Source organism: Aulonocara sp. 'chitande type north' Nkhata Bay, linkage group LG17 (assembly GCF_057382095.1).
Source record: "Aulonocara sp. 'chitande type north' Nkhata Bay isolate Kocher_YH1m ecotype deep benthic linkage group LG17, A_spYH_male_GT1.1, whole genome shotgun sequence".
In the NCBI taxonomy this organism is placed as follows: domain Eukaryota; kingdom Metazoa; phylum Chordata; class Actinopteri; order Cichliformes; family Cichlidae; genus Aulonocara; species Aulonocara sp. 'chitande type north' Nkhata Bay.
The window spans coordinates 15074574-15146662 of record NC_141360.1 but is presented as its reverse complement, the minus strand read 5'-3'; positions in this window follow the sequence as shown (position 1 = coordinate 15146662).

Below are 72089 nucleotides of genomic sequence, written 5' to 3'. Positions count from 1 at the left end.
CCTTTCTAGCCTGGAGGAATGATTACCAACCACTGGTCAGGTAATCAGCTGCAGGTGGGCCGGCAACAGCGAAGAGGGACTCCCAATGACGACAGTCGCCAGGACACGCCTCTCCCACGGCGCGCACTTCCGTAAACAACCCCGAGGGCCAGGGAGGGAGAAGCAAACACATATACAGAAAACATAAACACAAGCAGGGTCGTCCGGAAAGGGCCGTCCGACCGTGACACTTATTCTCATTTAAAATGTCTCACTTTTAAAAAAATAATTATCTGAGTCTTACAACAAACGATTGATAGATTGATACATATATACCATCAGAACAGTGTACATCACTGTCACAACAGCGTTTATTTTCATTCAAAGGCTTTATGATTTTTCCTATAATGGTGGGCCGGTCTCTAGTCAAAATGCCCGGGACTATTTTTTTGTCCCAGTCCAGCTCTGTATGCAGCTCATCTGCAGTCTGGTGTTACCTACATCTTCCTATTCAGAAGGCAGAATTTCCGAGTTCTGAGTACAATCGAAAGCACCACGACTGCAGTTTTTGTGTTGGATGTAAAAAGCAGGCTAGGATAGAATCAGGCGTGGGATTTCTCTCGTGGAAATGTGCACATTATTTTTTCCTTTCTATTGGTAGGTGGCACAGTGCACTTGTGGCAAGTAAGCAAGTTAGAAGACTGGCAATCTTGCTGGGTATCCAGTTACGGAAGCAACACATTAACAAGATAATTCTGATCTTATAAATTTGTGACATGCCCTCCAGCTTATGAGTTATCTGCTTTAAACTACGTGTTTGAGAATTATACCAGGGAGTCAAGCAGCGGGGTGGACATGTGAAGAGGCCGTGCTTCTAGCGACTCGGCTCCGAGCTAAGCTAAGCTAATGAAACATTAAAGACACAGTGAATGAATACTTTGGCTATAAATTGGCAAGTGAGTACACAGAGTGTGCTTCAGATAAAGCATATGAAGATTACACTATGAAAAAAAGAAGTTAACTAAAAGTTTTTAATGAAATTGTTACACAGATAAGCTACACAAAAACACCACTGCGTGTTGGAACAGGAAGTGATACTCTACCACAGAGAGAGTGCAGTATAACCAAGTGTATATGCATATGTCTTTATAAAACACATAATACTCCAGATTGGGATTCAGGTAATTCTGTGAGATTTAAGTCATAACCAGTGATGGTTCCTTTTCCTCTTTTTTTAAAACTGTGATGGACCTGAAGGAGAATGCCTAACAGTTTTGATGCATTCAAACTGCAAACTTTATATGCTAGAAGTACGCCCTGTGATTGACTGGCAACCTGTCCACGGTGTACCCCACAACTCACCTTGCTTTGAGATAGGCTGGCTGTGACTTGGCTAAGTGTTAAGAAAACGAGTAGGTGGATAAATATGTTGGTATGCTTTTGTTAGAGTCCTGACTGTACCAATGGATTTGAGTGAGGAAGGAAAGAAAAAGTGAAGTGAAAGTAAAAGCCATGTGATCCACAATAAGTGATCTGCATTTACTATATTTTTCAGTTTATAGCCCACAGTTTTAGGCTAGAATTATCTGTGAAATGGAGAAAGGCACCCACATATTTCTGGACATACCTGTGTTGTAAAAGAGAGAAATAAATACTTCCCTGATGTGAAATATCACTTTAAGCTGCTTCACTTTGTTTGGGAGCCAGCGAGCCAATGGTGGTGCCAATGTGGAGTAAATCTTCTTGGGTTTGTGTGTTAAAGCTTTAGAGAGGGAAGAAGGAGCTTGGAGGAAGAGTGAGGAAGAGGAGGAGGGCTGTGTGGGGCCAGCAGTAAGATGCCTCTGTCCTGCCCACAGGAGATAAGTCTCCATCCCCCTCAACCTCATACGCCAGACACTGAGAATATGTACAGTATGTATATGATATGGAGAAACACACACACACACGCACGCACACACACACGCACACACACACACTATCCAGGTTATCTGCCGGAAAAGGTTTACACAGACCTCACTTCCTTCACCAAGTCTACATACACACATTTTTACACGCGTGAACGTATCCAAAGATAGAGTTTAATGTGGCGATGACAGCGTGCATGCGGCGGTGGCTGTGTAGAGAATCGGCCTGACTAAGCTCTGAATTTACATGGCTAAGCAAAGTTGTTAACCCTGAGAGGCAGGGCCAGAGAGAGAGCTAATGGGATTTCTCTGTTAATGAAATTTATGAAAGACTTGGAGTGAAAGGGAGAGGGAAGGAGAATGAGGAACATATAGAGAGATAGAAAAAGTAGTAATCAGAGAGGGAGAGGACCATGTGGTTCCTTAAAGATTGTTTTAATTAATATGACATAAGATGGATTTCCTTCCTGTGTTTTATGTACATTTTCATCTGCAAGACACAAGAAACAAAACAGAAAGGTAAAAGAAAAAACAAAACAAAACCAAAAAGCTCGAATCTGACATGACATGTTTTATGTTTTGCTGTGATGTGAAATTCCAGCCCTGTTATATGTGAATTTACATTCACAATTAAACTTCTCAAGAATGCTCTGATGGATTTTCTCCTAGATTCTCCTCTGATTGATTTTCTCCTAGATTGTATCTGCTTGTGATGTTTAAAAAGTAAGTTTGAAATAAGCATATCTTTCATATATTATTTCTCCTTAAAGGCAACAGTCATATAATAGATGGGGCGGTGGTGCCAGCCAACATAACAACTAATATTGTTAACATTGAACTTTCCTATTTGGACCTTAAGTATTACCTTTTTCCTTGTTCTAACCAGGTAACTTGTTGCCTAAACCCAACCAAACAGTAATTGAAAACAAAAAGTCAATTCTTTTTTGGCCCTAAATGACAATCACCTAGTCTCCTGGGTGAAAACTGAGCATATCTCACCACTTCTCAGTCCTTGGAATTGGAGATGCATCAATACAAAAAAGTCATCCCCTAGACAGTACACATTTGGCTCTAGAACTCTAGAACACAGAGGAGCTTATAGTCAATTATAAACATTAACCATCTTCTTTTGTACTGTCAAAAAATATAACATGGGGGCATGGGGGGATCGGTATCAGTTCCAATTCAGCTTTTCATTAAGCCAAAAAGTGCTGCTGTTTCAGAGTGAACAGTAAAGTTCAAAAGAAAAGAAAAACAAACCATATTCATTGTGAAATTAAATTTACAGATATAGGATATATTTATTTCTATAGGCTTCTTTTCAATTAAGTATGTTAATAGCCCTAATCCTCAGATGAATGTTCACCTTTAATGTTAAAATTAAACTCAAAATTATCTAGATGTGTATAAAAGTTTTTACTCAATGAGATACTGCTGCTATATGTTACTCTAGAAAATAGGTTTTCTGATAATTGAAGCTGTATTTCAGTTGTAAGGGGAAATATTTAAGAGACAGGGTTAAACATTTGGCCAACTGAAAAGGACAAATGTCATGAACTGAAGTTCCGCGCACAAGCTGGACCCAGAAGCAGAGCACACACACACCGGGGTATGAGAAAAAAATAAACTTTATTATAACTGAAGGTGTCCCGGGAGGGTAGAAGGGAAAAAGCGCGTGGAACCAGAGAAACCGAAGGACCGGGAGGTGAGTCGCGCAGGAACGCCGAGAGCGGGACTGTGGGAGGCTGCAACAGAAAAAGGAAAAGGATTATTGGGGTGCGGAGAAATGGCAGCATACGAGGGGAGGTAGAGTATGCGTCTTACGATGATAGCGGGGCCGAGGGAGCCGGAGGGAGGGGTGAGGGTCCGCGGGGGAGGTCCAGAAAAGTTGAGGCGGCGAGTGCTGATCGTGATCCAAATTCCAGACGGGCAGGTGGACAGGCAGGTGGCTCAAAACACGCCGAGTTGAGATCGCTGAGAGACGACTACGGACTGGCGTGGAGCGGCAGGATTAAATAGTCCACCTGGCGATCGCCTGGGATGGGATGCAGGTGTGGAGTTAGCAGCCACACCCGTGGGCGTGGGCATCCCATCAGCACCTCGGACGCCGGACCGCGGACCATGACAACAAAGATTTGTTTGAATACACAATGACTGTACAACTTCAGCTCTTTGTACTGCAGACAAAGCATTCATGTGTCCCTGCAAGTCAGACTTCTACCTCCAACCAAATCAAAAAGAGAGAAAGAAAATTAGAGCATAGAACAGCAGTCCTTTGAATGTTACCCCTCCCTCTTGTACATAAATGGTTGAAAAACCCACCAGTAGATACATTTTAATTTTAAAAAGTTATCTGATAATAAAAACTGACAGTGGTGCGAGGACGGCAACTTCAGGGACTTTTCAGTTAAATAATCTGAAGTGAAATCTCATAGCCATTGTCAGAGGGAGTAAAAGAGTATGGGGGAAAAAGCTTTTTTAGACCATATTCTGAGGGAAAGTCAGCAAACATGAAATTAAACAATGCTTCAAAATACCTGCCAAATTAAGCTCCCAAAGGCATTTCAACATGGTTGCTGACTGGTAAGACTTGCCTCCAGAAGGACTTTGTTTATAGCAATTATCTCACCCTAAGACTTTTTTCTTCAAAGAGAACAAAGGTTAGAGTTTCATATCTTTCTTCAGCATGAAAAAAGAAGAAAAAACTGTCAAGTCAGTATTTTTTTCTTTTTACCTTTTACCTTTAATCTTTATACATTATGTATAATGTATGTGTTTTTTGGTACTTGTGGTTTCATTGTTGTCAAGTATGATACAATATGATACTAAAACAGTTTCTATAATGAAATGAGGCAGCTGGTGGCATTTATAAAGCTCTGCCTTCAGGCTCCTTCAGTTAAATAACATAAACTCTATCCAAAGCTACTAAGTGATAAAGCTGACATGTTGGTTAATCAGTTTGTGTTTTCTGCCCAGGGTTCAGTGTTTGAGCAGAGCCCTGCGGCTGTGTGAGCTGGATCTCGGCCTCCCTACACAAACCCTACGGGAGGCAACAGAAAGATCTTGTTCCCCCGTTTTGCCCCAGAGTGAGTGGGCAGAAGATTGTGATGAGCGGGGAAGAAGAAGTGGAAGGGGGCAAGTGTTGAAGCGAGCGAGGGTGTGCTGATTGGGGAGGAAATTACCCCCGAGTCTGCACATTCTCCTGCACAAACACCCACACAAACACACACTTACGTTTTCCTGGGTTTTGGTTTTTGCTGTTGTAGTTTGATGCTGAGGCAGATTTCTTCGTGCCCCCCCCCCCCCCCCCCCCCACCACCACCACCACCACTACACTAACACACATACACAGCCACCCCTCCCTTCCAACACCTCACCTTTTCGCCCCTCTCGCCCTCCGAACCCGGCACAGTCAGCATCGTCATGGCGACGCCAATCGATGCTCCGCACCCCGCTGAGCGTGTCCGCTCAAGGCCGAGGAAAGGGCCCCTCCGCAGGGGATTGTGGGAAATCTGATTTATGATGCCCGCGGTGTTGCTGACCACTAACGTTTTTTACTCCCTCTCTCTTCATCTTTCCCTTTGTCTCTCCATCTCTCTGGCTCGCTTGCTTTCTTCTCTCCGTGACTTACCTATTTAACTCTCTTCTCCCTGTGAATGTTGTAGCTTTATGAAAATGAGACCACTGGAGAAGCATCTGGAGAGGAACCAGAGACAAAAAGGTACTCCACAGTGGCACAATAAGATGGTAGTTTGGGTAGAAGGGACTGACCAGAGGATGAGAATGGGGGCTCTAAAGGAGGATGGGATGAGATAAAGAGGTGGAGAAAGAAAAGATGATTTGATTTCATAGGGATCTGCCTGCATGAGGAGGAAGATGTAGAGAGGATTTTCACGGCTGCTTGGCTGCTCATGAGCCTGCTGCTCATGATGTTTTAACCACCAAACAGAGCAAACATACGCTATGCATATGTGTTGACAAAGATTATGAAAGTTCATCCATGGGACAAAGGACTGAACTGATGACAGGTGTCAATATCACAGTAAAAGATTGGAAACATATACAGACATGTTTTGTTTCACAGTTTCAAGTTTTAACAATTCGCACCACACTGTGAGCGACACATTTCTAAGCCTACAGAAAAATTACAAAATCAGGTTTTTGTGATTTTAGTGGTTTTAGTACAGATTGCATGGCACCATATGTCACAAAATTATTTGTCTGAAGACACACACTATATGTACCAAAGTACTGGGTCATCTACACTTTACACCCACAAGAGGTGCTTGCACATGGAAACGAATTCCATAAGCTTTCAGCACACCAACGTTAATGCCAGAGGAAGTTTGGAAGTCTGCAGCTGTTGAGTCAGCGTGTCAGTGACTTTTACACACTATGCACCTCAGCCCTCTGCATCCCTGCTCTGTAACTTTACATTGTCTTTGTGGCTGAGTTACTGTTTTTTTCTAAATGCTTCCACTTTGCAATAACTCCAGTTATGGCTATAGTTAACTATGAAATATCTAAGAGGGAAGAAATTTAATGAACTGACTTGTTACCATAGTGGCATCCTATTACAATACCACACTTGAATCCAACAGCCTCTTTCACACACCCATTCTTTCACAAACATTTGTGAAGGCAGACTGCAGCTATGTTAAGATGGAGAACATTAAATAACAGGTGGGCATCTTGGGTTAGACAAAAATCAGATCTTAGAGCAGCTGAATAGTAACTTAGTCAATTTAAATGTAATGGGAAAAAAAGGTTTCTAATAATTTTAAAAGGAACTTAAAGTCTAGAGAGTCTTTTTCATAAATACCACACACAGAATCCTGCCACCACTCTGACATCACCACTGTTTTGACAGTGTGTATCACAGTAACAACACAGTCTAAATGTTTGTTGAGGCTGCAGGGGGTCTCCCAGCCCCTGCTGTGTGGGGGACTGACTCCTCTTTGGGACACTCATTTGCTCCTCCACTTCAAGAACACAGTAAATTAGAAAGTTAACGCACTGATGGGGCGGAAGATTGCCCCGATGGGCTGTTATTTGTGTGCGAGTGTGTGTCAGCATTAAAAACAGTTCCCAGAACACCAGGAGATATGCATTAGACTAATGTGTGATTAAACACATCCAAGCATGTGATTGGATGATTTATCAGCTTTGACAGTGGTAACTGGTGGGTTTCTTATACCAGGCATGAGGCAGAGAGCAGGGCAGGTTTATACATCTTTGTTAGCTTAGTAAAATCTCATTGATGTCATTTTTTGACATGCAGTTGGCTTGACTTTTAATTATAAATGGACAGTGACACTAATGCTAATGGTTTTAGACTTATACAAAGATAAGCCTTTTTTCCCGTGTTTCTAGCCCTTTAAACACAAATGATGTAATAGAATATAGTAATAATTATCTTGTTTTCTTTTCACATGACTTTCAACGGTATTATGAATATGATGCAAGTATTTCACTCACTGATTTAAACAAGCTTGAACACAGACTTTTGCGTATAGTTGGCTTGTACATCAATCAAAAAAACATTTTATTTTTCAAACGATCCATTAACGGTATTCCAAAATGAACCAACACCACCTTAACAATTTACAGAAGCATGTTCAGGCATTGTGGTTAGCACTGTTGTCCACCGTGTCATGTTACACTCTTTATGACAAAGCGAGAACTATAGATGAATTTATTGCATAGAACAAATTAAATGAATTATTTTTTTTGTTGGTTTTTTTTTTTTTTAAACAATTACAGCTTATATAGTTACTGCTTGGTGGTAAGCAGACATCCTCAGAATGTCTTCACCTGTCAGGTTTTACAAAAGTGGACACCAGGTGGCAGCTCACAGACAACTCCAAACATCACCATGTATACACACTGGCACTGGAATAGCAAAGTCTGTTTTTGGAAGAAATAAGCAATACTTTTAAGCTATTTTTGTATAGCTTAAAAAGTCTCTAGGTGGCCCCTAGAGACCCCTAGAGACAAAGCGTGTACAAACTCCAAAACACGCAAACTCCGAAGCACCTATGTCTGTGAAGGTTCTCAGTCATCCAGGTCATCGTAGTCAAAGGAGCTTGCAAAGAAAAGCGTCTGGACTTCTTTAAGTTGCTTGAAGACGTTTCACCTCTCATCCGAGAAGCTTCTTCAGTTCTAAGGTCAAATGGTGGAGAGTCCCAGATATAAACCAATCAGCCAGAGTTTCGGGTGTGTTCATTGTGAAACCTGGCCCCACCTTATCATGCGAATTCCTGAGGTCAGATGGCCCAGGATGTGAGTCACATGTGAGTCACTCACATCCTGGGCCATCTGACCTCATCATTGGGACCCACGCCCAGTTTCCCACCTTGGCTCAGGCGATTAGAGGATCATCAGGGGGTCCTTTTGTCCCTCTGTGGGGGGTCACTCCCACTAGGTTTATATCTGGGACTCTCCACCATTTGACCTTAGAACTGAAGAAGCTTCTCGGATGAGAGGTGAAACGTCTTCAAGCAACTTAAAGAAGTCCAGATGCTTTTCTTTGCAAGCTCCTTTGACTCCGAAGCACCTACAAACTCCAAAATACGCACAAACACAACGGAAGTTGCTCCAGGACACTAGGGGCAGTGTTGAGCTTCTCTCTGCGTTCATAGTAATTAAAAACAAATCAAACAGACAACAGTTTGCACATTGCCTTTCTTATAAAGCGTGGTTGTTCTATTCTTGCAGGTGTTATCCGCCAGTATCCAACTCCATGTGCTTGCAATAAACTTGCCATTTATTTTGCAAATTGAGCTCAACACTGCCCCTAGCGTGATGTTAAGCTCAGTGAATGCCGACCCCAGCCCAGCAGCCAGACCCTGAACTTCAACGGTAATGGAAACGGTGTTGCTGTGTGGGACTGTGGGCTATTGGTTTGTATTGTTAAATGGTAATTATGAGACGGTACATTTCAGGTCATTTTAAAGAGAAACGGTGAAAGTAATGTAACCAGTAGTATAATGAATTACTTTCTCCTGCACAGCAAATTCCAAAGTGTTAAATTTTTTGGTGTTAATAGTCTCCTTGCAAAAGTAGAGTTAATTTTACTCTAAGCAGAGTCATTCTTTTAATGTAACTCTGAGGTGTAAAATGATAGTAGTTAAAATCGAGTGTTAAAAATGAGTGTTTCTCTGTCAAATCTGGAGGTGTTACAATGGAAACATTAACTCCTGACCTCTTAACTCCTAGAGGGGCTATGACACCAATAGAGTACATTCACAGACTCCGCCCCCAGCACGGCTCCAATCGAAGCTGAAGTGAAGCCGTTTCAGAACATTTTGCTCTACATATTTGAGTTGTTTGCCATGCTTGGTAAGTTATTTTTTCAAAGATTGTTTCAATTATTATTATGAGCTTTTACTTCTGTGGCTCTTTGGAGTTGAGACAAAGCTGTGTGAAAGGCATTAGCCGTGTTGCTCGGTGATAGCATAATAATCTGTTTTAGCTAGCTGAAAGGTATTGTTTGCGGGCAAATACCACAGCCTTGGAAAAAAAGCTTGCATGTGAATTTTCAGTCAAACTTTTGGTCAAATACACCTAAAACAATGTCTAGAATGTGAAATGTTGGTATAATGGTGCTACTTGAAGCCTGAAAACGATCGCCCATAAAAAAAAAACGAGCAAACAGCAATAGCAGACGTCCTGACTGGATTCTACGTTAGCATAGATCCCTCCAGAGTTTTGTGCACACGGTTTAGGTAAAAATGAAAAAGGTTGAGGTTTTACATTTAGTTCAGTATTACCTGTTGCCTGTGTCTTTGTCTTTTGGGAAAATACTTTACACAAGTAATGGCTCAAAAAGGATTCCTTTTTTTTACTGTGCTGCAATTGTTTACTGGATTATTTGTGCCGTTAATTAGTGTCAACTAATTTTTATTCAATCTCTGCACAGGATATGCTTGTGAAGATGGAATATGGGGGAGAGCAGAAGTGCGCTGAAGTTCCACAAAGTGATGAATGAAGGACATGCATATTGTATTGAAGAAATAAGTGTTGAGAATGCTGTTATTTGCATTTACCATGTCAGACCTTTTGATAAACAAAATTCTAATGAAAGTGAGAACATGTATACTGTTACATCTTTCAGAAAATGTTTTGAAATTGTGGTGCACAGTTCAGAATAAAAGTTTTTCAAAAACCATTGCATCTTTTTAGTAAATGTTTATTTCCAAAAGAAATTTCTAGAAGTTCAGAACAGTAAAATTCCTGCTTTTTAGAATGAATTAGAAGATAACTCTTACGTAGTTAAACTAAAATACTCTTTGAGAGTTAATATATAAACTCTTAACACCAAGTGTTAAATTATCAACTCCAGACAGATTTGGTGTTTAACACTAAATCAGAGTTAACGTACCAACTCTCCAAAAAGAGTTAAATTAACACTCTCTGGTGTGGACCCATATAGACACTTTAATAGTGTTGAAATCAAATCCGACAGTGTTAATTTGGACATGCTGGATTTGCTGTGTGGGAGTAATTAAGTAACATACTGTTGTCAGGGTCCTGGGACTGAGCGGCCCAGGGTCCCTGAGCAGTTATGTATTATATTATTATTATTATTATTATTATTATTATTGTTGTGTATTTTGGCGTTGCTCCCCCTTCCCTGTGCTTGTGTATATGTGTGTGTGTGTGGGTGGCTGAGCACTTGTTTATAGGCGGCGTCAGGCCTGGAGGGTGTGGCCCTGCAAGGGGACTGGCCACACCCGAAGCCACACACCTGCTGCTGATCAGGCCTCGTCGGGGGAGCTACTTAAGAGAGTCTTGGAGCTCCCACCGACGCGGGATCATTGCATGAGACTCCACGTTAGTCGTCCTGTTACCGAGTTAGTGTGTGTATGCCCGCAAGTTGTATGTGTCCTGACGGCTGCGTCTTTTGTTTCCCGCAGGAGGAGCGTGGAAGACAGGGGAGCAGCGAGCACCGGGGGGTGCTGACACGGGAGCGGAGAGCACAGAAACACAGACTATTCACGGGGAGACACGACACGGGAGTCTGGGAGAACACGGGGATTTATTGCTACGTTGTTTTTCACTTTGTAAATAAACACTGCCTATACATAGAGCACCGCGCCTGGGTCCTCCTTCCCCACATCCCCACGGTCTGCCAGCCAGACCGTGACAACTGTATTACTTATAAGAAAAGTTTTCTGTGTAATATGTGTAATGCCTTAATTATTTTGAGTAATGACCCCAACAATGATCACAACAAAGAGGGCAAATACCTCCAACATGCACAAACATGTGACCACACAGCATGTAATTAATTTGCTAGAATGTTTCATCTGCTGCTTTGTGGTGGTGACTCTCAAAGTGGAGCGAATGAGAAACCAATAAGAACTGATAAGGAATCAAATCGATAGGTGATATAATGGAATCGGAATGACCAAATTCTTATTAACTTCCATCCCTTTCCCCTCCCTGTCTATGACATCAGCACCATAGAGTTAGGAACACTCCTTGTTTAACATTACGCTATTTATCTCAGTAGGCTAAGTAGGGGGTTGTATGGTGTATGGGGTAGTGTGTTTGAGACTTTGGGTTGAGCTTTTTTTTTTACTCATTCTGTCTAACAATATTTAATGTTGTTTTTTTGATTTTATTCTAATCAATATTGGCACAGTAGAAAATAATTCACGAAAATCTAATGAGGTCTGGACTATGTTGAATATCTAATTTGAACCAATGAAGAAACATTTGTGAAATCAACTGTTATTTCTGAACTATGTTTTAAAACATGACTAGATTTAATGAAAAGACCTGCAGTGGAGAAATGTTTACTAGTATTCTACGATAGGCAGGAATTTGTCTACAGGTGTTACATGCTAACTTCACGGGGTCATGTTTTACTCTTCCAAAATGATCCCAAGGATTGATCTCTGGTAACTTGATGGAATTAAATGTTTACTTTGTTTAGCTGAAATAATCCAAAATCAATGAGACAGAAGTCATAAACAATCCTCAATTAAACAAACGTACCACTTTTTTGTGCATTGAAAACAAACATTACAGTAAAGTTAGACACATGTCAGAATTGGAGTCCACGATATCACAGTGACTATGTCCATTTTTTATTTACAGTCTATAGCCTTTAGCTGATGCTGGTCTGGTAGCACTCTGAAAATCTTGGATTTAATTCTGTTATACAATTGTTTTGATTTTCCCATATATTATGTTAGGCTGCTGCCCCCGCGACCCGGCCTCGGATAAAGCGGATGAAGATGGATGGATGGATGGATTATGTTAGAATTGCATCATCCCACTGCAAATACGATGTAACTTTTACAGTTTGTGTTTGTTTCATCTGTCACATTCAACATACATCGCCTGTATATGACTTAACTGTCACCAAAATTTGTATCTCTATTTGTATAGGCCTGCCAAAATTAGTTGTGGTAACTTCTTTTAAAGTTTTACTTATAAAACCATTAAAGCGAGAGGTCCCGGGTTCAAATCCCGGACGAGCCCCCAAATGTTAAGGTTCAAATATTGGGGAAGGAGAGTACAAACAATCATGGTCCAGAACTTGGTCAAACAATTGATTTTAATGAAATACACGCGTGGGAAGACCAGCTCCGCTCGCAGACAGGGCCGATCTCCGACTTAATCAAAGCATAAACAGATATTTTATACCATCAGGGCTTGCATCTCATGCGTCATCAGATACAATATATGCATACGTCAAATCAAAACCACAATGACTTTTAACACAGTTTAAAAAGAACATTGTCTTCTATCTTCATGGCAGGTACTTCCTGTCACTGCCGAATGTGCTCGCTTATCATCTTGACACATCAGCAGCAGTTCTGCGACAAACTGCTCTTTTGCAACCCCGAGCAAAACATGATTAAACTTCCACCTATAAATGATTCTCTTTAACTAAGTCTGTGTGTGTGTGTGTGTGTGTGTGTGTGTGTGTGTGTGTGTGTGTGTGTGTGTGTGCTAACCACAATTGCACCCTATTTCACCTCGCCGACTAGCTCCTGACCTCTCACCAGACAGAGAGACAGAAGCCACTCTCATATATGTAACAACCTGAACTGAAACTATGTATATGTCATCTACTAAATAAATGTTTTAATCAAGAACCTCTACTAAAAGCTTAATACAATATAAGTGTTTTGTAAGCATGTATTGCAATTCCTTTAATATGATAACAGTATGCATAAACATCTTAAAGCTATCTCTTACATTGTTAAAAGCAATGATCACACCGCAGATTATATTGTGCTGGTAAAATACTTTTGTTCATCCCCACATCGTACAAATGCAACAGCACAATCCTGTTAGGAACAGTCAACTGTGCTACGAGGAAAACATCTTCACTCAATCAGGCTCATTTAATAGTTTCACTTCCATCTCTCTGTAATTCTATAATTACTGTGAAGGGAAGATGTATATTTAATATCTCATCTTCCTTTACTGATGATATGGCATATTTTGTAACATTGGTTTCATAACTATATCAATAGCTCATCTCTTTTTCATGCCATTGATGATTATCTCTCCTCTGAGGCAACATCCGCCTCTGAGGCAAAGACATGCACTTAGCTCTGCTTATTTCAATACCTGATTGAAATCTGCTGCTTTGCTTTATTAAGACAATACCACTCATCATAAAATGATGAGTGGTAACGTAGTGGAAAAAATAAAAAGTTTGCAGTTACCAGAGGAGTTGGATGGATTCTGCAGAGCACTATAGATATCGCAGATAGAAGCTGATGAATTTCAGTATAGTTTACCTGGATTTACCTTTATGGCATCATCTATTTGTGTGGTCAATTATTGAATCTGCAAAGGGCAAAAGTTTGTTTTCACGGGCTCCGTTTTGAGATTAAGTAGATGTGACATCTCTGGTACCCACAATACCCTGTGGGAAAAGCTGGCTGTTAGCAATATTCCCTGGTGACAGTTGAGCTTGGGCTTTACACCGTGTTACAGCAATTAGATCTCAATTAGTTCTGGAGTAAACACACACAAAGGTAGAGAGATGCAGTGTGTTTGAGAGAGAGATGTTAGCAGATGTAAAAGGGCCAGGTTCTCTCTGGGGTCTTGTTTGAACCTCGGTGTCCCACATGTACATGTTGTAGCCCTGTGGGCAGGATTCAATCTACAGCTCCAAGACATCAACACACAAACATCCAAGGGTAGGAACACCGAAAACAAACAAACAAACATATATAGACATATATATACAAATACATATGGGAAACCTTGGTTAAGGTAGTCAGGTAATTTGTCTTTAAAGAAAATGGCTTTCTGATTTCTTCTCATCCACTCTTCTACTATTTTTTTTTCCATTCTTTTTTGTTCCATTCTTCATATAGTGTCAACTTCAGGATCTGAAAATGACCCTAATGTGAAAGATCCAGTATCCGTAGTTCCTCTAGATGTCACTTGAGGCTGGTTCTATAAATGAATAAATGTCAAAGATTCTCATGTTAAAAACTTTTTTAAAAACCCAACCCTTTTAAACTTCATTAAGTCTTAATAGTTTGACTACTTTGACTGACAGGTGGAAGCTGACACAGGTTACTGTAGCTGACAGTTGTCTGCTAGGAATCACTAGATAGTTTGCCATTGAACTAGACCTGGTGCGATAAATAGTCTTGGTCACTATAGCCGATTTAATACTCCATAATGCAATTTAACCCTTCAACCCTTCTGGAACTACTGTCACAAACTATCAGAACTATCAACATGTGAAACAAAACAACCCATATTATAAAAAAATATGATGCTACAAACAGTTAAGTAAAATACTCACATTTCACTAACCAGTACTATTGTTATTTTGCACTTAGCATAAATCTGTGTCACTGAGATACATATGTACAGATTAAGATTGCTAGCATCAGCGACTAACTTAGCACTCAAGTCTCTCATCTAAATATGCTGACCTCCAACATGGAGGTGACTAAAATCCTTATATTGAGGCTTAACAAACCAACATGTGGTGCCGAGGGTGACAGTGTCAGTGTGGGGCAATGAGGGGACGTACAGTGTATGGACAAAAGCATAGAGCCACACCTCTTAATGTTTGAAGTGCGGTTTACAGTCCTATTGTGTCCTGAGAAGCCAAATGCACTGCAACACACCCGCAAACAGAAAAATGCATCAAAAGGACACAAAAGACAACAGAAGTGGAATAAAGCATTTGACCTCTCAAGGTCACATAACCATTCCCACAGGTGAATAAAATATTCTAAACATTTGTTAAAGAACATGAGTTGTTCTAAAGAGCTCGCTGAATTGAGCTGACAGTGGTTTCTGGTGACACTCTATCACTGCTGCAACAGTCAGATACTGGATATCCCATGGTCAACTCTAAGTTGTATTGTTGCAAAGTGGAAGGATTTAGGGACAACAGCAACTCAGTCAAAAAGTGCAGCTGTAAAATTAGAGTGGGGTTGCTGACTGGTGAGGCACATAGTACATAAAAGATGTTAACACTCAGCAACTACAGCACTCCAAATTGCTACTGGCCTGAACATCAGCACAAAAAACTGTACTGGAAGCTTCATGGCGTGGGTTTCCATAGCTGAGCAGCTCCTGTAGGTGCAAAGTGTCGGTGACTCAGTATTTTCATTCATATAGTTTATTTAGAAAAGTGCATTTCCCCCTCGTATGCTAAACACTAAACAGAGTTTGGGTTCAGTTTTGAAGTTGGCCATATTCAGTTTTTTTCTTTGTCATATGTTTGGCTGTTTCTCCTCTCTTCTCTCCCTTTCTTAAACCTTTGTCCAATAATCTTTTCCCATACCATCTTTTCCTATTACAGTTTCTTTTTCTCTCCTTCCTTCCACTCATCTCTCTCTCTATCTCTCTCTCTCCATTTTTTAACCTTTAACCTTGTCTTCCTCTTCTCAGTTGATCACCCTCCTGCTATCGCCTCCCATCTCTTAAACTGTAACGCTTTTCTTCTCATCTTCCTTTTCTGCAGTTTTCTTTATTCTGCTTTTTCTCTCCTGCCCACTTTATGTTTTGTCTCCTCTTTTTCTCTCATTTCACTGTTCAGACATCATTTTTTTCTCTTTTCTTGCAGAGCATTTCTTAATCTCATCATCTTTTCATGTTGTCTCCTCCTTTCTTTGATTTTCTCCCTTGTCCTCATATTTTTCTTTATCTTCCTTTCTTTTCTGCCTTCACCATTTTCCCATGTTTTTTTTGCTCCTTTCTTTTTTCACTTTTCCAAACTTATTATATTCTTTCCATATCAGTTTCCTCCCCTTTATTTCATTTACTCTCTTCTTATTTCATCTTGATTTTTGAGTTTTAACTCTTCTGTCTCGTTTCTTACAAACACTGTTTTCTCCTCCTCTAATGTATCTTCTTATGTCACTGTTCCACTTTCTCTTTTACTCTTCATCTCTTTTATTGTTCTCCTCTCCTGTGTTTTCTCTGCTGTTTTTCACTACTCTGCTCTGTCACTTCTTACATTCTTACTGTCCTTTTCCTTCCCTCCTTTCCTTCTATTTGTCATTCCTTCTCTCTTATGTCTTTTCCTCAGACCTTCTTCTACCCTCTCATTTCTATCCCATCCAACTCTTTCTCCTTTTCCTCACTCGTTCATTCATGTCCTATTTCTCTGTTATTCTTCCTTGCTCCTTGTCTTTCTTCCCACGTTCTTCTGCTATCACTCTCTTTATCTGATCATTTTATCATCTCTGTTTTTCCTTTTTCCTCTTCTTCCTCATATTGATTCACTAACCCCCCTCTTTTGTCTCTTTTCCATTATATTTGTCTTTTCTATTTTGTTTTTCCTTCCCCCTCATCTCCCTTGTCCCTTCTTTCCTCTTCCCTCAACTCCTTCTCCTCTCGGTTCTCCTCTCCTCTCTGCTGGGTCGCCGCGCTTGTCGCGGGTGATAATCCATGTCACGGCGGCTGATTGGGGATTAGGACTAGCAGTTTATTCACGGCAGGCAGAATGATACAGCGCTTAGTGGCACAGGCTCCCGCGGCAGCCGCTCTCTGCTGAATTAGCAACATGTTTGAATGAGATAAAAGAGACAGCTTACCCCACCGCACTCCACCACCTAATCCCTATACAGCTGTGAAATGAGCCGGGCCGTACGCACCACACCTAGACCCACTCTGGCCGTCTCTCGTTCTTCCTTCCTTTCTCTCTCTCTCTCACACTCTTTCTCACACACACACACAGACACACACACTTGCCAGACCATTTATACTATACCTGCCTGCACACACACACACACACACACACACACACACACACACACACACACACACACACACACACACTCAGAGCAAAGTCTAATTCCAAACCCCTGAGAGCACATACCTCCACCAATACTGCACAATCCTTTGAATGGGTTATTCAGTGAAAGACTGTTTAGATTTTTCTTTAATCTGGAACTGCATCAAAATACAGTCATGCCCACTTTCTGTCAGTTTTACATGACTAAAAGTGGCTATGATTTCTGGACACTACCTTGATATGTCATGGGTTCTAAGGTTTTTGTTCAAGGATAGTTGCATGAATTAAAATAAAACAATAACAAATTAAAGATTTTTATAGACAAAAATTATTGCACGAAGTGATACTCTGATTTCAAGCAGGGATCCAATCTAAAACCAGTTTTAGAACAATAAATTCAGGGTGATGAAAAGACTGAAATTCATTCTTTATGAATATTCCGCTCAACAGAAATATTGCTCTCAAAACTCTGTAAAATAAATGCTGCTAAATAAATAGATCAAAAAATGTATTTCCTAAATTAGTGTCTCTTAGCAAACTAATAAAAAAGACAGAGTGAGGATAAAAAGAAGGTAAGAAACATTTTTCATCAGTGTGTCCCTAGTATTTAGTAAAAGAAGACTGCGTTCTGTCTCATTTTTGAAACGCGACAATTTATGATTGCAGAGAGTCAGTAAATACCTTTTTTGACGAGAACTACAAAGAAGGAACATATTTCTGCATATTGGCTTCTCTTCATTGGCTCCCTGTTAAATCCAGAATTGAATTTAAAATCCTTCTGCTCACATACAAGATCTTAAATAATCAGGCCCAATCTTATCTTAAAACCTTCACAGAGCACTTCACTCTCACACTTTGGGCTTACATGTGGTTCTATTTAAAAGTAGATTACTGGGGTTTTCTCTGCATTATTGTAGTGTTTTCACTTTACAATATAAAGAAGGCAACTGTTGCTGTGAGTTGGTGCTATATAAATACAATTTATCTGAATTAAGCAAAATAGATCAACACACAGTGAAAACAAAAACTTTAATAAAATTAACATATTTTACTCTGTTCTAAAGTTAAACCCATCCATCCAGGTACTGCAGTAAAGGTCATGAATGCTTTGATTGACATGGGTTCCTGCAAATGGTTGCTAAGTCTTTACTTTTTTCATTTGAGCCAATGAACTGACATCTCAAGCAAGTTCGGTGAGTGAAACTAGTATTTCATTATTCTGTTTTTTAGCTCTATTTAATACGAATGTGTGCCTCTGCATTGCACAAGTCCAGTTTGTAGATACAGCTTACTTGCCAAATCTGTTAGCATTGACTCTGTACACCACCACAGTGATTTATATATCAAGCAAATACTATTTGAAATTCAGAATTTCAGCTTTAATTCAAAGGGTTATACAAAGACTTTGTATTAACCCCCATTTTTCCAAAGCTCAAAAGTACTTGACCTTAGCTATCCCTCTGGCATGCTCATTTCTTCATGTCCATTCTGATTATTTCCAATGAAAATTTGAACATCTTCAGCTTTCCCACATCCAGCTCGCCATCCTGTCGATTAGTCAGTACTGTCTCCAAATCATACATCAAAGCAAGTCTCACTACCATCTTCTACACCGTTCCTTTCACCTTTGCTGCTATCCTTTTGTCACAAATCACCCTGGCACTCATCTCCACCCACTCCACCCTGTGTGAGTTCTCTTTCTCACCTCTATTTTGCACTTTCCACTGCTTTGGATGGTTTTTCCAGGCATTTAAACTACTGTCACTATCTCGACTCCTACTTATGTTCACCTTCAACCTGTCTCCCCCTCATTCACACAAATATATTCTGTCATGCTTCTACTGACTTTCAGTTCTCTTCTCTCCGAAGCATACTTCCACCTCTCCATGATCTCTTTCACTTACACTCAACTCTCACTGTAGACCACAATGTCATCTGCAAACATAATGATCTAATGAGGCTCCTGCCTATCTTCATCTGTCAACCACCATCACCACTGCAAAAAAGAAGAGGCTCTGTGCTGACCCCTGTAATCCCATCTCCACACTGAACCCATCTGTCACTTCTACCGCACATAATCGGTGTCTCTCTGTCCTCACCCATGTCCTGCACCACCCTAACATACTACTCCTGACTTCTTCATGCAGTATGACAGTTCCTGTCTGGGTACACTGTCTTTCTGGATATAATGAAAACAAGTGCAACTTTTGACCTTCTCTATAATCGTTCTCCACCAACACTTCGAACGCAAACATCACATTTGTAGTGGTTTTACTTAGCATAAACTTATACTGCTGCTCGCTGACCATGGACTCTCTTCTTAAGCTAGCCTAGCTTCAACTAGTCTGTCCCATAGTTTTATGATGTGGCTCATTATCTTTATTCTGCTGTACTTACTACAGCTCTCCAGATCACTTTGTTCTTGAAAACCAGTAAACTTTTCACTCCCATTTTTTCATCTCTAATCACCGTAATAATAACTTTTAATAACCCTAACCATATTCTTTTCAGCTGGGTCTCTCTGCCTAGCCAATCACCAATCAGTCTTTTTCTGCTTCCACAGGATCGAGTCTCACATACAACTCACTATAAGCCTTTACATATGTGTTGCCCACTCTCTCTTTGTTGAACACAGATTCCCAGTACTGTTGTCTACTTTCTTTTTCTCTCTGACTATTCCACTTTTTTGCCAGCTTTTTTCATTGAAAACCTTTCTGTACTTCCTCATTCCACTACAAAATTTCCTTGTGTTCTTTCTTCTGTCCAGAGGATACAACCAATCCTTTCTTGGCAGTCTCCTTCAACACTACATGTGTAGTTTCCCAATCATGTAGTAATTCTTCCCTACCACCAAGAGCCTGTCTCAACACCTTTGTGAACTCTGTGCAACATTCTTCCTTCTTTAACATGCCCTATTTAATCCTTCCCTGCTTTTCACTCATTTCACTGTATTGATTTTCAGAGTGATTCTACAAACTATTCTATCATGCAATGCTGCCTAGTTTCTCAACTGACACCACTGCGGTCTCCTATCTCTTTCAGATTGCATCTTCTACTTAAGACATATTCCATGTGTATGCATCTTCCTTCATTCTTACAAACATCACCACGTGTTCCCCCCAATTCTTGAATCCACCTCCCAAGCTCATGACCTGCTTCCTTTCACCTGGTCTCCTACATAAACAATATACAGTATCTACGTAATGTCTCTCCATCATATCAGCCAACTCTCCCACCTTACCAGTCCCTACTCTCGCCTCCACATTCCTGCCTTTACTTAGAAGGAATTAAAGTTTTTTGCAAAATAAATCCCTTAAATTAAAGCTTTAATTCTACATGCATTGCATCTTGATCTTTTGATTTTAAATTCAAATGTGGTATGGTCCACTGTAGTAGTGTACAAAGTCCAAATTTAAAATATATATATATTATCACCAAAATACTTATGAATCTAAGTATACTACCACAATTTTGTACCAGAATATAATATATGTTAGTCTATAGATTGGGATTTAATTTTCAGTTGTATATCCTTTAAGAGGTTACCTTAGCAGAAAGTTGTCTTGATTTGTTGTTTGTTATTCTCTACATGTGATTAAGCTCTAAAAATAGCCCCTCAATAGAGAAATATATATATAAAAAAAAACTACCAGGAAACAAAGTGTGGACCATTTTGTTAATGGTTTGGCCAGAAGGGATTGGCCATCTCCACCAATAAGCCCTGCCGTATATCTCACTTCATTTGGCTAGCGTTGTGTCAGCAAAATAAGGCAGGGAAATAATAATGTGTGGCTATCTACATATGGAGAAGTAATGAAGGAGAGAGGAACAGCGGGGAAAGAGGAGAATGAGCGTAGGAGTGGAGAATTACAGCTCATATTAGAACTGTACGATTTGCAGTCGTCTTCTAAAACATGAGCAGAGCAAAGGTGATTCACCTAAAAAAGCTAAGCAAGCAGTTTATTCTTACCTGCCTTATCAGGAGAAGGAAAACACTGACATTTCCTGCAGTCATATTTAATTCGTACATCTTTGTGTCTCTAAATTGGTCTCCTGTAAATTCCATCCATCCATCAGATGCCAAAACAACATTGCCACAGGTTGTTTTTTTTCTACCCTGACTGGCGTGTGGAGTTGCTGTACATTTCGTCATATAAAAAACCCCAAAAAGCTATCTGACACTACTTTTGTCAAGAACGGGACAGATGAGTGGGACAAGTTTTCCCAAGGGTTTGGCTTTCAAAATCTTCTTTCACTGCGGCTCATCTTTCCCGAGATCGGAAATATGCAGGTTAATTCTGACAAAGATAATACTTGGTTGCAACAGTATTTCATCAGAAAGTGTGAAATGGTGTCCTGAACTGAAGGAAGTCATCATGACGAACATTTTGACAAAAGTCCAAATGTGAAATCTGCCTCTGCTGCTGTAATGAGTTCATGTAGAACGTAGTCTGGCTGATTTGTTAGTAATTAACACGATGCTTGTTAACCTTTTAAACTGAAACAGGAACAAAAGGAAGTTATTCAAAGGCAGAGCTCATGAATGCTAATAACACGCTGTCACAAAATCATCTTATTGTGACTTTTGGGGAACAACAACTTGCCACTACTGCTGCTGTACTCTTGATAACCTTTTGGATGAAAGAATCCAATTATTATTCATTGATACACTTGGCTTTACACCTTACAACCTTACCAGTTAATAGAGGTGGGAATCACCATACATCCCACGATACGATATTATCACAATACTTAACGCACGATACGATATTATTGCGATTTTTAAAAAATATATTTTGCAATATTCAGATTCTGTACATAAAGTTAAACTTTATCAATATTCATTTTATCTAATATCAAAGTCTCACACTCAGTCTTTCTCTCATTTCAGTCAGTTTTATTGTTGACAAACTGAACGGTTTGTATTACATTCTAGTCCAACTTAACTGAATGCAACCATCTGGTACAATTATAGCTATTCTGAACTAAGCAATTTATGAACACTATGCAGCCCCTTCAGCAACTGAAGAATTTGAAAGTAAATTAAAACAAAATATAAATTTACATTAAATAAAAAAGTTTTAAACTTAATTAAAATAAAACATGTCTTAAATTAAAATAAGTAAACTGTCATGTTTATTGCTGCCAAAAAAAAGTTAAACACATTTGGACAGTGAAGGAATGTCAGGATTCTTGCTCAGAAAAAGGATCAACATGCTCTGAGCACAAAAAAACATTTTTGTAACAAAATATCGATTTCTGCTGTCCCTGTATCGATACATTATTAGCAAACAAAATATCACGATACTACACAGTATCGATTTTTTCCCCCACCCCTACCAGTTAACCTAAAATAAACTGAGCTAGTTAATCAAGCTAGCTAGCTTAATTAGCAAGCTGCATTCGTATACTGGGGATTAACTTGCTTTTGGCAACTTTCCAGTGGCAACTAGAAGAACTGTCCTTCCACAGAAGGGCACAGAATAAAAGTGAGCTAAAAATACACAAAAAACAAACAAACACTAACCTGTGAGTTCTGTTTCTGCCTCTGTATTTGCCTTTGAGCATTAGGTATGCTGACTAGCGTGACAGTAAAGTCAACATGCATAACAAGTAGGATCCAGTGATTGATTGCTAAACAAAGAATGCTTTTATTAATATTCCATTCTACCCCTCTCTTTGTAAAATGAGTAATCCTGTTTCTTGACTTTTCCAGTGCCTTTAATACCATCCGGCCCTGTATGCTTCAGGAAAAACTGAACAGGATGGAGGTGGACCCCTGCCTGGTGGCTTGGATCTCCGACTACCTCACCGACAGACCACAGTACGTCAGGCTGAAGGACATCACGTCTGACACAGTGGTCAGCAGCACAGGAGCACCACAGGGAACTGTGCTGTCCCCTCTTCTCTTCACCCTGTACACCTCTGACTTCTGCTACAACTCTGAATTATGCCATATTCAGAAGTTTGCAGATGACACGGCCATCATGGGGTGTATCTGGGATGATCAAGAAGAGGAGTACAGAAGTCTGGTGAGGAACTTTGTCGCATGGAGTCACACAAACCACCTGCAACTCAACACCTCAAAGACTAAGGAACTGGTTGTGGACTTCGGGAGGTCCAGAGAAGGTCCACTGCCAGTTCAGATAGAGGGGGAGGAGGTGGAGGTGGTCAACAAGTACAAGTACCTCGGGCTGTGGGTGGACAATAAACTGGACTGGTCATGCAACACAGAGCACCTGTATAAAAAAGCCCAAAGCCGACTGTACTTCCTCAGGAGGCTGAGGTCTTTTAACATCTGCAGGAAGCTCCTGAGGATGTTTTACCAGTCGGTGGTTGCTGGAGTACTTTTCTATGCTGTGGTGTTCTGGGGGAGCAGCACAGCAAAGAGGGACTCATCCAGGCTGGAGAAACTGATCAGGAGGGCTAGCTCTGTGGTCGGCATGAAGCTGGACACTCTGGTGACAGTGGCAGAGAAAAGGACATTAAAGAAACTGATGGACATTATGGACAATGCTGGGCATCCTCTGCACACGGCCATAAACAACCAGAAGAGTCTGTTCAGTGACAGGTTGCTTCTCCCCAAGACAAGAACTAACAGACTTAAAAACTCCTTTGTGCCACACGCCATCAGACTGTTTAACTCCTCTCTGGAGGGGAGAGGGAGGGGAAACAGGAGGACAAAGGAGGGGGGAACAACTAAGCTGTAGTGCCTCTGCACCTCACTGTACAATACCTTGTGCAATACTTTTTGTAAATAGTCAACAGTGCAATAGACTCAATACTTGAAATGTGCAATTCACTTGTATTTTTATTTTTTATTCCTATTTATTCTATTTATCCCCTTTGTATATTTTATTTATATTTGTCTCTGTATTTATATGTGTGTGTGTGTGTGTGTGTGTGTGTGTGTGTGTGTGTATATATATATAACAGTTCTGTAACTGTAACTTTGGTCGTTGCTGTGCTTTTTTTGGAAGTCGAATTTCCCAGAGGAACCCACCCGAGGGATTAATAAAGTTCTATCTTATCTTATCTCTTATCTTAATAAATAGCATGTAAAAAGGAGATGTGGCAACATAGGAATTTTTAATGAATGTAGTTTCTTCTTTGTTAATATGTCCATTTGCTGGATTCTGAGGAAAACAGGAATGCGATGATGTGGAGCATTTGCATCCCTGTGATACTGTCACTAGAGGGCAAAAAGTTTGTGGGTTTAACTGTTTTAACTCTTCGACATATTATGTAAGTAAATCTTGATTGTTAAAAATGCATATCCAGCATGTTGAGTTTTGCCTGAACAGGGTGCTACAACTCCAAAACATGTTTCAGTTTTGATATTCAAGACAATTTTTACTCAAAACTTTAAAACTCTGTGGAGTGTTTTAGCGTCTTTCAACTTGCTTGGCTTTCCCTGTCTGCAGCCTTGGTGTTCCAGTTATCTTTCAAAACTCTAATCAGTGCTATTAGCAGGCTGTTTTCAGCACAGAAATCTACACCAAGTGTATACCTGAGTTAGTGTAACCTGGACGTGTGTCCCTCTATCTATAAGAGATGATCTATACTGCTCGCCCAAGTGCAATGTCTACAATATCCGAATCTAGGTTTGGGAAGGAGATTGGCGGTAGCAACTCTGTAAGAGCAATAAGACTTCCAACCCACATAACACGCACGACCACAGGTTTGTGAAACAAAGTTTGCTTTATATATTTTTCCTTTGGATCAGTTCCCTTTGCTCATCCTCAATGTAGGGATACCTTCAAATGCAGTAACCATCTCAAATGCATCACAAAAATAATTGAAACAATCAAAATAGATGTAAGACAAGAAAAACAATATTTCAACACCCCAAAGAAAAGGAAAAAGAAAAGAAAATAGCACGTGAGTGTCCAGTTCCTTATGGTGTCAGTTTATTCAGTTACCCACTGTCCTGGGTTAAGAACTGAAAACGACCTGAATCTCAGGCGGGGAAAAAGCAGCAAAAGAAAATGATAAGGTATCTCTCAGGTGGGCTTCCTTTTGTTTTTTTTCCTACCGCCCTCCTGGTACGGCAGGCATCAACGTGTCGGCGTCCTGACACAGAGAAGGCCTCCACAGCAGCAACAGTGTCTTAGACCCACGATACCAGCTCCTCACTCGGCACCCATGGAACTGTACCTCAAAAAAAAACCAGTCTGCACACAAATACGCAGAACGTTAGATGTCCACATTCCTTAAATGTCCTTGTTCCTAATGTCCTTGGTTCTTTTGAAATATTAAAATAAATTTGCATCTTGTGACACATTAAAAGTAAATACACCGGTATTACTGTGCATCACCCGCAGTTACAGTAACAGCACAGCTATTGCACGTGAACTGCGCATAACCACTTAGCTGGCCGCGGCTGAACTAGCAGGCCCAAGAAAGTAAAAACACTAGACACTCATAATAAACAAAACTGTCACAACACTGCAATACTATGAAAACACATCTTAAACATCATTAAACACATTTACTACTATTCTGACTGGTTAGTTATTTTTTTCAGTGCATTGAACTGCAATAGGGCTTTGGAGTTGACGTCACGCCGCAATGCATTGTGGGAGCGCAGCTCCATTTTCGGGGTCTCTGAATCAAAACAAACACACTGTGTTGCATGCTTAAAAGCAGCTCAAAAGAAAACGGACGGTATAGAGACCGATTGCGTCCAGAGGCGAAGCAGCGGTACTTGGAAAAAAAATAGAGTGCATCGCAAATCTGGACCCATATGAAATACGGCAGTGGAGTAAAGACCCAGACGACTTACCGCCACTGTCCTACCCCGATATCTTCACGTATCTTGTTTGTGGAGTAAGCGCTTACACAGCGAACCAGTTTCGTAATTACAAGTCACTGGAGGCGCACATCCAATTTACAAATGGCTGGGCGCAAGATTTGGCTATTTTCAAGCCGCCAAACTCTGAGTACGTCGTCAAAGTAAGTCAGCTGGAGTGCATCGAGTGAAATAGCCATTTTCCACCCCCCACCATAATTAATGTTACACATTTATCATTGAACTGCTAAAATATCGTTATCATATTATATGCCCATAATTGTAAAGTACATGCAAATTAACACATTGATAATCGGGTAAATTATTAACGCCAATTTGTGTCCTTCCTGTCTCATTTCATTTATTGTCTTTACATCAACCAATCAAGTCACTCCATTCTATGTTTGATCGCAATTTCTATAACTTCCGAGACCACCAACAATGATATTATTCAGCTATAAAGTGTGATGTGAACATATTTAGAACTTACCGGAATGAAAATGTCTTGAGCACACCAGCTGATATATCTGGAGACGTAACAGAACTTGATATCAGCTCGTCTCACGGCTTCTATCCAGGCTAGACGCCTTCGTTTGGTAATATCTGATACATGAGCTCCTTCATGTTGCTTCCAGGTTGGGAAAGCATAAAAAGACAATCGAAACTTATTCCCGTGCCGGTCGTAAGATCGAACATTGCAGCCGAGCCCCAACTTCTGTTTAGGAAAAAAAGTTTCAGGTGACGAGGAAGAGGATAACATTTTATCAAGATGCTGGCGGCACTGTCGCTTTCCTTTGCGTTTTCACTTCTTTAGTGAAGAGAACCCCATCTCCTACAATAAAATAAATATGAGCCTTCATTAATCTGAAAGTGCAAGCATGAATTTAAATGTTCCTCCATGGTACACAAACACCTACAACTTCTCTTCACCTCCATCTTTGGCATAATACATACGTGGCTGGTCTCTAGCCACATGCATAAAACGTGATTAGTTTGTAGGGAGATGTCTCCCATTGTATGCAAATATTGTGAGGGAGGATGGAAACTTTCAAAAACCAGCACCCACTCCTATGTATTTTGAATGTTTTATTTTAATGTTTATGAGAATGCATGAGTTTGTTCAAAGACATAATTACACACTGTATATTTATGATTACAACATAATTTCTTATATGTTAAGTAACCTAAAAATATACTGACTGTATCTTCAAATTAAATGTTAAATTTACTAAGTTTTGAACATTTAACTACAAAACATGAACAGTTTTCAAAACTGGAACATTTTCCCAGTCATTGACATCATTAGCAGTACGACTGTGTATCACTTTATGTATTCTGATGCAGATGGAAATCCAACTGCAGGCTGAAAAAACATTGCTGATTATAGCTGTTAGCTGATCGCACAGCATCTATGCTTCCTTCTCATTCTTCCCTTTTGTTGTTTTCTTTACATTCTCGATCAATCTGTCAGACCAAATATCCCAGAGCTCAGAGGCCATGTGAGTGTCACCTCTATGCCGCCGCGGCTTCAGAGTCATCTTTGGTTAACAGTGGATAAGCACTTTACTCCTGATTGGTTTAGCCAGCGTCTGTTAATATCATATTGATGATAATTTCTCTGTAATGCGCTATTTGCACTAATTGTGATGCAGAGAGTGAGTAATGGCATGTGACTGCAGCCGCTCTCTAGCCACTCCTCAACACTTAATGTCCTGATTGTCCCAGAGAGACGAAACGTGACAAGATCACCATAAACAACCTGCTTTCCTCCTGAACACACACACACACACACACACACACACACACACACACACACACACACACACACACACACACACACACACAAATAAACACACACACTTTCTTGGTTCACCCCTCCACATCTAACCTCTGTGTCACCTTACATTTCTCTGCATCCCTTCACCACAGCTTTAATTCTTTGTTTTTCTTAAGGCCATTTCTTTTCATACTGTAAGTTAAGGAAATTAAAGGAATAAATGCAAAGGAATGCATCTAAAAAATTGAATATCATGAATTTGATGATTATGGTTTGATGCTCATAAAAAATGAGAAATCCAGTTTTTCAAAGAATATTTCCTCAGATCAATTTTAAAAAGTTTCAGGTTCTGAAAAGTATGTTCATTTAGACACTCAATGCTTGGTTGTGGCTCCTTGAGTACAAATGCCTGCATCAGCACAAATGCGATTTGATGGCAGTCAGCATGTGGTACTGCTGAGGTGCGATCCATAACCCCTAAACCCACCTAATATTCATTTTGGAACATGTTGTTTTAGTTTACATTGGAAAACAGCACTAAATATTTTAACTACTTGCGTTAAAACATGCTAAGAAGAGTTTGCTAATCACGTCTCAGTCAGTGTGGAGTGGTTGTTGGAGTTTGGAGTGAGTATGCTCATATTAGTTTTGTTGGCATATCCAAAATGTGAGTGACATAATAGTTTAACTTCTCAGCTGGAAATCCAAAAACAGTGATGTTTGGTTTTGTTTTTTGTTTTTTTCCTGATCTCAATTCATGTTGAAGGCAAGTGCGCTATGATAAGACAAAGGATGGCAACTATAAAGACTCCATTAGTCTGAATTTAATTTTGGCGTAACCTACCTGAGAAATTATGATCACATCACACAAGTTTTAACAAATCTACATTGGTTCCCTGTTGAATATCGTATCAATTGCGAAATTCTCTTGCTTACCTTTAAAATTGTAAAAAATTTGGCTCCCAGCTATCTATCTGAACCCTTCCATTTGTATAATCCTAATAGAGGACTAAGATCTTCCAATCAGATGCTCCTGACGCAACGAGGTCTCGTCTGAAGTCTAGAGTTGATCGGGCCTTTGCTATTGTAGCACCCAGACTCTGGAATAATTTCCCTCCTTATATTCGTTCCTCTGAGTCCATCCAGTCTTTTAAACTGTGCCTTAAAACTTATTATTTTAGTCTGGCTTTTGATTCAAACCAGTTGGTTATTTCGTGGCTAGTTGTGCTGTTTACTCATATTGTTTCCCGCCCTCCTTTTAACAGTTTTTATTCTAGCTGTCTTATACTATTGCTCTGACAGACTGTGAAGCACTTTGGTCAACTTTGTTGTATTATTATGTGCTATAGAAATAAATTTTGATTTGATGTTGATGTGCATTTGATTTAAAAAGAAAAGGACCCATGAAGAATTTTTGCTCCTTTGTATGTTTTCCACATGTAAGCTGAATTAATCTTGATTTGTTTTCAAAGAAGTAACTGCAAAGACACTTTGTCTACTCTTATAGACACATATAACTAGATATATATGCTAATACCACTTAACCAAATGAAATCATATAATTGACCAGAACAATGAATTACTGTGTCTGTGCTTCATATGCAAAGCATTTACATAAGACTGCATAATTTAACTGCACCCTTTTTCATTGTGCTACTAAATCCTCCTCATCTACCCCAGTGCCATTTGTGTTCACAGACACTGAACATACAAAAGTGGACCACCGGATTGTTTTTCTTCTCTTTATCAGAGGGTGTGAAATAAATGTAGGTGGCCAATCTTCAGCCCATCAAGGGGGAGAAGATCAAACCTAAATAGAAAGAGAGCAGCAGGAGGAAAACCTTTAAAAATTATGATAATAATCACAGACACATAAATCTCAGTTGGTCATAATGGAAATTCCAGACAAAAGGAAATTGGTACCTTGGTTTAATAAATGAATGCTGACTGATTCAGACCTCTTTTCATATGGAACATATAATTAAAAGAATATATATATATATATATATATATATAAAAAACACCCAGCACGCCCCTGCGGGCGGTTTATCCTTCAAGCTCGGGTCCTCTACCAGAGGCCTGGGAGCTTGAGGGTCCTGCGCAGTATCTTAGCTGTTCCTAGGACTGCGCTCTTCTGGACAGAGATCTCCGATGTTGTTCCTGGGATCTGCTGGAGCCACTCGCCTAGCTTGGGAGTCACCGCACCTAGTGCTCCGATTACCACGGGGACCACCGTTACCTTCACCCTCCACATCCTCTCGAGCTCTTCTCTGAGCCCTTGGTATTTCTCCAGCTTCTCGTGTTCCTTCTTCCTGATATTGCTGTCATTCGGAACCGCTACATCGATCACTACGGCCGTCTTCTTCTGTTTGTCTACCACCACTATGTCCGGTTGGTTAGCCACCACCATTTTGTCCGTCTGTATCTGGAAGTCCCACAGGATCTTAGCTCGGTCATTCTCCACCACCCTTGGGGGCATCTCCCATTTTGACCTCGGGACTTCCAGGTTATACTCGGCACAGATGTTCCTGTACACTATGCCGGCCACTTGGTTATGGCGTTCCATGTATGCCTTGCCTGCTAGCATCTTGCACCCTGCTGTTATGTGCTGGATTGTCTCTGGGGCATCTTTACACAGCCTGCACCTGGGGTCTTGCCTGGTGTGATAGACCCCAGCCTCTCTTGTTCTTGTGCTCAGAGCTTGTTCTTGTGCTGCCATGATTAGTGCCTCTGTGCTGTCTTTCAGTCCAGCCACTGGTAGGATTTCTGGATATCAGCCACCTCCTCTATCTGCCGGTGGTACATACCGTGCAGGGGCCTGTCCTTCCATGATGGTTCCTCGTCTCCCTCCTCTTTCTTGGGTTTCTGCTTCCTGAGGTATTCAGTGAGCACTCGGTCAGTTGGGGCCATCTTCCCAATGTATTCTTGGATGTTCGTTGCCTCATCCTGGACTGTGGTGCTGACACTCACCAGTCCCCGGCCCCCTTCCTTCCGCTTAGCGTACAGCCTCAGGGTGCTGGACTTGGGGTGAAACCCTCCATGCATGGTAAGGAGCTTTCTTGTCTTTATGTCAGTGGCTTCTATCTCCTCCTTTGGCCAGCCTATTACCCCAGCAGGGTACCTGATCACGGGCAGGGCGTACGTGTTGATGGCCCGGATCTTGTTCTTACCATTCAGCTGACTCCTCAGGACTTGCCTGACCCTCTGCAGGTACTTGGTGGTTGCAGCCTTTCTAGCGGCCTCTTCATGGTTCCCATTTGCCTGCGGGATCCCCAGGTACTTGTACCTGTCCTCTATGTCTGCAATGTTGCCTTCTGGTAGTTCAATCCCCTCAGTTCTGACTACCTTCCCTCTCTTTGTTACCATTCGACTACACTTCTCCAGTCCGAACGACATTCCAATGTTATTGCTGTATAGCCTGGTAGTGTGGATCAGTGAATCGATGTCTCGTTCACTCTTGGCATACAGCTTGATGTCATCCATGTACAGGAGGTGGCTGACAACTGCTCCGTTCCATAGTCGGTATCCGTAGCCAGTCTTGTTAATGATCTCACTGAGGGGGTTCAGGCCTATGCAGAACAGCAGTGGGGACAGAGCATCTCCTTGGTAGATCCCGCACATGATGGTGACTTGTGCTATGGGCTTGGAGTTGGCCTCTAGTGTTGTACGCCACAACCCTATTGAGTTCCTGATGAAGGCTCTTAGGGTCCTGTTGATCTTGTACAATTCTAGGCATTCCAGTATCCATCTGTGGGGCATTGAGTCATAGGCCTTCTTGTAATCAATCCAGGCAGTGCACAGGTTGGTCAGTCTGGTCTTGCAGTCTCGGCTGACTGTTCTGTCTACCAGTAGCTGGTGTTTTGCGCCTCTGGTATTCTTGCCAATTCCTTTCTGTGTCCCGCTCATGTATTGACCCATGTGCCTGTTCATCTTAGCCGATATGATGCCGGACAGGAGCTTCCATGTAGTACTGAGGCAGGTTATTGGTCGGTAGTTGGATGGGACCGGTCCCTTCTTGGGGTCCTTGGGGATCAGGACCGTTCGACCTTCGGTTAGCCATTCCGGGTGTCTCTCGTTAACTAGCAGCTGGTTCATTTGTGCTGCCAGACGCTTGTGGAGTGCAGTCAGCTTCTTCAGCTAGTAGGCGTGAACCATGTCGGGCCCTGGTGCTGTCCAACTCTTCATACTGGAGACCCTTTCTTGGATATCTGCCACTGTGATGGTTACTGGACCCTGTTCAGGGAGGTCGCTGTGGTCTGCCCTCAGATCCACTAGCCACTGAGCATTGCCGTTATGGGTTGCGTCCTTCTCCCATATGCTCTTCCAGTATTGCTCCGTCTCCAGCCTTGGTGGTGCTTTCTTATTATTATTGTTCCCTTGCCACTGATATATATATATATATATATATATATATATATATATATATATATATATATATATATATATATATATATATATATATATATATATTTATTTATTTATTTATTTATTTATTTTATTTTATTTTATTTTTTTTTTCTTGGATTGTTTTCTCTTTCTTCTCTCTGAGCTGAAAAAGAGGATGCGAGGCTGGTTGGGGGTATGAAATGGAGTGCAGAGGGTAGAATCAGTGACTGTAACCCCAAGGGAGCCTCAGACCATTGGACCTGATTCCCAGGCCATCTCATCGTTGCTAGCACGGCTGTGATTTAAGAGGAAAGCAGTGTCAAAGCACCCATAAATCCTGTGTATGCCGAACGCGTACCAATCTCAATCTGTCAGTGAGACACTGGTCAGCTGGTAAATACTTCTTCATGTGATCACACACATGTGATCACACACATGGGAACACACACGCACACACAGAGTTTTGTTTGTGTGCATGAATATCTACTTTCCCAGTTCTACATGAGGAAGCTGCTCTTGCTGACGAGGCAGGTCTGCAAGATGAGTGGTAAATGCATAGATGTGCAAACACACTCACATACTGCATATGTTACTGTATGGGCATTTTAATGGCTGTTATCTTTACGGCAAAAACAAGGAAGATCAAGGCACATAATGACAGCCAAAGGAGTATCGTTTAATGAGAGGAGCTATTGTTGGTTAAACTGCAATTACTAAAACCACCTCTACATATACACAAGTCTGCCTATTGCACACCATCATGTAGCTGATAGTCAAGAGTAGACATTCTAGCAATGGAGGGGCGTCAGACTCATTTTGGTTCATGGACCAAATACATCCCATCATGAAATCATTTAATGACACATTGATTTAAACAATCAATAATGAACAACCGGAGATCTTTTAAAAAATAAGAACAGTTTTGGAAATATGTCGATTTTCCCACTTTCAGTTACTCAACTGTCATTACAAGGGGACACAGTGGTAAAATAAGGAAACATTGAGCATATCTCCTTGCATTAGCAGCTTTTTAAAACTTTTCTTGTTGTTCAATAATTTTGACTTCTGGCTTAAAAGGAAAACTTATCAGGCAGCACTCTAATGACATGATCCGTTCTTAACAACATGTAACACAGTGCTTTCTCGTATAAAGAAAAATCCAAAAATTGAATCCTCTGTCTTTATGACTTTCTTACTTTGCAAACCGAACCTGTGGGCCAGATAGGACCTTTTGTTAACACCCCTACTTTAGTGCATTTACCACCATTCATTTGTCAGTTGACAGAATAAAAATTTTAATTAACGAAACACTCACTTATGGTTTTTCCACTCTTAAACGAATCTCACTGACAGCCCATGGGTTCTGGTCATCACATTACTGCTAGTCTGTTCCTATGCTGTATTTCAAATAATTTCTGGACTTGCTCAAAAACCACAACGTAAATGTAGACAATGACACCTGTTTTAAAATCAAAACAAAACAAACATTGGTTTTATTTTAATTTTCCTCAATAAGCTAAAACAGGAGCAACCCAAAAAAGACTAAAAGCAAGAAGGGATGTCCCCCAAAACTAATTTCACACATGTCTTTAACCACACCTAACCAGGTGTAGTCAATCCGCAATTAAAACCAGACAACACCTGAACATTGTTGCATTGGCACTGCAAAGAGTGCATGTGTTGCAGAGCGGCGTGACACTGAGTGGATGCCATCTTCACAATGCAATGGAAATAGTCAGACCAGCAGATATATTTTAGGCAGCAGAAGTATGCGTTCTTCTGCATTAATGATGATGATGGCGTGATGTCATGCATCATATTTACCATATTGGATGTGATATGACCACTGGTTGGTTGGAAAAAAAAAAGTGTAGTCTCTGACTGGTTGACAGTAGTTCCTGTGGGTTACTTGCTTTCACAAGGTGAATCGAACACAAAAAACAAAACAAAAACAATACCAACATGTTTCCAAAGATACAACTTTTACTTTAAAAGGGAAATGACTGCCATTTCTGTTCAATGTTACACTTTTCACAATTCACTACAGCTTTAAGAATAGCTGGCCAGTGTTTGGAGACTACTCCATCATTTCCATTCAAACTACAAGTCAGGGAATACAAACTTTTCCTTCACGATTGATGGTTACCAGATGGTCGTGGACCAGTCTGAGGCTCTATTTGCTTGATCCTACATTGTCACATATCCAAAATGGTTGACAACTTAATATAACATGGTTAGTGGTTGTGTGTCTGCAAAACCATTCAATAACCAATTCATTACATGTGTTCAAGCATGTTGAATTGGTGAATGCACAGTCAGAAGTTCGACAGCTGTTTGCAGAAACCTGATGCATGATAATCCTGTAAAATTCATGAACTGCACAAATTCTACTTATTCACAGAATATTCACAGAACCACATGCAGAACTGCAGTCCACCTCAATACAAATACTCAATACTGGTAGTACTAATGGTCTGGACAATAGGTCTGGTGAGATTCAAATGCAGGACTCAAACTAGAGCAAGTCAAAGACAATTTATTAACTCACTCACACCCACGCTCAGACGGGGTCACAATGACACAACAGCCAGGAAACTTCAACTATAACCTCAATAACCATTGCCTGAGGCCTCAAGGCTGCTATCACACAGTTAACAGTTGTGCCACACACTGAACTCAGGGTCTTTGTCCCTCATCTTTAATTTAATCCAAAGTCCATCTGTAGACATGCATAAACAAACATGCCATGTCCTCACAGTCAGATGTATATAGAGACATTCTCGTGTAGATCAATAACCCTCATAGATTGTCAATTACGCTCTGGAAGTGGAATGAATGGGATTTGCATATATATGGAGCCAGGTTTACCCATGCGCTCACAGGACATCTTGAAACTGCTGCCCTCAGCATGCTGACCCCCATTTGGGAGGAGGGAGGAGGATAGGAGGTGACAGGAGCTGGAACAGCAACACCTGGGATATTATAGTGCAAATCCTCATTATGCAGTAGACCAACATTATGATTCCATCAAACTCATGGTAATCAAATTGCTATGAATGTAGCGTGTCAGAAAAAAAATTACTGCATGAACATGATTCTGTGATTTACTTCAGAATGTGGGAAACAATTTGTGATTTCGCCATAAATTACACATCAAAAATAAGGGAAGACGTCAAAGATAAGGCAGCTACTGCACTGTGGTACAGTTGTTAGAACTGCTGCTTCACAGCAACAGGGATCCAGGTTCAAAAGTAGTGCCCTTCTGTGGTGTTTGCCTGTATGTAATGTGGCTCTTTTCCAGCCTTTTTGGTTTCCCCTGCCATCTAAATACATAATATGTTAATGCTTTCTATCTGGGCCAAGGACCCTCACACTTCTATTAGGTTTAAAAGAAACAACAATATGACTTAACAGACTTGATCAGAGCTGAATTGGGTCACTTTATTCAGTTCCAAGCCATTTTTAAAGAAGGTCATTAGTTTAAACATGCAGTAGAGTAGGAAAAAAAGTACAACTATGCTAACACGGACACATCACGTGACGCGGGTGCAGAATTATCCTTATTTATATATCTGGCCTTGCTGCCAGATGGTTCCTTGCTAAAATAGGGAGTTTTAGTCTACCTGCCCCTCTCTTTTTTTAATTGGCTGCCTTTTATAAACAAAAGGTTTGAATTCAATTCAGTTTTATTTATACGCCAAATCAGGGGAAAGTAAGTCTCCAGTCTGAGAGCGAAGTGCTTAGTAGAACTGATTAATGGAAAACCTTTTACTATTGTGTTGCATAGCTGACATGGCTAGTTACAAGGAACTATTTTAGAGCCCCATCAGAGACCCATGTTGTGCTTAGAAAGATAGGGTATTCAGTGTGAGAGATTGTAAGGACACAATCCCTAACATGCTGTTAACTACCCCCTTCAGAGGGCAGTACAAACTGGCTCTAACAAACACATAAAAAGGAGTGAGAGGCCCCAGTGCAGAACTGTGCAAAAAGACATATCTCAGTGTGTAGTTTAAGACAAACAGGTTTAAGACAAAAAAGTAGTACTCAGCACTAACCAGTGTCAGCATCAACAGTGAAGAGATGATTTCAGCTGCTGATCTTCATGGCATTATTGCCAAGAAAAAGCAATATGTCACAGAGTGGCCAATAAAAAGAATGACCGAGATGGGCAAAAGAGCAGAGACATTGGAAGACTGGAAAAAGGTGCTGTGGACAGATGAGATCAAGTTTGAGATCTTGGGATCAAACAGAACTTTTCTGAGATGCACAAAAAAAAGATGCAAGAACATGACTTAACAGCATCAGTCAAGCATGGTGGAGGCACCATGATGGTGTGAGGGTGTTTTGAAGGTGGTAAAATGGGAGATTTGTAGAGTGGAAGGGATTTTGAGCAAGGAAAGCTATGACAAGGTCTTTGCAACACTATGCCATGGAATGTCTCGGGCTGACAGCCAAACCTTTTGCCCTGGTCGATACTCGGGGGGCCAGAATGCTGTGGCGGTTTGTGAAAAGCTGGTGACGCTCCCTGGTCCTGATAAGGGCTTGATGTATCTTGCACCATGTGGATTGGGAGCACTGAAGATGTCACTGTACGGAGGGGACAGCAAGGCTGAGTTCACTTTCTGGGAAAAGGGGGGGCTGGTAACCGAGGGAGCTTTCAAAGGGGATAACCCTGTAGCGGAGGAGGTAAGGGAGTTATGTGCATATTCAATCCATGGTAGCTTAGTGACCCAAGAGGTGGGATTCTGGGAGACCGTGCAGTGGAGTGCTGACTCCAGCTTCTGGTTTAGTCTCTCTGTCAGTCCATTAGTCTGCAGGTGGAAACCAGAGCTTAGATTAACTTTGGCACCGAGGGCAAAAAAAGTCCTCCATACTTGTGAGGTGAACTGGGGTCCCTGGTCAGAGGGTCTCGAGGGGAATTCCATGGAGTCTGAATACGTTGTCGACCAGATTCTGGGCTGTTTCAGAAGTGGTAGGTAATTTTTCTAGAGCAATGAAGTGGGCAGCTTTTGAGAATCTGTCTGCTATTGTGAGGATGACACTTTTCCCGGAGGAACTAGGGAGACCAGTAACAAAATCTAATGTAATATGAGACCAGGGCTGGTGTGGTGTAGTGAGTGGATGAAGGAGACCTGACGGATGCTTAGTGGAGGACTTTTTGCAAGCAAAGGTGGAGCAGGTAGACACATATTCCTTTACATCTTTATGTAGCAACCTCCACCAAAAATGACGTCTGAGCAAGGTGATAGTTCTACTCACGTTTGGGTGGCACAAGAACTGTGCGGCGTAGGCTCAGTGGATGACTGCTCCCCGAGCGGCGTTGGGCACGAAGGACAGCCCAGGTGGACAATTTGCAAGACAAAATGAACTGCAGCTAGCGATCTTTTTCCTAGCCCAGTCAGTGTGAGGGGTGTGCTTTTGTAACCAGGGAAACCCAAGGATGAGAAGAGTGTCAGGGGAGGGAAATGTGAAAAAGGAGAATGCTTCATTGTGATTACTGGATGCGATTAGCTTTACTGGTGCTGCGAATACCCGATTGTTAAGGGTCGCGGGGTCTTTTGGGCTAACTGGACAGCTCGCAATGCGGTGACCTAGTTTCCCACAGTACAGGCACTCCCTGGCCTCAACACAGTATTCTCGTTCCTCTGGCGAGAGCTGTGACCTGCCGATCTGCATGGTGCATGGGTTCCAGTGGTGGAGACGGAGAGCAGCTTCCCACGGGAATAGACTCTGGGAGAGGTATAGGTGACGCTGAAATGTATGCGGAGTGGAACAGGGGCTTGAAGCATCACTCAGCCTCTCTTTCCCCCAGCTGATTATCGGGTCTGAGAGCGACGATTGCCGAAATATAGCAGGTCCTGCCTATAAGATATATCCTCTAGATGGTCTCACTGGGATGCATCTTCAGTGATGTTGCTGGGGTTATTGAGTGTTTCAGGTGTTTTAGGCACCTTCACCTAAGTGAGCTGATGTTGATTAACCTCTGACTTGTGTCCTAGCAGCAGCTACCAACACATCAGCCCCCTGCAGCTTCACTTACACAATTATTGGCTGCCTCCTTTCCTCTCCTGCAGGTCAAAGTGCAGTTTCCAGTTGGAGGGTGTAGAGGGAAGAACCATTCTTGCTTTTCGTCCACAAAGGAGGTCTTTTTTATACCAGCACTCCACATCTTACTATTCGTCACTGATTGAAGAAAATTAGAACAACCCTAGGTTTCTCTTCAGCACTGTAGCCAGGCTGACAAAAAGTCAGAGCACCGTTGAGCCAACCATCCCTTTAACGTTAACTAATAATGAATTCTTGAACTTCATAACAAATAAATTTTTAATTATTAGCAAAAAAATTACCCATAATAAAACAAGGTCAACAAATAATCAGGCACCATCTTATCTTAATGACCTTGTAGTACCATATCACCCTATTAGAGCACTTTGCTCTCGCACTGCAGGCTTACTTGTTGTTCCTACAGTATTTAAAGGTAGAATGGGAGGGAGAGCCTTCAGTTTTCAGGCCCCTTTTTTATGGAACCAGCTTCCAGTTTGGATTCAGGAGACAGATGCTATCTCTACTTTTAAGATTAGGCTTAAAACTTTCCTTTTTGCTAAAACATATAGTTAGGGCTGGACCAGGTGACCCTGAATCCTCCCTTAGTTATGTTGCTGTTAACCATTCCTCGCTGTCGGTCCCCTGACCATGCATTGAATCGTACTTGTTATTAATCTCTGTCTCTCCTCCACAGCATGTCTTCTATCCTGTCTTCCTTCTCTCTCCCCAACTGGTTGCAGCAGATGGCCGTCCTTCTCTGAACCTGGTTCTGCAGGATATTTCTTCCTGTTAAAAGAGAGTTTTTCTTCCCACTGTCGCCAAAGTGCTTGCTCATAGGGGGTCATTTGATTGTTGGGTTTTCTCTGTATGTATTATTGTAGGGTTTACCCTACAATATAAAGCGCCTTGAGGCGACTATTGTTGTGATTTGGCGCTGTATAAATAAAATTGAATTGAACTGAACTGGGTAAACCAGATGACAACGAATATACTTTTGTTTACAGAACAGAGTATGCTAACCGAGAGTGACTGCCAAAGGAATATATACAATAGGAGTATTTGTAGTGTCTGCTTTCAGAGGCAGAGGGCCTGAAAACGACATGTTTAGAAGGTAAACTTCCATCTACACAACTTGACTTGTGCCCATTTCTACCCACTTCAAAGCCAAATGCTGAATCAGAAAACAATTTAACATGAACAAAAGCCCGGATGAAAATATGTCTAACAGCTTAATTTAAAACAATATATTTAAATTCAAAATAATATATTTTAATCTTGTGGTTGTTCCTTGGATTTAGCTAGAAAACAAACATGATTGAACCTTTACTATTAAAACACAGAATGATACCACAAAGGAGCATAACTGACACCTTAAAAGGAGAGATAAGACGGGGGTTAAGAAGGGGTAAAGAAACACAGACTAGAGGTAAAGCAACAAGAGACGCACAAGGGAAACAAACCTAAAACAAAACAGGAAGGGAACACAAAAGAAGACAAGGAAAATGACAGACACAAACAGGTGAATATAAACAATAAATGACCTAAACCTCGTACTGTAAAACGATCTCAGGAAACAAATAGACATTTTATTCAGGCAAAACACGTAATCCAACACAACAGCAAAAAATAAAGTACAGAGCAACCAAACAGAAAAATAGTCCAGGGATGAGAGTAGAAATTCAACATGGTACAACAGAGAACAAAACCAAACTGATCCTTTAAATAGACACATGCAGCAATTAAGGGAAGTGGACACAGGAGGGTGATGAGACACAGCTCAAACTAATCAAAGACAATGAGGGCAGGGGAACAAAACGAAATATCATGCACACAAAGCAGGCGATTAACAAAAAGAAAAAGGAAATAGCACAAACATGACAACACCACACACAAAGAATGAGATCATGGACGTGCGAGAAAGAAAAACAAAAAAAACAGACAGTATCTACAAAAAAACCAAGAAGCATTCTGAGTGCTCAAACCTCTGTCAAGGCAGCTCACTCTCTGAGCAGTATTTACTTTTAAGGGAATAGTCTTGTATTTACTATATATTCCTTTTCTTTGTCCTTTTTAAATGTACTATAAGAAGTTTGCAGTGCAATAAAAAGAAGTGTCAAGTGTATTACACTTTGAGTACATTTGTTATTTTATTTTATTATTTTTTGGCTATATTATGGCTTTATTACATGTATAGCATTAACTTATTGCTTAATAAATTTGTTACAAAGTTACAAAGTTTGTTCACTCTACAAAGCTCTATTACTTTGTAGCTTTTCAAGCTGTCATGTTTACAGACAGAATAATTTAATGCATGCAAACACTAACAAAACATAATCTCCTAGGTAATTAGATTACAAATGGTGGTAAAACTAAGAAAACCAGAGGATATAAATATGGAAAAACTGAACCGGGAATGTCATTAAGAACACAGAAATTAATACACTATAAGCAATAAACAAACCAAAAGTGGATAGAAAATCATAACAAATAGACTTTAAAAGTCAATAATTCAGAATGCAGAGTCAAAGAGCCAGGACAATAAGTTACAAATAAGTTCCATTTCAGTTTGCTTTACAAAAAAAAATCTCATGTAATAAATACAGTCTAAAATCACAAAAGTTCTACTAAAGACAAGACACAAATTTGAGAATCTGAGATCAGAATATTGCGACATGCAGTAAAAATGTATCTATTTGACAACTTCAGGTGTGATATTTCAATCACTGACAAAAAAGGCAGGCTGATCCTGTTGACACACCTTCCGCTCTGGTTTGAGTTGTACATGCAGCTTACATTTCTTCTTCCTTCCTTTCTTCTGCTGTTAGTTTAAGCTGGCCTGGGTGATCATTCATCTATCGTGGTGTGTGTGTCTGTAGGTGTGCGTGTGTGTATTTCTGTGTACCTGAGTCACTACAGAGGCATCAGGGGCCAATTAGCAGGGTGGATTATGTGTCTGAACTCTGCTCCAGAGGGAGGGAGCCAAACCACAGTGTGAGGAGGGGTTGTGAGGGGGGCTCACCGCATGGAGCCACAAAAATTACACCCGCACCAAACACATCACTTCACTATACCAGTAATGGACTAGCTGTCATCACAGCAGTGTATGTGAGTGACAGATGTGATATCTGTCGGTTGTTCAGAGCTGCAAACGCGTGTATATTTACACTGCTGTATGAATGTGTGCAGGTGACAGACAAAGATGAACAGGGAAACAGGCAACAAATAAACATCACTTTAAAACCACTTGATTAATGCTTTTGTTACAATAAAGTGCATTAGTTTTTAAAAATGCAATATCCATCAATTATATAATTACCTTTTTGAAGAAACGTTCCAAACAATAGCTAAAGACCCTGTAATAATATTCAGTGTCTGGAATGGAACTTTTTTCCTTTTAGACATTGTATAAGCTGGATGACATAATCAAAAAAATAAAACAAATTAATCATGAATTAATTAATCAATAATTAATCATTAGCTCCATCTCTAAACGGCACCTATGGACTCTCCTAAACAATCAGCCAGGTGTGTTCACTGCTACAAAGGTGTCTTCATTTTACAGCAGAAATAAAACTGGAATGCGGCCTGGATGAAATATTTGACTCTGCTTTATATTTTTTTGTTGTAACTGTTTCTTTTTCCTTTTGTTGTGTTAAACAAAAGAAACACATGTTTTCATTTCAATAATCTTTACTACGTACAAATAGTATTTTTTCCCTAAACCGGTATAAATTACTGATGTGATATTCATTTTACTTCAGTGTTGTGATATTTGTTAGCTTCCCATGTACTTGACTTTATAATAAACAGTGACACAATATAATGCACAATAGGTGATGAAATCCCAAACATATAAGTGAAACTTTCACTCTAAAGGCAAAAGCATAATCAAGAGGATTTAATGAGAATTATTGAAGTATGCTGACAATGGCCATTATATTTAAAAAATAAATAAATAAAATTGTGACAGCATGTAATAACAGCACTTATGATATTGTCACTGATTGTGTAATTTGTCTTGTATTTCTATTATATCTAGTATTTTGAGTATCATTAAATAAAATTATGCAGAAATTTCACTGATAATTAGTAAACGTTTTTTTTTAAAAAAAACTCTGTCTTTTAATTTAATGTCCATGTCAGTTAATTCAACCACATCCCAATTACTGAACAAATCGTACATATATGTCATACGATACTGAAATAAAAGTTGTAGTTGTCTGTAGTCATTTTTAGCTAGATATCACAATAACATATTTATGATTTCATACACCCACATAATTGTGCAATAAAAAGCTGATGTGAAGTAAAGTGCAATTACAGCTGTCAGTGAAGTTACAGTATTACAAAGTCAACAAGTAGTGAAAGCAAACCTTTAACATTAGAAAATTTGAATTTACAAGATTGTGACTGCTTTTGGATCATAGTGTGTATTCCACATGATATAAAAAAGTGAAGAGTTTTACACAGTTAAAAATGTCAAATATGTAAATATACAATTCTTTTTTTAAGGTACACCACTTTCCTTTTTTGTGACACTTTTGTTTCAAATTGCTTTTTCCCAGGATGTGCAGACATTTGGCACATGTACTGTGCAGTTCTCACTCAGAAAGCCATGCCGTTTTGGTGCAATTACACAGGCGGTGGTTTGTGCACCCATTTTGGATTGTGGGCAAAAAAAAACAGTGCTTTTACAAACAGCTGTTGTTCTCCAACTCTAGGATGAGGGTTGAGGGCTGAAGGATCTGTGTGGTGTGAGCTGGTCTATGGGGACATGAAGCATTAGCTCGAGCATCAGCGTGTCCAATGGGATTGATCGATTTATTGTTGATTGCCATAGCGACTCCCAGAGTGTGTGGGTAATATCTCCATTCTTCTAAAGCTGTATTCACGTTAGTTACAACACAGCAGCAGAGTGAGCCATTTTTTATTTTATTTTTTTTGGTTTGGATTTGTTTCTTTTTCTTTCCTTTCTGGATCATGAAACTAAAAACAAATTTATTTTCCAGCTGAAAAGCCACCTCCACACGAGGTTGACATTGTGTCAGAGTTGGTGTAATGTTGTGAGGATGCTACTGCTCTGTGGCAGCATCAAGCCAATACTCTTTCCCGTTAGGAGGTCCTGCTCAGTTAAATCTGTGCAGAGCAAGCAGACGGAATCAGACTCATGGTGTCGGGGGGAGTCAGGGGGTTAATATATGTGTCTGGGAGACAGTCTTTTCATCCCCCTCCTCTCCCCCATTTCTCTCTCATTCTCCCCATCTCGCCCTCCCTCCAGGCACACCCCTCACTCTCTATCCAGTCTGTTTCTTTTTGTCAGTGTTCCTGGGCTATGATGTAGGGAGGCACTTCACAGCCCAGGAACACACACACACACACACACACACACACACACACACACACACACACACACACACACACACACACACACACACACACACACACACAAACATAGTCACCATGGTGCATTAGACTGGTGATTTCCCCTCCTTCATGCCTATGCTATGGCCTTATTTATCATAATTCATCATTTTACCATACCCACTCCCCTCGCTATTCACATGGGCATTATCATATTGTGGTGTGGCTGCAGGGTACACAGGACAGAGGACTAATGTAAAAATGCGCAGTGTATCTGGATGAGAGTTCATCCCTCTAAATTCCCTCCTCCAAGAGCTTTTCAAAGCTTTACAACAAGACAGTTTTTTGTTGGGGAAATTTAGGTATGGACAACAATAAACCAAATCAGCTAAGGACATGTAAAGTATATTTCTGATCCTATAATATGCTGCCCCTCTATTCCTAGAGGGTTAGCCAGCGAGAGCATCCTTTGTACCAATATGGAACTTTGAAGAATCACATGACACGTATGAAATTGTAAGCGGCAAAAATAAATTGTACTGTACAATAAAGGTCATTTCAGTAATTCTTCAGTATATTAAATTTGAAATATTACATGTCATTATTTATTTAAGAAAAAAGACTGATGATAAGATGCACTTGATTAGTTAATCATCAGCAACAACAACTATAAAGGCAGAATTTTTGTTTGCTGATATGGAGAATTCAGGTCTATTGTAACGTAATGCATTAAACATAATGTTATCAGGCAAGATAAGCAATGATCTTAAAGAAGAAATTGTTGCTCCCCATCACTCTGGAAAGGGTTTTATGGCCACAGCGATCATTTTTCAGCAAATTCCCCCCAGGGTCACACCGTGCAATGTGGAGAGAATTTGCAAAAAGCCAAAGAGCTACATTTCAGACTCTACAGGCCTCAAATAGCATGTGAAAAGTTAGAGTTCATGACAATACTATTAAAAAAACACTGAACAAGTATAGTTTATCTGGAAGCATTAGCAGGGGCAAGCTTCTTCTCTCTAAAAAGAACATGATAGCACAGCTTAGGTTTGTTCTTTGGACAGATGAGACCAAAGTGGAGAAAACGAGCCTTTTCCCTTACAGGACTTGGTTTTAATCAGCTAGACAGACTGCTAACTGACAGCATAGTAAGTAGCAAGCAGCTGCTCGTGACATGTTCAAGACGCTCTGGTTTCATATCGATGGACTGAGAGACTTGCACTTTAAAATTCTCTCCAGTGTCTCTTAACTATGGAGGTCGAGGTTCTTCATTTTGGCCTTACAATCGTGTAACTGTTACTGACAAAATTTCAATTTATGAAGTTTTAAAATTTAATTTGCATTAAGTTTTTTAGGTCATATAGGTCATTCTTTACTTTACACCGTCCTGGGAAATACTAAATTCACATTTTGGAGACAATTTTCAACTGTTTTCAAGCTTTCGAGGGAAAATAAACTCCACTGAATAAATTATCATCTTTCATTGTTAAACCAATGGAGAGTGCAGCAAAAATGTGGATTAGATTATTATCTCAGCTTCAGTAAAAATATACAGACGCTCTGAGCATTTTAATTCCCGATCCAACAGACCACGCAGACACATGCGTATAACCTCAGTATCACTTTGCTCTCCAGATCCTAATGAGAAGAGAAAAACCTAATTTGATCCATCTCAGCCCTTCACTCACCCTGCCTGCCCTCCCTCCCCCCCTCCCCGGCTGGTCATGGGCTATTCCCACTGCTCTGATTATTGTTAATCTCATCATATGTCTTTTTCCGCTCAATAAACCCCCCCTCCTCCATCAGTGCTCCCCATTTTCACTCAAATCAAATTGTTACCGAACATAACCTGCCTGAGCCCTGGCGTGCCGCTGCAGTAATGCAGTTTGTCATAATTAAGTGCCGGGCCTAATTAATTAAATGGTCAGAGGGCTAATCAGTGCATTCTGCAGCTGAACTGCTGCATGATGGGAAAGAAGTAGGGATGAATAGAGACTGAGTGACGGATATTGCTATTGACGATTCTGGATGAATTGGAATGACAAAGATAGGCATGGAGGCATCTGAAAGTTTAGGAATTAAAGACAGCTTCACACACGTAATCACACAGAGCATTTGCAAATAAATATTCACACACACACCACACAAAAGTGCTTGTGCATGTGCACTTTGAAACCCACAAACAAATGCAGCACTCCTTTCTTTCTAATTTAACATCACATTACAGTTTTCATTGAATTGCTTGAACACACAGTGCGTATTGATTGAGTAAATGTGCTAATGAAAGTGATGCACAAAGACAGTTCATTAAAGTTGGGCTTGATTAAAAGGGAGATCCAAACAATACCCCAAACACACACACACACACACACACACACCCTTGGTCCACTGACTCATGGCATTTTTAATTTTTTAACTTTTACAACGGTTTAGCATTGTTTTGCCTCAGTTTTCACTTCAGAGGACACAACTCTTAATGCAAATGTCTACTCTCATTATTTTGAAATTTCGACATTGCATACAGCATGTGGAATAAATAAAGAACTTATTAAGTGAGGAGGAACATAAGGCAATATGCTGCATAAATATCAAGCCTTAGAAAATAATCTGAATATTGCTGATATTTAAAGAACTACAGAGAATCAGATGCCTGTGACGTATGCCCCATCCTTCCAACTTCCTTTTCAGAAATGTGACCACTATCTCTCAGCAACCAATAATGTTGTTTCAAGAAACAAAGAACAAGACACTTTTGTCTCGTTTCCACTTGCCTTGCTTCGACTCAACTCCGTTCTATTTGACTCGATTTCGGTCGTTTTCCATTACAACTGAGTACCACTTCAATGTGTGTGGGGTCACTGAACGAAGTCCAGTGATGTCAATTGTATGCAACACAAACAAAACATGACAATGGAGGACGTCGAGGTGACGGTATACCTGCTGCTCGATCTGTGACTTTTTGTTTTTTAGATAACAGTGCTGGTTTGTGTGGATGCATTTCTGTTGTTGTTTCTGTTGTTCAAAAATTATGGTTTTGATTTTTGTGAAGGAGTTGCTTTCATGATTTGAGTGACGCCACTGACTGGCCAATCGGTGGCATGCAATCTGCTGACGTCACATTTTCAAAGCGACTTGGGTCACTTGAAACCCCGGGCGAGCAGGTATTACAAGGTACCTGGTACCAGGTACTATCACCTAATGAAAATCCCTAAAAAAAGAGTCAAGTCAAGCAGGGCCAAACAGATACTAGTGGAAGTCCCTGAGAATGAGTTGGTGACTCAAATGTATGAAATCTCCACTGCTATGAGTTTACACTGTGCAATGGATAGAAAAAAATACCAGCATTTGTAAAAGCAACTCATGAACTTGGAGGTTGGCATCAATTGTTGATCCCCCTCCCCATGCTTTAAACCCCCCAACACAAACCTCTATTTACAGTAAACTTCTATGACCATCAAAACCAGGATGAGGCCCATTACCTGATATGTCTACATAAAAACACATTGTTCAGCAGATGAATTCTGATGTGGTGCTGGCAGAGCCAGCTAGATCCAAAAGATGTGCATTTAAAATAAAATAAAATAAAATAAAATGAAATAAAATAAAATACACAAATTGGGTTTCTGTGACAACTGACAACAGATATTGGCACAAATATCAGGTATTGCATTTGATAGTCTGGGTTTATGGTTTATTCAATATAAGATTAGATGTCAGTCCATACTTTTTCCTTGCTTCCTCTCCTTGTCCCCGCCTCTCCCCTCTCTTTAGTGAGGGCAATGTGAGAACAGTGCTTGACCACAGAGGGGAAGTTGGCTTGGCGAATAGGAAGTGCTTGGCACAGCAACTCAGGGACTAAAAACTTTGCTAAGTTTTTCTCCATCCATCCTTCTTGCCTTCATTTCTCTCTCTCTCTCCCTCTCTCTCTCTCTCTCTCTTATTTCTTTCCTTGAAATTTCTCTTAGGAGATTATCCGCAGGTAAGCTTGTTACCTCTGCTGGCCTGCGTCAGCAGCTCTTCCCCCTGCACTGACCACTGAGGGATGAGCAGTTGTGGTAGGAGAGAAGCATTGAGAGGGCTTGTGTGGTGGAGGGTGCTGGTGTTGTTGTTGGTGGTGTGGGTCAGCGAGCCAGGGGAGGAGGTAATGAATGGCAGGGGGACAGAAAAAAGTGAAGAGGGGGTGGGGGGCATAGAGAGGAGCGGATTGGCGTGAGGGCTTCACGACTTGCCAGTAACACACCGTGACGACATCATAAGACTGAGCAAATGACTCCACTGCCTCTCCGGGAGGCTGGTGTGGAGGGGGAGGGGAGTCGGGGACAGAAAGCTGTCCCCTTGTGAAGGGAGCTTGATCCCACAGACACGTCTCCTAACCCCCTATGCAATGCATACACACACACATGCGCGCACACACATAAGTATCCTCAGTAACGCAAGGTCCAGCTGCAGTGACCACATAGTCAAATATATTGGAAACAGACCAAAATTGATTGCACATTAATGGAGACGACAAACAGGAAAAGGATATTAGCAGCCTTCAGTTAAATCACATTGACTCTGTGTGTGTGTGTGTGTGTGTGTGTGTGTGTGTGTGTGTGTGTGTGTGTGTGTGTGTGTGTGTGTGTGCTCCATTCTATTTTTATTCTGTAGTTTATTAACCTTCAGTTTTTGGGAACCTTTACAGATTTTTAAACAGCAGCAGTCAAGAGTGTGACTGCGTACATATGCAATGCATTCACATTCATTTAGAGGTGGATGTATACACAAGGTGTATTTTAGATGGACAAAAAGAATTACCTAATTACCTAGAATTAATTAAATTAATTAAAAACAAACAAAAAAACAAACAAAAAAAGACAAACATAACATAACACAACAGAAGATAAAACTAAGTGAAAATTAAACTCAAATGTATGCAAATCAATTATGAACTATAAAACAAATGCAGAAAAGTAATGCTGAATTAAACTGATTAAAATAGTTAATAGCATCAGTTATGTCAGTTAAAAACTATGTGAAGGTTATGAAATACGGGCATATTTGAAACAAAATGCTGTGTCCTGCACTCTTAAAGAGATGTTGGAACAAGAGGACGGCTGTGTAACTTTGGAGTCAGGATAGTACTGGAAAAGGCAAAATGAGGATATCTCAGCTATTTAAAGGACTTGTGTTTTATTTCAGATTAGGCCTTGTGATTCTTTTGTGACAAACTTTCTGCAACATTTTTGGGACATTTTTTCTGGAATAGATTCTGCAAAGTGGCAACATTTTTTTAAGCATAAGATTTAGAGATGGACCGATCCGATATTATGTATCGTCTGATACTGACGTAAATTACTGGATCGGATATCGGAGAGAAACAAAAAATGTAATCCGATCCATTAAATATCAAAAAAGTACCTCACAAAACTTGCGACACGGCGTAACTCTCCTCATAACCGTAGCACGTCGGAGCAGTGTGCTCACGTGATAGAGCGGCTGTGTGTATTTGGAGCCTCGCTACCAAACCAGCATTTCATCTGGTAGGATGTTATCCCAGAGAGAAGTAAAGCAAGTGTGTAAGTTCATCTCTGAATGTTTGTAAAGCATTCAAGCGTTAAGCTTGACAACCGAAATATGGAGCGACTGCCTCTTCTCTCCCCCTCCGTCAATCATGAAACTGATCAGTGATCAGCTGATCGGCTTTTCTGTCGCGACTCCGTCTCTCTTGTTTGTTTTTGGCCCACTTCGCACCAGAAAGAGGAAACCAGCGGCTGAACAACAGCAGCACGTTTAAGCTTGATAAACTGTTGTTAGAATTTATTTAATATTACTTTCTACACCAGGATCTTTTTCTACGTAGCTGACGCTGGTAACTGTGCAGGGGCGGATCTAGCAAAGTTTAGCCAGGGGGGCCGATAGGGCATGAACAGGGAGAAGGGGGCACAAAGACATACTTTTCTTTCTTATTCTCATTTAAAATGTGTAGCTTTTATTAAATAATTATCTGAATCTTACACCCAAAGTTTTAATCTGATGTAAAATGAATAGAAGTCCATTACTGTATATAGTAACTATTAAGTCTAATATACCCTAGTAAGCTATAGTACTTTTTCCTTTGGGAAGGTACCATCTGTGCAGTCTGCAGTTCTGTTGAAGAAAGATGTTGAATCTATTTAATTATTCTTGAAAAATAATTTATTTCTGGGCATTTTTTTTCACACTGCATCAAATTAAAGTTGATTATGTCAATTAAGCATCATGAGGTGGGGGGTGGTTCCCTATTTTTTATTTATTTATTTATTTATTTTTTGCTGGGAGTTTTAGAGCCCTATTAGTTAGGTTGCTTGCTCTTTAAAATACCAGAATAGGGAGGATGGAGTAGGTTTAAGTTTATTAGATTGATGGGTTTCGCTGAATTATGAAATATTTTGGGGGCAGTGCATTTTTTGCATACAGGTATAACAGAATAGCTTTAGTGTTTTTTTGGGTTTTTTTTTTACTTGAGTATGAACTTATACAAAAAGCAGCAAGATATTAAAAAAAACAAAACAGTTTTATTGGTTAAAAAAACAATGGCAGCACGGTGGCACAGTGGTTAGCACTGTTGCCGCACAGCAAGAAGGTCCTGAGTTCAATTCCAACATCAGGCCGGGGTCTTTCTGTGTGGAGTTTGCATGTTCTCCCCGTGTTTGCGTGGGTTCCCTCCGGGTACTCCGGCTTCCTCCCACCGTCCAAAGACATGCACTTAGTGGGGATAGGTTAATTGGATAATCCAAATTGCCACTAGGTGTGAATGTGCGAGTGAATGTGAGTGCGAATGGTTGTCTGTCCCTGTATGTTGGCCCTGCGACAGACTGGCGACCTGTCCAGGGTGTACCCCGCCTCTCGCCCTATGACAGCTGGGATAGGCTCCAGCGCCCCCCGCGACCCTGAAAAAGGATAAGCGGAAGCGAATGGATGGATGGATGGTTAAAAAAACACACTATACCGGATTCATATCGGTATTGGCCGATATCCAAATTTATGGTATCGGTATCGGACATAAAAAAGTGGTATCGTGCCATCTCTAATAAGAATACAATTTTTGTGGAAATGCTTTTATGCTTTTAAGTTTAAGAACATTTTTCTCTTTTTCTTTTCTATGATTTTTGTGTTTTCACTTATATACGATGGTCAGCATGTTCAAAAAACATCCTAACTAACCCCGAAACCTAACCCTTTAACTACCTAACCCAATGTCAAGACTAACACGTTGAATAGCAGTCTTTAGAAATAATACTTAAAGATTATGCTGACAGCTTTTTAACTTCCCATACATGTGCACTGGAATTAAAGGAACACCCATACTTTGGTGACCCTGGACAAATAAATGACTGCCTAAAGGTTTGCTGTTTAAATTATGAAGCCACTTGCAATGAAAACCATATTGTGTTTGCAGATTTCCCTCATGGGTAAGTCATTTTAAGTACTGTGTAATTTTGCAAAGAACCCTGCCCCAATAACCAACCAACCAACCAACAAACAAACAAACAAACAAACAAACAAACAAACAAACAAACAAACAAACAAAAAGAAAACAAACCAACATTTCCCCATCTCACATTGTAAATATGCTGTACTTACACAGGGTGTATTATGGAGTGACTTAAAATTACCTTTTATCGTTCATTCATTCTTTCTGTAAAAACCTGACTTGTTCCCACCTTATTCTAGTCTACCTAACTTTAAGTGTGTGTATTTAAATATAATTACAATGTAATTTCATATAATTCGATTTACGCCATTATTGACAAGCTGTATAAAGTGTTACCCAAGGCTGTGTTACCCAAGGTTCAAATCATGAGTTGAAGAACAGAAAATATGTACTCAAAGGTACAGAAGGACAGTTTGTGTCGGCATGCAGGAGATCTCTCTGTGTGTGTGTGTGTGTGTGTGTGTGTGTGTGTGTGTGTGTGTGTGTGTGTGTGTACACTGGGAGGCTTACTGCAGCATTCACAAACAGGGTTTCCCCGTCTTGCAGGCTTTGGGGGTGGGGTGGAGGGATTGGAGTTGCTCTTCAGAAGAGCGGAGAGATAAACAGGAGAAGTGAGGGGTTGAAAGAAATGTATTCCTCCAGACATGGAGGACAAATCTGCTCAAATCTTCTCTTGTTAGAGGAGGGGAGAAGGATCAATAAAACCACTCTCTTCTCTGGCTGAGACTCCACGGCAGTAGAGTTGGAAAAACTCCGTCATCCAACTTGATTTCTTTTTCTTTTTTCACTTTCCTACCTGTTTTCCACATTATTGTTCTTTCGCCTTATTCCCTTGACCATTCCAAATGTAATTTTCAAATCAAAGGCCCAGGCTGGTCTGTTGAACAGGAGAGAACAAACCAAATGGGAGGGGAGAAAAGCAGCACAATGAAAAATACAGCAGTTAATTCTCAGAAGTTTTAATTAATACGCCAGTTTCTGTTTGTGTCACAAGGAGTCCTAGAGGAGTGAGAGGGAGCAAGCACAGAAAGAGGAGGAGAGGAGGTTACCGGTCTAGAAAGAGGCAGGGGGAGGTGGGATTAGGTCACAAGAGAGCCCCAAGGCCAAGGGAAACAGCTACCTGTCATGAATTAATCAATCTCCTACAGCTCACTCTAGTGAATTCATTAGCAGGTACAGCGCCTGCATCCTTGTGGTATCATCTATTAATTAATTTAAAAAGGTGAGACAGAGTTATGATCAAAAATAAACTCCACAGCTGGAGTGGATTGACAAAACAGACAGGGCAGGTTTCAAAAACCAGATTGTGTCAGTGGGGTTAGCAATGCTTTTACCACAGAGGAAGGTCTAGCAAGACTAATAATAACTTTCCACTGATATAGAGATAGTTCTTCATATATGTTGGTAATGATACAGTTTTCATAATTTCAGCTGCGCACAAGAAAAGCAGCAGTCTGAAAGGAAACAATTAAGATGCAACTGAAGTTCAGATTTTCAGCTTAATTGAAATTGTTGATCCAAAATAAAAAATAAAAAATACAAGCTCCCCGGCCAACCCGAGCTTGAAGGATGAAAGACCACCTGCGGGGACGCGAGGAGAATTTATATATATGCAAGTAATCGTAGCAGAAGAGGATGTGGGACCTATGGAGTCTTCAATACCAAGCATCCAGATGGGGAAACAACTAGTAGCTAAAGTGTTCCAACATTCAGAAGAAGGAACTGCTTTCACAGCTAGAGATTGACGAGGTACAACACAAATGCGCTGTTATTTAGGACCTGGAGAAAGCAATCCCAACAACGAATACTGACCGGGATCATCCCTCCATAAAACCGAGACCAGGTGTTTGTACCTCAGCCCAACCCTTACACATCCAGTGTATGAAGCTGAAATAACAACAACAATGTCTCTGAATTCTGAGCCTATCATGGGCAGCTGGGCCAAAACCTGATCCCCTGGTTCAGAATTCAGCCTTCAGCTTTCCTATCAGAAAGTAGTTTCATTTTGCCTCATAGTGCCATGTTTGTAAACAAACGAGGAATTTGTCACAGTGTCATGGTGCAAAACAACAGTGGTACAGAAACAGAATATGTGGTAAATTACTCCTAAGGTCAGTTTGCACCATGTTTGGAACATCAAAACTTGATATGAAAGTGGTGAAAACTTTTAAAGTCCCTGAGATTTAATGAAGAGCGAGGGAAACACTGCAGGATACCAAGTACTTTTACCCATCAGCCAACATGTAGTTATTCCCAGCCTTACTCTTTAGCAACGGAGCCACACAATCCAGAATCAGATCTTTGAATTGCGTCTCCACTACTAAAATACAATGGAGCTGGCTTTTTATGCCTATTGAACTTTCCATTTTTCCTTTACCCCTGATGTGCAATGCTTTTATGTGATGCCCTCAACACAAGGACACTAAACTTTTAGAGCACCACTACCTGAAGAGCATCCTTCCAAACTTTTATGCCAACTATGATTCTTCAGAATGGTATCCACCCATGAATATTAAGGTGAGAAGGCAGAGTAGACTTAAACTATTCTAAGATCATCATATTACACAGATTGTCACATTGTTGTCCTTTAGAGCAGTGCACCAGTGTGTGAAAAAAAGAAATCCTGATCAAATATAACACAAATCTATTCTTCCTCCCTTCTTTCAGTTTCTAAATATTTTCTTGCATGCTTCTGGAGGCAATCACGTGTTTTCACAACTGCCTTCTTAACTTAATAATAAACACTATCAAGAGAGCCAAGTGCAAAAACTGCTCTCTGAGGCCTTATCTGTGTTACACAGTGTTACACAGTGTTACACAGTGTTACATCAAGGCTTTGTGACGATCAAGCTCCTCTCTAGCCTCTGCGCCATGCTGTAAAAAAAATTGTATCTGTGCCCTTTTCATCAAATTTAGTTAAAAAGTCTCAAGTTTTGTCTGACATCAAAGTCCTTATGAAAACCACTGGAATGAGTTCTTCTGGTGTCACTGGGACCTGGACTGCCTCCAAACATTTATCTGATACAGTAGGTCCCCCAGAAACACTCAGCTCAGGTTTTTGTTGGGTCTTTTCAGTTTTTGAACAGCACAAGTATACTTCTAAATCAATCAAATCAGCTTTTGTAAAATGAGACATACTGCTGCAAGACCAACTTACTACTGTGGCAGTATCCATATTTACCAGTTTTGGAGTATAACTCTCAAATATATAGCCTATTCATAACAAATGGTTTTAATTCCTATATTTATGGATTATTGGTTTTTGTGTTATTAATTTAACATCTAGTGGTGGTGTACATAAGGAAAGTTATAAACACTGGGCAAGTTACGAATATAAGTCAAGTACCAATACTTTAAATTTGTAAAGGTAGTGGTCTACACTATAAAGGTAGTGCAGAGAAGAGCAGTGCCTCATGATTTTGATCAGTACACATTTTTAATGACCATTAACTATATAATAAATAACAAAAGGGCCTAAATGAATACAAGGACAAGTTTGACATTGTTCATATTAACTTTTACTTATTTCATCTGTCATCTTATTTAAGGTCATGCTAGTTTTTCCTTTCTCTCACTGTGGCACTTCATAGCAAGATATGTGTCAGCTTGGAGCTGATAACAGACAATCAAAGCAAAATATTAGTCATGTTGATGATGACACATTATATTAATGTAATTGCAATAAAAAGTTCATAGCGAGTGTTACTCTGAATATAACACAAGTGAAAACTAGCAAGCAAGTGACAAGTCAAGAAGGAAAGCATTGTTGTTGTTGGAAATGTTTCACAGTCTCAACTCACTAGACCACAGTTCACAGTTAGGCCACAAGCTATTGCAAACATACCGAGAAACACTGTTTATTTGGCAGGCGTGAAATACCTCCAAACTGCTGACCTTTGGCTGTTAGCTTCCTCCATGCTCTCAGCTCACCTGTGAGAAACTGGTGCACTGCTGCTGATGACGTGTGGCGTTGTAAACACAGAGTACCGTAGATTTTTCTGAATAGTGCAGCTTTATAAGACAGATGTCCATCCACATATGATATGCATCATAAAGCAGGACTACCTCAATTATCAGCTGCTAGCAACAGTTGCTAGCAGTAAAAATATTAGTTATCTTTATATGTTGTGCTACAAAAAAAACAAACATGCCTGATTAACAGTTCAGTCCCTGAGTAAAGATCAGCAACGCTATGAATGACAAGTTGTAACCACATCTGATCTCTTTATGCTAACTTCAGACTGCAACAACTACAAAAGTAAGCAAACCAAAATAAAAATTTGCCTTTGACTCATTAGATCACTGCCACGGTCAAACTTATTCCCTACTGGCTCTCTTTTCGCTGACCACTGTGGTTAGATTAATGAGCGTGGGATCTAAAGCCTGTTAATTAATTTGATTATGCACTCAGAGGGGAGGGGTCTATGGTTAGGTGGAGTTGGATGTGGGCGTGTGGGGGTTGTGGTTTTATCGAGGTTGGAGGGGTGGGCTTCTGCGCAAGATGAATAGGTCCTCTGGCTTGAGGCAGCTTTGCCCGGCCTTAATATATAGCATGTGTTGCCACATAGTCAATGCACTTTTAATTCACCTCTTACTCCACACACACAGACATTAACAGTGCTGTATGTCCACACACACACACACACACACACACACACACACACACACACACACACACACACACACACACACACACACATTCATTACCCCTTTTAACCCTTTTACTAATGGAAATCTAATCATTACTCCACCTGCTTGTTCACACGTACACACACTCTTTATTTATCATTGATATCCCCCAGTGTATTAATAAAAGAACACAGGAGGTGTTTTTATGCATATGAAGCTGCAGAGTAAAGTCTGACTAATTGTATTAAGCAAAGAGAAGCTCATGATTCTGACCCCAAGCTGTTTATGACCCGCAGATCAATTGCCCCACTTGTTTGCTTTTTCCCTGCTTTCGTCCTGTTTTCCTCTGGCTTCATACATCCCACCTCTCTCCTCCACTACATTTTGGTGTGGCTAAATCATCCCTGCAGCCCACTGTCTAATTACCATCATCATTAAGATACTGTATATGATTGAGGCCTGACCATAAAAACACACCAGTAAAATGGAGAAGAGCAAACAAACACAAGCTTTACGGCTGTGGCCTGGTGATGCTGATATGGGACAGCAGTTATGGTCATTTGATGTCTATTCCTCTGACATTTTTATTTCATATTTAATTGCACCCTGGTGATTATGGCACTTAAGGTTTTATTTTGCATTTATCTAATGGTACTCTGGTGGCAGCGTGGTGACACTTTTTATTTTATTTGGTGCTCAATCAGGCTGAATTTACTGTCGTTTTGCCTCTTTCAGTTCTGTATAGAATATCAGCTGAATGAGTGTTATAAACACTGGATGGCTGTTTCCAGCTGTGAGACAATGTGAAGCTGAACAGGAGCAGGTGGGAGAATTTCTGCATTGGAGACAAAGTCAGATGTGTAAAAATTGCACATTTATATTTGTAATTAATATCCAGTTGCATTCCACTGACAGACATTTTCAGCAAGTTCACACCTGCACAGCAGAGTCTCCATTTACCACAGGTAAACACCCATCGACAACAAGCTTCTTCTGACAAGTCCTGCAAAGCGCCTATGTTTGTTTCAGATGATGGATTATTGAAAAATCAAGCTGAAGGGATATTCAGTTCCCTGACAGCTGGGAAAGACTCCATTATCTTGAATTGGACAAAAACAAACAAAAAACCCCTTAGAATAGATTACAGCAGAGTGCCTACTAACAGCACATATTCTGCTTATTACCTGATTATTAATTAGAAAAGCAGTTTAGCTGCAATCAATGTTGGGTGTAACCACATTACATTTTTCAGTAACGCAGTTACAGTTACATTACTAAATTCAGTAATGACACCACAACAGAGGTTCTCTGCACGCCGGGTAGATAGAAGGGAAAATGCCATCAAACAAATGTATCTAAACAAGAGTGCCATGGTAAAGAGCAAGCTGACAGAAAATACTGCTACAATTTTGGCTTTTTGCAAGCATCTGCAAACACAAAAAAAGCTAATACAAAGCTAGCGAAGACCTCTGACCCCAGCCCAGCAGCAATAGCCTGATCTTTAACAGTTAGCAAAGACAGTGTGAAGTACTCAGGCTTCACTCTTTGTTGTTGGCTTTGTATTCATACGTAAACACTAAAAGAGAGATAGTATGTGTGTCCTCATTGGGATAGGAATTTGTTTTGGTGTGTGGGACTGTAGCCTCATTTCTTCACACTCTTGTAACAAATAATCTGGTTGAATTAAATAGCTTTAGTAATATAATGTTAGATTTTGCAGTTAGACCTCCTCAACATTGTGAAAAATCAGCCCCTTGTTTTAGCACTATCCAAACCAAAAGATCCGGCTTGAGCTGTATTAACTAAATGTTTGCCAGTCTAACTCTTAGACTGGCAAACATTTTCTTTTCAGTCTAAGAAGTTGCGGAGTACTCCTACAAGCTAAACTATCAATTTTCCCACACGATGTTGTTGAAAAGCACTGCTTAATGTATATTTGTTTCTGTGACAAATCGCTTCTCTTCTCACCAGAACCAAGACTAGAAAAATACATGAAACTCACAGGCTCTTATGGGCTCACATTGGTTACTTGTACATGTGCTGAACTTAGAGTTTGAAATATTTAACAAGGGAGCAACCTCTGGAGTTGGCTGCAAGCTCAGAAATGCACCACAACAAAGTCAATCCCCAACTTCAAACCATTAAAAAAAAGCGTGTTTAAAGCTTGGTCCAAAAAAAAAAAAAAAAAAGAATAGTTTCCCCCTTCTGAGTGGGGTGGTTTTTTTTTTTAATAACTGAAGTGACATTGACTGCTTTGATCAGTGTCTCATCATCCACTACTTGTCACAGTGGGCAACTTCATTTAACACATGTTGTAACAAAATAACACAAACATTGTGGAGAATTTTAACATCCTTTATGACAGTATGGGTTTGCTACGGGTTAGTGTCGTTTTTTTCCAATCTTAATTTCTTTACTTTTCTTTATATCTTCTGGTGATTTGCCCTATTTGTTTGGGTTGTTTTTGGTCATTTTTGCTAATCTAAACTGTGATGGTCTTGTGCATTTATTGTTTGAGTACTTCTGCTATTTAAACACTGCAAAAAACACAGTACACTTATGTATAATGTCATAACTTTCCATTATCCGACTTCCCAGGTTCCCTTTAATGCAGCATATATTCTCAACTCTTTCCCACACCTGTTAAGTAATAGACAGGTGGTCTTATTTTCTTACTTGCCCGACATCCTGCGACAACCCTGTCACCATGGAGATAGCCACTCACCACAAACTCTGTGTCACACTGGAGACGGGGCCAGGCAGGACCAGGACAGCGCTTGTCACATCAGCCCAGCGTCCCAAACCAGCCGAGCTCACAGTCAGAGCTGATTGCACAGCAACGTCTCCGGCAGTCAGCGGCAGTCTGCGAGAACAGACAGGTGGAGGAGAGGGAGAGAGACGAGAGGAAAGAGGAGAGGACAGGTGGGGGAGAGTGGGGAGATGAAGGAGACAGAGGGCCTCTCGCTTACTGAGCAGAGTCATTAAAACCCTTTCGCTTTTTATTGGCATTTTGTTGTTGCAGTATTCATCATTCACTCTATTTGTTTAGAAAAGCGATTGTATCTCTTGTGCTTCGTGGGGCTCGATGCTGTGATCACATTAGCCTTCCTGCTGCTGTCCTGTCGAGAACGAAGCGCACACTGTGACAGCCACTGTTGTTTTATTAATAAAACTCATGGCTTTAAAGAAGACAAACATCTCTTCTATTGGATGGGCCATTACCCTTTTGTCTCCAGTCTCTTTTGTCTTTTTCTACATTTTGTGATGGCAGAAGTAAACAAATTCTCCTGCCTGTAGTCATAGACGAGGAAGTGAGGGACAGAAGCTGTTTAATGGATGGATGAAAACTTCCCAGTTATCGAAGAAGATTTTTACTTATTTTCCATCATAACTATAATGCTGTAATGCCAAATTTTCATTTGAAATGTGTCAAGTACTACACAGGTAACTGTAAATAAAACTCAAGTACCACAATGCTCCGGCCACTCCAACATTTTACATATAAAATGGTAAATGTCCTGTATTTGTATAGTGCTTTACTAGTCTCTAAGGACCCCAAAGCGCTTTACACATTCAGTCATCCACCCATTCACACACACATTCACACACTGGTGATGGCAAGCTACATATAGTTTTTATATAGCTATCTGTTTCAGGTGTTCCCAACTGCTGTCCATAAATATTTGGACAGTATTATAGCGTTTCTAATTTTGCATGTGCACACCACTGTGCTGGATTATAAATGAAACAATTAATAAGTGACTGAAGTGCAGACTTTCAGCATTAATTCAAGGGGTTTAACAGTAGTATTACATTCACTGTTTAAGAATTAAAGCCTTTTTTATACACAACCCCCCTTTTGTCATATGTACAATTGACAGACAGGTACTTTCATGGCCAGAAGGGCCTATACCTTTGTTATTTTATTGAAAATTAGGCAGACAAATCTGGAGTTCTCAAGTTCGCTCCAATTGTTTAACTTAGAATTGAGGTCCAAAGAGATGCCAGTGCAAGTGAAGTAGGGCATCATTGGGCTTAAAAACCAAAGTAACCTGTTCAGATAGCAAAAACATTAGGCATAGCCAGCTGATACAACAAGCTGATGCATTTTTAGAATAGACTGCCAAAACCAAGCAACACCAAAGAGGCCTAAAAGACCAGAGAAGACAATAAACTTGGATGATTGGAGATTCTTACTTTGTTTAGTAAAACTGCTTAACAACATCTGCCCAGCAAAGTGATTAAACTCAAGAGCATGAAGAAAACAAGAATCAAGCAGCAACTGAAGATACCCGCAGCAAAGGCCTGGGAGAGCATCTCAAGAGAAACACATCATTTGATATTAATTTATACTAGTTATCCAGCCATCGCCGACTGCAAAAGATTTTCATCCACTTTAAATATTTAAAATTTATTTTGATTTGTCCAATTATTTTTAAGCTTCTGAAAATGGGCAATTTTGTATAAAATTGGTTGCAATTCCTCAACTGTTAATGCAACACTCTTTTCTTCAGGTGAACGTCGGTATCTTTTAGACTGCACAGCTCTGGTTTGCAGCTGCAGACTATGTGGACATTAGTGTTGCCACAATACTAGAATTTCAAACTTGTTCCTTGAGATCACATTGAATAGTCTGGGGAGGATCTGACCTCATCCCACCATGGCAGAAGTAATGGTGAAGAATCCATACACTATATTGCCCAAAGTATCCGCTCACCCATAAAAATCATTGAATTCGGGTGTTCCACGGACACAGGTGTGTAAAATCAAGCACCTAGGCATGGAGACAGGTTCTACAAGCATTTATAGGGATTATGATGTGGGGTTGTTCTTCAGGAGTTGGACTCAGACCCTTTGTTCCACTGAAAAGAACTCTTAATGCTTCAGAACATCAAAACGTTTTGGACAATTTCATGCTCCCAGCTTTGTGGGAACACTTTGGGAGACTGTGAGCCAGGGCTTCTCATCCAACATCAGTGTCTGAGCTCACACTATTCATTTTGCACATTCTTTAGATCATTTCGCAGCCTGGATTTTAAAAAATGACAACAATGCTGGCTATGACAAAATAAGTGTTAATAATTTATTGTGAAATTAGAAGACTTAAAGTTCCTTGTCTTGTCCACATCTGGCTGCAGCCTTTCTCATCCAGCATTCACACTGCTCTTTACATCATCAGATGTGCTTTCCAGGCCTGAAATCTAACTAATCAGGCACTCTTTATTAGCTCTAATTAGTTATTTCACACTGTGGGCTCTCTGTTCAGTTCAGCTACCATTACCCCACTGCTCTGTACAGCCAGCGACAAACTTAGTTCACCGTGTGTCCATAATCTGCTCTGTTACAGCTCAATATTTCATCCCCACCCATAGTCCGCTAGTCGTTATGTTAAATTCTATTTAGTTCAATTCAGTTTTATTTATATAGAGCCTAATCACAGCAACAGTTGCCTCAAGGTGCTTTATTTTGTTATCAATTAATATCTAAATATCATTTTTTGGACAGGCCTGGTGGATATAGCTTCTGATTTTGGTCCCTTTGAGGTCCCTTAAACCAAAATTCTTTCAAATATCCAGCAGGGAGCGACTCCTCTGGTTTGTTTGGATACAATTATGTGGGTAAACAACCCTTGGCTTCCTTGATTCATGACCTCAGCAAACATTCATACCCTCACTGTGATGTCGCCTTTTGAAAATTTCTAAAATTGTGAAAATGTTCAGTTCAAAATGGATGAGTGATGTCACAGTGACAGCCGTCTTTTATATACAGCCTTCTAATCACAGACTTCCAATTTTAAGGTCTTTGAAGCCAAAACAAAAAGATTGAAGAATGTAACAGTCTGAACAGTGCGCCTCATGAACGGCGAACTGGCTTTCCATTGTGACATTGGTGACCCTTTGAAGTCTCAACAGGTCACCAGTTATGAATGGTGCATGCAGTTTCAAACTGTACATGGAGTCTGGCCTGGCACAATAAAATCACAAAAATGTGAAAGAATGATTAAAAGGAGGCTTTTAAAGAGTGGCCATCACTTTAGTGAACATACCATTAGTGAAAATCATTGTATTAGCATTTTATGCCCAGTCGTATCTGTGTTTCCTGCTCTCTGTTCCCGCCGTGTGCTTCTAATCATTGATATAAACCCCCTCATGACTTGTGGGCTTGTGCCCTACATCAGTGCTCAACTGCATGTCTGCAGAACTTGCGATAAACGCTCCGTAAGCACTTTATCAGAAACGCTTGTTCTTTTGGTCTTTTTCTGCTTTCTTGTTGTTTTGTTTTTCTCCCTCCCTCAATCCTTCCCCTGCCACCCCCTCCACCTCAGAAAAGAAACCTGCATTCTGACACTCATTAAAAGAGAAAAGAGGGGAAAAAAACATCAGGAGATGGAAGCGAGGCACTCTCCCGCTCGCCTCTCTCTAACTTGCGGTCACGTACAGCCGTCACAGCGCAGGTAGGTGCGCTTGTTATCTAGATCAGACGCCACTCACCAGCCATCTCACATAAAGGCGATCAATTATGGATCAAATGAGGGCTTGTCTTTAACTCACTGCTGTTTCCCTTCACTCAGTCTGTCCTGCATGTCTCCTCCTGCGTGGAATCATCACAGTCAGGGCGATCACCAGGTCCCGGAAAATATACTCAGGGTCAGCGACACCCTGCTTAAGTAACTAGTTACAGTTACTCAAGTATTTAGTAAAGGGCACTTTAAGAATACTTGTTTTTTTTTACATTTGCTGTTAAGTTTGTTCTCAAATTCTATATTTAGCCTAAATAACACAAGCTCTCTTCTTCACGACCGTCTGTCTTTGGTGTCTGTCACTTCTGTCTTTATTGAGGTTTTCTCATTTTTTAGTCCACCTTCACCACCTTTTTCATATTTAACTTTTTCCCTAAACCAGTTCCTCCATTTTCTCTTCTCTCACTTTTATTTTTGTTTTACATGCTGTTTTCTTTATCTCTAACTATTCTTGTGTTTTCCATCCTTAATCCAGTGCACCTTATGTTTTCACCCTATTCTTAAACCTATTAATTGCATCCATTGTTTTATTTTCTCTCCATTTTTTTCTATATTATTTTTTCCTCCCCTTCTTTTGGTGTCTTATTTACTTCCTCTATTAATTCTTTCCATCCTTCTTCATTTAATGAATACGTTCTCTTTTTTCTTTTTCTTTCTTTCCTCCTTTCCTCCTTTTCTTTCCTCCTTTATTTCTTTCCTCTTATTTTCTTTTTCTTATGTCCCTTCAGTTATTGCTCCTTTCCTTTCTACTGTTTTCATCTTATTTTTGATGTTTTCTCCGGTCTCCTTAATTTTTTACCCTTTTTTAACCTTTCTTTTTATTCCTTTTTCCCTCTTTTAACTCACTCAGGAACATGAAAAGGACAAAAATTCTAACTTGAACTTTTACCTCAATGCAAAACTTAAGTTATGAAGTTTCTTCTCTGGTAATAATACCTGTTCGCTCTTCATTACAGTGACAGGATGAGGTGGGATAACAGGCCGTTGCACTGTGTAACCCTGACACTGTGTGGGTGTGTGTCACCTCTCTCCCTCTCGCCTCTCCAGCTGTTTCAGTAAAACAGAAGATAACACTATAACATCAGACCTCCTCCTTCTGTCTCCCCCTCCTCCTGCTCTTCTCCTTCTTATCCCTTCCATCACTCTCATCCATAATTTATCCGGAGGCTGATTTTTTTGCCGACACAATCCCAATGTAGAAGCGCAAACACTCTCTCCAGTTTCACTAAGGCTGCGTGCTGCGTGGCCACTTCCTCCTGCAACAGGAAGCAGGTGTCGATAAGTACAGGAAGTGAAAACTGGCACCAGCTTCAGGTGAGTCTGTCCTCTTAGGTGTTAGATATCCCTTACCACCAATCACTCTGCCCCCCCCCCCCCCCCCCACACACACACACACACACACACACAAACACAAACACACAGGATACAAACACCAAGAAATAGATCATTCACAAGGGCATCTTACATATTTTCTGTTTTAAAGTGTCTTTATTACTTTATTACTGGCGATCGTGGCTCAAGAGTTGGGAGTTCGCCTTGTAATCGGAATGTTGCCGGTTCGAGCCCCGGCTTGGACAGTCTCGGTCGTTGTGTCCTTGGGCAAGACACTTCACCCGTTGCCTACTGGTGGTGGTCAGAGGGCCCGGTGGCGCCAGTGTCCGGCAGCCTCGCCTCTGTCAGTGCGCCCCAGGGTGGCTGTGGCTACAATGTAGCTTGCCATCACCAGTGTGTGAATGTGTGTGTGAATGGGTGGATGACAGGATATGTAAAGCGCTTTGGGGTCCTTAGGGACTAGTAAAGCGCTATATAAATACAGGCCATTTTACCATTTATTAAAATCATGTTACATTATGTACTTTCTAATCTAATTAATAATTATTATTATTAATTTGTCTGCTTCTTACTTGCTCAAATATGATACTATCAGGAGTTAGTTAAAAGTATATATAAACAAGTTATAGCAATTAATGACTAAAGATGTGAGGGTCTGCTTTTATTAGTGATCTAAATGTTAGAAAAAATTTAATTCTAGAATTTCTGTCAAAATTTCTGAGCTCTAATCATGAATGCAAATTCTCTCCCAGATTATGAAAGTGAGTAGTTATCAAACTTTATTGCAGAAGATTATTTCTGCATGCCCAGGTCTAATGGCATGCTGGGCTTTTCTCAGAAATGAAGTCCAGGCAGCTGAGGGAAGCCTGCTATGATCTCTACAGGTGTTAAATATCCGTGCCTTGTGGGCTTCAGTCAGACAACAGTTCACAAGTCAGTGGTGTTTTTATATTTTATTTTATTTTATTTTATTTTATTTAGTCCTTGTTGTTTTTTGACTGTTTGTACTGTTTTGTTTTTAAACAGGTGTGAAAGATTTTCTATTAACTGATCATCACTGACAATATTTCACCTTTACTTAGTAAGTCAAAGAACAATGGTCCTGAAGTGAGGTAAGTACTGTGAAAACGGAACAACTGCCAGCCACGCCAGAACTACATAGAACTTGTGAGCGTGCCTTCAGGCTTGTCTCTGGTGAATGATACACAAAAACTTCTCACTTTGGAAATAATCACAACCTGCAATGCTTTCCCTTCTTGCAGTGTGTGAAGAGGAAGTATTATTTATCTTTGTCTCTAAAATACCACAGAGCTATTCATTAGATATACAATATTTGTATCTCTTTGCATTTAAAATTCTCCAAGGGTATTCATTAATTAAAATTACAGTTTGTAAAATCTCACTGCTAGATGTCAATAGATTGCAGATTGCATTCAGTTGAATTCAGTTCTCCTAAACTTGCCAATTCAAGTGCATAATTCGGGTTATGGTGGCTGCAGTAGGACAAACAGCACTGGCCACTGTTCATGTCTAATGAGTGTAGGCTGTCAGTCTGCTGTTTACCTCAGCTGTTTACAGCCATACTCTGTTGACTCGTCGAAGACAGCATGAACTTCTCTATCAGTAACCCCTGATGTTAGCTACTGTTAGCTGGCATCAGCTGCTGTTAGTTAGAGTTAGTGAAGCTTTCTTCAAAGTTGATCTTACATTGTAGGACTGAGAGATTTTTCATGCAATGTGCAATTAAACTGTTAATCAAAGGAAAAGTGTGTAATATGGAACATAGAAGCTTCCACAAACCAGCGCCTGCTCCGATGTATTTTTAATGTGATTATTCTAAGTTGATGTGAATGCATCAGTTTGTTGGAAGACATAATTACACACTAATAGTAGGGGTGCAACGATATTCGTATCGATATTGAACCGTTCGATACAGTGCTTTCGGTTCGGTACGCATATGTATCGAACAATACAACATTTGTAATTTATTTTATCAACTTTCCTTCCGACGATGCTGTCTGTGTTGAGCGCTCAGTGAATCTGCGTTCGACTACTCCGCCTAGGCTGCACTGTCGAGCGCAGATCCACTGAGTGCTCAACACAGACAGCATAGTCAGAAGGAAGAGCGCAGGGCAAGCTAGCAAGACAGAAGTTAAGCTCTCCTTGCAACATGGACCTCCCCCACTCTCATTCAGATCTGGCGTTTGGAATTATTTTGGTTTTCATGTGACGTATGACCCTGAAGGTAAGCGAGTCATGGACTAAAGTAAAACAGTATGTTGGATGTGCCATGCAATGCTCAATTACATGGGTGGGAACTAGTGTGTTAGCGCAGTTAGCTCGTTAACGTGTTGGCCGTCTAGCCCCATGCACGGGGCGATCGGCGGTAGCTCGTTAACGGAGATTTGCCGTGTTGTGGCGTTAAGGTCATTTCAACGAGATTAACCTGAAAGCACTAGTGGGAACACAACGAATATGACTGCACATTTACGCCGACATCATCCTAGTGCAAAGACAAAAACAACAAGCATGCTACTAACTTTAGCCGAGTCATTTAGACAGCTGCTGAGAATATAGCCCAGAAGAAGCGGATAGTATAGCTTTTATTTTGGAAAGAGCCATTTCTCTGTAATAAACTCTCTTTTCCAAAGATGAGTGATTCCTCAATCAGATACAGGGCTCGCAATATCGCTGGCCCAACGTCCCGGGGCTAGCGATTTTTTCAGTCGGGGTACCAAAATCTATCTCTGCCCTGCCCGTCGGGCTATTGTAGGAAGGAAAAATATATGTCAATGCTTTTGCATTCTTTCGGAAATGTAGCTGGGTAATTATGTCATTGGCATCGGTGAGCCACTGTCAATATGTGACATATTGAAATCGCGTTTGAATTTGCGCTTGTGTTTTTTTGCTTTCACTTTGCAATCGCGCGAACTGTGTATAGAGAGCGACAGCACTGATCTGTGAGTGATGATAATTTGCGCACCAATTCCTCTGACATCGTCTTATCAATTGTTAGCTTACTATGCAAACATGACAAGTGAAATCTCCCGCAGCTTAAACATGTGAGAGGTTGATCGCGCAGAGAATCGCTGAGCTTATGTGAGTGCGTGTGTAAAAGCAGCAGGATTTATATTTGACTACGATGACCTGGATGACTGAGAACCTTCACAGACAGATATATATTTTAGTTCTGCTGAGCCAAATAAGACAGGTCAGGGTGAAGAAGTGACAGCCAAAGAAAAGCTTACCACAAAACGGAGAAGTTATGACAAATCAGACTATAAGACAAAAAGAAAGTGCAGCTTTATGGTTTCATGGACAAAAGAATTTCTGTGGCTGCGATATGACGAGCTAAATAACCAGGGCTGCACATAAGTGGTCCGCAGGTGCGCATTCGCTGTCAAAATAAAAAACACGCACAAGGGTTAGGGTTAAATTTAAAAACTGTACTTTTGAGTTAAAATATATATTTATAATTTTAATAAATGACAAATTAAAAAGGCATGAACATTTTTTTTGTATCGAAAAAATATCGAACCGTGACACCAAAGTATCGAACCGAACCGAACCGTGAATTTTGTGTATTGTTGCACCCCTAACTAATAGGTGTTTATGTAAAAAGATATTTTTTTCTATTTAATAAACTAAAATAACTGTACCTTTAAATAGCATCATTATATCTACTTTTTAAATAATACACTAAAGGTCCTCTTTACTTTCTTCTAAAACTGCTAGTTGTTGCCTAAGGTTAAGTATTTTGTGAAGTTGTACTGTTTCTTACATTGTGCTAAGTTATATTCTTTTTATATTTTTCAAGTTGTTCAGTTTTCAACAATATCTTTTTCATAAATCTGTGCTGAATTTTAGAGACATGTAAATATTGTTTGATTAAACAATGTCATAATTTAGTAATAACATTTTTTTTTATTAAGAAATGTTAAAAGAGGTATCTGATTAATAAAAAAGGATGTGATTTATCAAGTTACAGTTTACAGAGGGGAAAGTGTAATTAAGCAAGCAGCCCCATCCCATTTGCCTCCATTCAGTGGTGTCATATAACTGCTTTGTAAATGTGCAAATCAGCAGTGGTTCAGAGAATAGCACTTAGTGACCACAGCCAGAGAAACCCGTCCACTCTAATACATTCAGTACAGCTTTATTCATCCTTATGATTATTTTTCATTTTCTTCGTGCTTTCTTCTATAACACTAAATGATGAGTCAAGCAGCAAATTGCAATCATTTGGAATACCTTAATTATATATCACTCATGAATTTAGATGAATACATCTGGATTCAACTCACATCCAATGATGATGCATTGTTGTTCACTCTCATGACTGAGTTGCTTGCAGCAATGAACGACTAAAGCACGACACAATTGTGTCAGAAAAGGAATTGTTGATATTATATATACTCAAAAGCTAAATGCTCAAAATAATTTACTAGATCCAGATTTTTTAAAACATTAATATATTTTTTCTAAATTAAATTGCATTCCAGTCCATATTAAATGTGTAGAATTTCTGTAAATTTAAAAGAATAAGATTAAGACAAACTTTTTATACTGTGTACATTCATTTTAGTTTGCACTTGTCCAGCAAAGTTCCAGCAGTCCATTATGGTCAATAATTTGGCCCCTTTATTCTTCAACACAGCCTAAACTCACTTGGTTTCTGGTACATTCGTTTAGTGGTCTTTAAGTAGTCTTAAAGTCTGTTCACTCTCATGACTGAGTTGCTTGCAGCAATGAACGACTAAAGCACGATACAATTGTGTCAGAAAAGGAATTGTTGATATTATATATACTCAAAAGCTAAATGCTCAAAATAATTTACTAGATCCAGTAAATTATCTAAATTATCTTTGTTGGTTGCAGCCAGCAACCAACAAAGAGCTTCAAGGATCTTGGAGCATTATTCCAGTGGTCTTTAAGGCTACTTAAAGACCACTGGAATAATGCCCCAAGATCCTTGAAGCTCTTTGTTGGTTGCTGGCTGCATTTTGTTTCATGACATAGCTTCCACCATTCACAGATGGCTGTAGCTACTCACTGATTTTCAGTCCAGTTATTGTGGCATTCTTTTATAATACAGGCCCGATCAAAAGTTTAAGACCACTTGAAAAATGGCAACCAAAAAAAATCATGTTTTGCATGGCTGGATCTTAACAAGGTTCCAAGTAGAGCTTCAACATGCAGCAAGAAGAAATGGGAGTGAGACAAAGCATTTTTTGAGAATGCAATTTATTGAAAACAATGCTTAAACTGAAACAGGCTGTTTAGGATGACATGCCTTTAAAAGGCCAAATCTGTGCAAAAATTTGGATTCATTGTCATTTACAGTCAGGTACTTAGTTTCAGCAGCACTGAGCCGGAGGATCCAATTGGCTGTCTGTCAAGATACTGGACGGTCCTCAACCAAAATTAAAAGCAAAACACATCTTCAAAGGCCTCGTCTCCTTGAATGCCACAGAACTTAGCATTTGGACTTTGCAAGAGAGCAAATTGAAAGGTGAAGAAAGTTTTATTCTCTGATAAGAAAAAGTTTAATCTTGTATGTCCCGGTGGTTTCCAACGTTACATGTACACGTACATGACAACCAGATCCCACCTGAGATATTAATATACTGTATATATTCATATTTAAACTTAATGCTGCACAGAAAATAAAACAGATATTTATAAAATATAATATAGTGTCTCCGCAGCTAATAGATACTTAATGTCATGATTGCAGTTCAGATCAGATTTTCCAGTGGAGCAAATAAGTAATTCCTGGGCACATTCTCCTGCATGTTTCCATCACCCTGATTTTTATTGTGATATACTGCATCATTTTTGCCCTTTCATGCCTCTAAAAATGTTAAACATAATAGGCATGCTTCATCATATTAGAGGGTCGCAAGCAAGAAAGGGGGACATCATAGCTTTATAAATTAAAAAAAGGGAAAGAACAGGACACCACACTGGTGGAGTTCACATAAAAAATATGGAGATGTTGCCAGTAGACACCATACTAAAGAAAAGGTCAGTGAAAATATTACCTCCTCTGAGGCCCCTGAAAATTCATACAGAATTTTGAAGGAACCTGACCATAATTTTTGAGATAACCAGTTTTAGATCAGCTTGTCAGACAAATGGACTCAGGCCTGACTACAGTGATATAAAATATCATCTCTGTTTGGCAATGATTCTGATTGGCTCTCACCCTATGATGTCATGAGGTGATCACAGTTTGAAGCCCAGATCTGTATCTCTTTCTGTGAGAGGGGCCACTAATCAGAAGAATTAAATGACATAAGTCGTCAAACCGATGGACCTCAGATGACCCATGTTTTCGCTGCCTGCAACAACAAACAGCCCCCCACCCCCCTCTCTCCCTAGCTGATCATGGCAACATTCCCAGGAGACAGTTTTCCGAACAGTTTTCCGTGAGCGGGATGGGATGAACTCCACATCTCTCACCCGTAAAGAGACGGAGCAAAAAGCAGCTGCCTCAGCACCTGCCGGCCCCCAGTGAAAATCAAAATATCAATAAGCTCTTATAGCATTAAGGAAAATGCCTAAATCTGACACTTTCTCTCCCTATATCCCCTCCTCTTTCCCTTTGCCAATATCACTCAACCACTTACACTTGGCATGGGCCCACTGGAGAGTTTTACATGTACATTAAGAGAGGCTTTTTGCCTCTATTTATCCTCCTCTACCTCTTCCTCCTCTCCACTATATCTATTAAAGTAAATATACACTGGCTGGGTGGTGACACATAGTCCATCCTCATTCATTTTTGAGCAGGTGATTGACATGGCTTGAGTTATAGCCACATTAAAGAAGAGGACCGCAGTAAGATTGCCCTGTGAGTCTAGTAATAATGTTAATGCCTTATTTCATGAGGAATATCACAGGAAAACAACACAACTGTTTGCTGCATTAGAGTACAGTGGGAATCAGTCATGTTTAGATAATCCATCAATGTAAAAGCACAGATTGACCTCGTCAAAAAGTGCCTTGCCAAGGGAAAAAGGATAAAGATATGATGCACATAAAAGGGCTGGAAAAGTGGGCCGAATAAGCAAAAAGAGATATCACAGGGTGAAGGAGTTTAAGTAGGGAATAAGGTGTGCAAGGGAAGAATGGCCTAGGGCAGGAAGAGGATAAAGAGAGGAAGAGAGGGATGGGGGACAGAGAAAGAGAGAGAGTGGTGGTGGTAAAGCTGATGATTGCTCTGTGAGAATTATTATTGATGATTCAGGCAGTGTGAATTATTAATGGGGAGCGAAAAGCATCTTTGAACGTGTCTCTGACATTCAATACTGACAGAGATCAATGAGCTGGCATGGACACGAAGAGGAAAGATGAAGGGAGGAACGAGGAGGAGCGTTTGGAAAAGAGGAAAAATAACAACAGAAAGGAGGAGATGGAAGGAAGGTGTGTTTGGACAAGTCGGGTCCTTCAGGTTGGGTGCTTGTCCAAAAGCTTTAAGAAGAAGGAAAGACGATGAGACGGCCAACTGCAAGGAGTCATGTGACAGTGTTGAAGGTGATTGGCTGTGACATTGTCTTAGGTCTAATGCTCCTCCTCAGACGCAGGAAATAGCAGAGCAGTTCCTCCCTCCCCCCAATGTCTTAGGAACTGTCTCTCCTTCCTGTCTGCTACACTGCTCTGTCTTAATAAATGTGTGTGTGTGTGTTTAGGAGTGAGTGTGTGTAAAAGGAGACTTTATTGTGGTCCTTCCTTGGCTAGCCTCAGTGAGCTTGGTTTCCTACACAACATTCAGGAGACGTGGTAAGAGCTGGGTTGGTCCTCATTCGGGCTCTCTGAAGTACCCTATTGTGCAATGATGAGCTTTAACTTTGTAATGCTCAAAGCTTGTAAAATCAAGTTGAAGCTGAGGTTTAACTTTTAAACATAAAGTAAAAAAAAAAAAAGTATAAAAACTTCAGCAAGTATTTGAGATGTCACTTGGGAAAGCATCATGCCAAAACTGAAAAATAGTTTAGACTTGAGAAAAACAAACTGCTTGCAAAGCAGGAGATGGATGTACAAAGTTACCACAACTGTCAAGAGCTGGAGTGAGAAGTATCCAGAACAAGCTTGACACAGTTAGGAAGCGAAGGATTTCAAAGACTTATCCAAGAAACCAGAGAGAGATGTGTATAAAGATCCCAGAACAACTGCCGACACACCTGTGAATGATTTAACCAAGCTGGGAATTGTAGTAAATGGTAAATGGCCTGTATTCGTATAGCGCTTTTCTAGTCTCTAAGGACCCCAAAGCGCTTTACACAACCAGTCATCCACCCATTCACACACACATTCACACAATGGTGATGGCAAGCTACATTGTAGCCACAGCCACCCTGGGACGCACTGACAGAGGCGAGGCTGCCGGACACTGGCGCCACCGGGCCCTCTGACCAAAGAAGAGAATGACAATTCAAGAAAGACTCCACTTCTCCACAAGAGACACCTTCAAGCCTTGCTGAAGTGCACTGAGAAAAACTGGAAGAAAGAATACACATACTGGATCAGATAAGACGAAACTAGACCTATTCAGCCAAAGAGTTGCTGCTTATGTTTGGAAAAGCAGGGAGAGGTGTACCATCCAAAGTACGACATCCTCACAGTGAAACATTGTGTGGATGCTGTGCGGATGCTTCAG